This window comes from Balaenoptera musculus, chromosome 10, assembly GCF_009873245.2.
Source record: "Balaenoptera musculus isolate JJ_BM4_2016_0621 chromosome 10, mBalMus1.pri.v3, whole genome shotgun sequence".
NCBI classification, from domain to species: domain Eukaryota; kingdom Metazoa; phylum Chordata; class Mammalia; order Artiodactyla; family Balaenopteridae; genus Balaenoptera; species Balaenoptera musculus.
The window spans coordinates 51116440-51181822 of NC_045794.1; the positions used below are offsets into that span (position 1 = coordinate 51116440).

The 65383-nt window shown below is 37.6% G+C and overlaps 1 protein-coding gene across 1 annotated transcript; it reads left to right on the forward strand.

Annotated features, from left to right (window-relative positions):
• Positions 1-20681: 20681 nt before the first annotated feature.
• RXYLT1 (ribitol xylosyltransferase 1) lies at positions 20682-54605 on the forward strand. The gene is made up of 6 exons (XM_036867100.1): positions 20682-21016; positions 21940-22083; positions 26354-26456; positions 42573-42887; positions 44961-45131; positions 54178-54605. The coding sequence occupies exons 1-6, from the start codon at positions 20848-20850 to the stop codon at positions 54593-54595; spliced, it is 1320 nt and encodes a 439-aa protein (XP_036722995.1). The 5' UTR covers positions 20682-20847; the 3' UTR covers positions 54596-54605.
• Positions 54606-65383: the final 10778 nt, after the last annotated feature.

A 65383-nucleotide genomic window follows, 5' to 3' on the forward strand; every position in this document is an offset into this window, starting at 1 on the left:
ATGATCCAGCAGTTCCAATCCTGGGTATTGATACAAAGGAAACAAAATCACTGTCTCAAAAGATATCTGCACCCCCATGTGCATTTCAGGATTATTTACAGTACAATAGCCAAGATACAGAAACAACCTAAATGTCCATCAACAGATAAATGAATGAAGCAAATGTGATATATGTATATATACATCACATTGGAATATTATTTAGCCCTGAAAAAGAAGGAAAACCTGCCATTTGCAACAACATGGATGGACCTTGAGAGCATTATGCTAAGTAAAATAAGTCAGACAGAGAAAGGCAAATACAGTAGAATCAAAAACTCAGAGAACAGATTGATGGTTACCAAAAGTGGAGGGTGAAAGGTGGACAAAATGGGTGAAGGTGATCAAAAGGTACAAACTTCCAGTTATAAGATAAATAAATTCTGAATATGTAATTAATGTACAGCAAGGTGACTATAGTTAACAATACCAAATTGCATATTTGAAAGTTGCTAAGAGAGTATATCTTAAAAGTTCTCATCATAAGAAAAAGAAATGTGTAACTGTGTGGTGTTGGATGTTAACTAAACTTATTTTGGTGATCATTTCACAATATACACATATATCGAATCATTATATTGTACACCTGAAAGTAACACAATATTATATGTCAATTATATCTCAATGTTTTAAAATTTCTGCAAAGTATATTTCATTTCTTCCTAGAAAAATCACCAATTTTGTTACTTAAAAAAGAAGTTTACAAGTTTACAAATCGACTTCTCGAGAAACAAAATAGAATTTGTAAAAAAAAAAAAGTTCAACATCTTAAGATTCATATATATACTAATGCAAAAGATGGTTATCAAAATTTCTTCCTAAGAAGGCAACATAAGCAGCATAAATCCTGCAGTTTTACCCATCCTTTTTTTCCTGTGGTGAATTCTGACACTAGTCACTCTTCCTCTTACAGTCACAGCAGATTCCCTTTGCTCCAGTTCACAGCATCTATTTCCCAGTGCACAAGTGATTGCACAAGACATATATTTAGTGAAACATACTTAATATGTGTTTTGGGTATAAGAGGTAATGTCAGCTATTACATGGACCCAAAACCCAAATAATCTAAATAATGTTTGTTGAATATAGTTAAAAGCGTCCATATTAACAGAATCTCAGATTGTTTTTCCCTGAAAGAGATTCATAGTTTAAAACCTCTTTCAAACCAGTTAATCTTACAAGCTAACATTTTCCATGACTTGCTTTAATTTCAAACTACCTAAGGGCAATTATTTTTGTTTACTTGAACTAGTACAATCAATCTCTTAAAAAGTAGTTTATATATCCCAATAGTTGCTGCTGACATTCAGAGAGTTTATAACTTCATAGGTGAGGCAGAAAAGTACAGGAATTTATGTTTGTTCTATTTCCATATGACATATTCGTACTATTTCTTTTATGATTACTGGAGAATATTTCAAAAGGCAGAAACCATCTCTATCTCTTATATCACATAGCATAGTACTCTGAACATTGTGATTGCCCAATAAATATCATTGCATACTTTATTAATAAAATTCATGTATGTCAATAGAGCATATAACAAGGTAGAGAAGAGTCCAGTTCTACCTAATGCTAATTAGTTATTACCCAAAGCCTTAGGTTCAGTTCTTTTCTGTTGCTGTCTGGTTGCCACATTTTTTAAATCAAATTTATTCAGCTACAATTTACATAAAATTAAATGTACCCATTTTAAGTATCGATGAATTTTGATGAATGCATACACCCAAGCATAATCCACCAGCATAATCAAAAATATGTGTGTACATATATGTCTATAGGCATACATATATATTATGTGCACGTGTGTGTGTAGATTTGGGAGAGAGGTTTTTTTTTTTTTTTGAACCTTCATTTCTTTTTTTCTTCTTAACAATACATTGTGGAGTTCTTTCCACAGCAAAGCATGCAGCTCTCATTCTTTTAATGGCTATATATTATTCCATTAGAAGTAGCTATCAACACTCTGTAAACTCTGTGGAATTCATTTTTTTTTATTATTATTTTTTAACATTTTTATTGGAGTATAATTGCTTTACAATGGTGTGTTAGTTTCTGCTCTATAACGAAGTGAATCAGTTATACATATACATATATCCCCATATCTCTTCCCTCTTGCGTCTCCCTCCCTCCCACCCTCCCTATCCCACCCTTCTAGCTGGTCACAAAGCACGGAGCTGATCTCCCTGTGCTATGCGACTGCTTCCCACTAGCTATCTATTTTACATTTGGTAGTGTATATATGTCCATATATACACTACCACTCTCTCACTTTGTCCCAGCTTACCCTTCCCCCTCCCCATGTCCTCAAGTCCATTCTATAGTAGGTCTGCATCTTTATTCCTGTCTTGCCCCTAGATTCTTCATGACCATTTTTTTTTTAAAGATTCCATATATATGTGTTAGCATACAGTATTTGTTTTTCTCTTTCTGACTTACTTCACTCTTCATGACAGACTCTAGGTCCATCTACCTCACTACAAATATGTTTCGTTTCTTTTTATGGCTGAGTAATATTCCATTGTATATATGTGCCACATCTTCTTTATCCATTCATCTGTCGATGGACACTTAGGTTGCTTCCATGTCCTGGCTATTGTAAATAGAGCTGCAATGAACATTGTGGTGCATGACTCTTTTTGAATTATAGTTTTCTCAGGGTATATGCCCAGTAGTGGGATTGCTGGGTCGTATGGTAGTTCTATTTTTAGTTTTTTAAGGAACCTCCATACTGTGGGAGAGAGTATTTTTGATGTAAAGTTCTTTGAGTTTTGAGACCAGTGTAGACTCATGTAAGCATCTCTACAATCAAGATACTAAATAATTTCATTACCCTAAAAAATTCCCTCCTGCTACCCCTTTGCAGGCACATCCTTCCCAGACCCACAGATGCTCACAGCCACTGATCTCTTCTCTGTCTCCATAGTTTTGCCCTGTCCAGAATGTCATTTAAATTCAATCATATAGTATGTAACGTTCTGAGACTTCTTTCACTTAGTATAATTCCTTTGAGATTCATTCACGTTGTGTACATCAATAGTTCATTATTTTTATTCCTAAGTAGTATTCTATGACATGGAGGTACCACAATTTATGCATTCACCCATTGAAAGGCACTTGGATTGTGTTCAGTTCTTGGCGATTATGAATAAAACTGCTATAAACCTTTTTGTACAGTTTTTTGCATGAACATAAGTTTTCTATTTCTCTAGGGAAAAACACGGGGAAGGGGTTGCTGGGTCATAGTAAATGTATGTCTACATTTATAAGGAACTGCCAAATTATTTTCCAGAATGACTGGGACGTTTTGCATTTCCCAGTAGCACTGTATGAGAGTCTCAGTCAGCACATTCTTAGTAGCACTTGGTAGTGTTAAGGGGTCTTTCGTTCTTCTTTTTATTTTTTGTTTTAGTTTTTTGTTTGGTTTTTTGTTTCTTTTAGTCATTCTAATCAGTGTGTAGTGCTTTTAACATACACTTCCCTAGTGGCTAATGATGCTGAGCATCTTTTTACTTATCTGCTATCTGTATGTCTTATTTGGTGAAGTATTTATTCAAGTCTTTTGCTTATTTTTTCACTGGGTGTTTGTTTTCTTGCAGTCAAGTTTTGAGAGTTCTTTATATATTCTGGGTACATTGTTTTGTCAGATACATGATCTGCAGATGTTTTCTTCCAGTCTGCTCTTTATCATCCTCTTAATGGTGTCTTTTGCAGAGCAAATGTTTTTAACTTTGATGAAGTTCAATTTATCCATTTTTGAGAAATCATGCTTTGGTGTTGTATCCAAAAACTGTTTCCCAAACCCAAGGTCATGCAGGTTTTCTTCTATGTACACTTCTAAAATCTTGATAATTTCATGTTTATATCAATGATCTATTTTGAGTTAACTTTTGTGTAAGGTGTAAAATTAGGATTTTTTGAATATGGATGTCCAATTATTCCAACACCATTTGTTGAAAAAAGTTCCCTTTCTTCATTGAATTGCCTTTGCACCTTTGTCAAAAATCAATTGACTATATATTTGACTATTCTGTTCCATTGATTGATGAGTCCATTGTTTCACCAGTACCACACTATCTTGATTACTGTGGATTTATCATAAGTCAAAATCAAGTACTATGGTTATCCTACTTCATTCTTTTTTTTTTTCAGAATTGTTCTATTGCAATTCCTGTGTCTTTACATGTAACTTTAGAATCAGCTTATCTGTATCTACAAAATATCCTTATTGGATTTTTATTTGAATTCATTTAAATCTTATATCAGTTTGAGAAAAATTGGTATCTTAATTATATCAAGTCTTCTAATCCATGAACATGGTATCTCTCTTCACTCATTTGGGTCTTTCTTTTTTATTAGGTTATTGAGGTTTTTTTTAGCTTTAGTGTATAGATTCTGTACATGCTTTTAGTTAGAATTATCCTAAATTATTTTTTATGGAACTATTTTAAATTGTATAGGGTTTTTCTTTTCAGTTTACAATTGAACTATTGAAACTTGCCAGTATATAGAAATACTGGATGCATATTATAGTAGAATGCATATATAGTAGAACTTTTTCAAAGGAAAGTATAGGATGATGATTGGACTCAAAACCAATTGAAGAAATTTCATCAAAGGATGGAGAAATTTTAGTTCAAATAGAAGACTGAAGGAGACAAGATAGGCTATGATAGCTGACTTCAGACATTTGAAAACTGTGAGTAACTTTAGGAGTCATACATTTGTTTTACAGAGATAAAGTCTGAAATTAATGAGAAAATCAGGATTTCCACTGCCTAATATGTTTAAGAATTAATATGCTGCAAACTGGAACTCTCTAAGAAAAGAGATCTGTGAATATTTTATCATAGTTTTTTCTATCAGAAATCAGCCAAACTAAATAGCCTACATATTTCTAAGGTTTTAGAAACATGTTCTCTGAGCTTCCTGGATCTGTGTTTTAGTGTCTGGTTACTTTGCAGGAATTCTCAGTCATTATTGTTTCAAATATTTCTTCTCCTTTCTTTCTTCTCCTTCTTGTATTCCTATTACACATATGTTACACATTTTGTGGTTGTCCCACGGTCCTTGGATATTCTGTTCTGGTTTTTGTTTTTTTTTTTTTTTAGTTGGTCTTTGTTTTCTTTGCTTTTGGGGTTTTGAGGATTCTGTTGATATATCTCTAGTTCAGAGATTCTTTCCTCTGCCTTTCGTTTTTTTTTTTTTTTTTTTTTTTTTTTTTTTTTTTTTTTCTTTAAACATCTTTATTGAAGTATAATTGCCTTACAATAGTGTGTTAGCTTCTGCTTTATAACAAAGTGAATCAGTTATACATATACAATAGGTTCCCATTTCTCTTCCCTCTTGCATCTCCCTCCCTCCCACCCTCCCCATCCCACCCCTCTAGGTGGTCACAAAGCACCGAGCTGATCTCCCTGTGCTATGCGGCTGCTTCCCACTAGCTATCTATTTTACATTTGGTAGTGTATATATGTCCATGACACTCTCTTACCCTGTCCCATCTCACCCCACCCCCTCCCCATATCCTCAAGTCCATTCTCTAGTAGGTCTGTGTCTTTATTCCCGTCTTGCCACTAGGTTCTTCATGGCCTTTTTTTTTTTTTTTTTTTTTTTTTCCTTAGATTCCGTATATATGTGTTAGCATACTGTATTTGTTTTTCTCTTTCTGACTTACTTCACTCTGTATGACAGACTCTAACTCCATCCACCTCATTACAAATACCTCCATTTCATTTCTTTTTATGGCTGAGTAATATTCCATTGTATATATGTGCCACATCTTCTTTATCCATTCATCTGTCGATGGACATTTAGGTTGCTTCCATGTCCTGGCTATTGTAAATAGAGCTGCAATGAACATTGTGGTACATGACACTTTTTGACCTATGGTTTTCTCAGGGTATATACCCAGTAGTGGGATTGCTGGGTCGTATGGTAGTTCTATTTGTAGTTTTTTAAGGAACCTCCATACTGTTCTCCATAGTGGCTGTATCAATTTACATTCCCACCAACAGTGCAAGAGTGTTCCCTTTCCTCCACACCCTCTCCAGCATTTATTGTTTCTAGATTTTTTGATGATGGCCATTCTGACCGGTGTGAGATGATATCTCATTGTAGTTTTGATTTGCATTTCTCTAATGATTAATGATGTTGAGCATTCTTTCATGTGTCTGTAGGCCATCTGTATATCTTCTTTGGAGAAATGTCTATTTAGGTCTTCTGCCCATTTTTGGATTGGGTTGTTCGTTTTTTTGTTATTGAGCTGCATGAGCTGCTTGTAAATCTTGGAGATTAATCCTTTGTCAGTTGCTTCATTTGCAAATATTTTCTCCCATTCTGATGGTTGTCTTTTGGTCTTGTTTATGGTTTCCTTTGCTGTGCAAAAGCTTTTAAGTTTCATTAGGTCCCATTTGTTTATTTGTGTTCTTATTTCCATTTCTCTGGAAGCTGGGTCAAAAAGAATCTTGCTGTGATGTATGTCATAGAGTGTTCTGCCTATGTTTTCCTCTAAGAGTTTGATAGTGTCTGGCCTTACACTTAGGTCTTTAATCCATTTGGAGTTTATTTTTGTGCATGGTGTCAGGGAGTGTTCTAATTTCATACTTTTACATGTAGCTGTCCAATTTTCCCAGCACCACTTATTGAAGAGGCTGTCTTTTCTCCACTGTATATGCTTGCCTCCTTTATCAAAGATAAGGTGACCATATGTGTGTGTGTTTATCTCTGGGCTTTCTATCCTGTTCCATTGATCTATATTTCTGTTTTTGTGCCAGTACCAAACTGTCTTGATTACTGAAGCTTTGTAGTATAGTCTGAAGTCAGGGAGTCTGATTCCCCCAGCTCCATTTTTCGTTCTCAAGATTGCTTTGGCTATTCGGGGTCTTTTGTGTTTCCATACAAATTGTGAAATTTTTTGTTCTAGTTCTGTGAAAAATGCCAGTGGTAGTTTGATAGGGATTGCATTGAATCTGTAGATTGCTTTGGGTAGTAGAGTCATTTTCACAATGTTGATTCTTCCAATCCAGGAACATGGTATATCTCTCCATCTATTTGTATCGTCTTTAATTTCTTTCATCAGTGTCTTATAATTTTCTGCATACAGGTCTTTTGTCTCCTTAGGTAGGTTTATTCCTAGATATCTTATTCTTTTTGTTGCAATGGTAAACGGGAGTGTTTTCTTAATTTCACTTTCAGATTTTTCGTCATTAGTGTATAGAAATGCAAGCGATTTCTGTGCATTAATTTTGTATCCTGCTACTTTACCAAATTCATTGATTAGCTCTAGGAGTTTTCTGGTAGCATCTTTAGGATTCTCTATGTATAGTATCATGTCATCTGCAAATAGTGACAGCTTTACTTCTTTGCCTTTCGTTTTATTTTAAAGAAATCTTAATGTTGGGAAGCTTACATCTCTCTCTTTAAGAGTCAAGAAGTGTGATGAGTTTGAGATTTTACCTTACTTGGAAGCTAATAACTTAGCCTGGCACAGTTTCGTGAGTGCTGGCAGAAGGCATAAGACTCCTGAGTCAGAGACAAAGGCACAGCAAGTAGCCTGCGGATCACATTTGTGCCAGTTCCCCTTGTCCCCACTGTCTCACAGGGACACTGCACAGGGTCCAAGTGGATGTTGCACAGGCAGTGTGTCTTCATCAAGCACAGAAACCTTCAGCTTAGGGAACTTGAATCTTCTGTAATGGGCAGTAAGCCTGCCTGAATTCTTTGCCCCAAATTAAATCATTACCTTTATGATACTGCACAGTAAACAACCCTGCTTTCTTGCTCCAGGGAAAGACACTATCTCCATTTTCCAATACTGTTTGCTATACAAACATCCTTGAAAAGATAGTCCAGACCAGAGATGGTCAATGCCTTTGCTCACAAGACATGCAGAAACATAAGAGACTCATAGAGAATTGTCTTATAAAGGAGAAGGAAGGAAAGAAGGAAGGAAGGAAGGAAAGAAGGAAAGAAGGAAGGAAGGAAGGAAGGAAGGGAGCAAGAAAGAAAGGGAGGGAGGGAGGAAGGAAAAAAGAAATGGAAGAAAGAAAAGGCAGGAGAAATGGAGGGAGAGATAGAGTTCAGCATTTGAAAGATTTTTTATTAATATTTATCTATTTATTTATTTATTATTTTTGGTTACAGCTTGTGGACTTTTAGTTGCGGCATGCATGTGGGATCTCATTCCCTGACCAGGGATCAAACCCGGGCCCCCTGCATTGGGAGCGCGTAGTCTTACCCACTGGACCACAAGGAAAGTCCCTGAAAGATTTTTATATACATCCCAAAGGGAACAAATTACCTCTAGAGGTAAATGTTGCCTAAATTAAGCTTGTTCGTATGCACAGAATAGAATTGGTGTTAGACCAGAGAGCAATACTGTACAACTCTGTGTATTTGAATGACAAGAACATTTACAGATAATGGGTTATTTGAGGAGGCTGCTGGAAATATTTTCATCCTCACCTCCATGAGGCAGTTCAGACTAGATTATGTTAGCTCAGATATACTCAGTGATAGGGGTCCCCATCCATATCTGACCTTTGCAAATGATAACAATACAGTTGTTGTAAAAGTTTTTGAGATCCAAGCTTGATTCTAAACTGCCTTTATTCTAGAACATAAGCAAGACTGAGCATATTTTGAGGCATGATGGAAATAGACTAAAGAGATCTATTTGGGAAGAAAAATGAGTAGAGGATAAAGGAGCTATATATAAGTGGCATTGGTGACAATATTTTGTATAGTCAGTGGATACTATGCCAGCAGTATTGGCAGTGTCAAGAGAACCTTGGCACAGATATCAGTACCACCTGTGTCAATATGGCAGGGCAGTATCAGTGTACACATCTCGCAGAACCAGTAGTGATGGCACCTGCACTGGGTCTTACCTAAGTACTGCACATAGAAGACATCACCAGCAAACCAAAGTGAAAGAGGAGGCAAATAACAGACGACTTATCACATGTAAGACACTTCTGGCAGAAATATCAAAGAGATAAGTGTCCATGCAGAGTGAATAGTGGCAGAGCCAGAGAAATAGTTCTTCTTTTTAATTGTCATTATTATTCTATTTTGCCCCCAAGATTGGAGTAACCTGAGAAACATGGTTTACTTATAAAATAGTGACTTCATTTCTGAACACAGATGTCTTTAATGACAAATCTAGAATTAACCTTGTGACATTATTTCTCCCCTCAATCAAACATTCCCAGTTCATAGATACAGAAACATATAATTTTATGTGTAATACAGTTTTTAACTGAATAGGTCATCTTGACAGCATTGTTTTATTGCAGAATTTTTAGGGGATTTTCTTTGGACAACTCCATTTGTAATAACTAGAATTTTTCTTTTTACTTAAGCAGCTACAATGTCAGGACAAGGAACACAAAATCAATTACAAAGATTATTTAAATTCCTCTCATCAAAACCCCAACATTTATTTTAATCACAAGATAGCTTTCAAGCCTACAATATTTCTTGTCTAAACTGAAACATTGACCCGAATCATTCAGATCTTGTTTTTCTAAGTTGACTGTGTTACACATCTTGCACGTAGCTCCATACTTTCCTGTGGAATGAATTACGCCACCAACTGTTGATCCAAAATTTCTCATAGTAACTTTTAAGGCAACAAGCAAGAGAAGTCCTGTCAGAGACTTTTGAGTTGGCTATGCTGGTATCACCACAGGGTCAGGGACATGGCTTGTCATCTTGCCTCAAGGAAGGAACACTATTTTGCTCACAGCTGGTGCCATTACTAAAACTAATGATGAGCATATCATTGTTCAGTACTTGTTTGTGGAATGGAGAAATGAGTGTTTAAGACCATCTACCAGATTCTTGCTGCCTTCAGGACAAGGACAAAACCCTTCATTATTGAATATTTGGCTCTCAAGGCCTCTCTAACTGTATCTCTTGAGGAGAGCACTAATTTCTGTCCTGTGAAGCAGAACTGCTTTGCCCCAGGACAGTTCTTGGACATTCCAGAACACATTTACAATCTCTTGCTTGACTACCAAAGTAGACAATTACCACATTGTGGATAGATTTTACTAAACTAATTTTCTGAGGGCAAACTCATTCCAAAGCTCTTGTCAGACACTTCTCCAAACATCCTTGTATCAGTCAGGGGAAGCTAAGTAATGCTGAGGTAACAAATAATCCTATACTCTAAGTGGCCTATAAAACCTGAGGTTAGTTTTTCTCACTCACAGGATATGTCCACAGCAGATCAACAGTGGGACTTTGTGCATAATAATCACCCTCAGTCCAGCAGCACACAGGCTGAGGGAACAGAAACTATCCAGAACATGCCAGTCACAGTGACAGAAGGAAAAGAGGATGGCAGAGCACATGCTGACTCTTCAGTTTCTGCCTGAGAGTGCCACAGGATGCTTCTGCTCGAAATTGTATTAGCCAAAGCAAGTCATATGGTCACACCTGAAATCAGTTAACAGGCAAAGAGTGTATAATCCCCCTCTGAGGAGGGACTGCAAATATTGCTAAACAGTAATATATTCTACCACCACCATGTACTGAAAAATAGAATGTAGAATGTCTAATCAGTCACTTAATGACATTTTGCTCTAAACCCAGGTTATCCTCACAATGACTTGTGGGGGTGGGGGGAGGGATCAAATGTACCACTGTATTTTTTACTTTAATAACTGGAGAAATATAGACTAAAAGCTCTTTTTGCTAAAAATGAAACTTACCAAAACAATTATAAAATTAATTAAAACAGTTACAGAGTTCTTTTCAAATCACTGGAGAAGCTAAAAGCAAATTAAAGAAAATTCATACAGCAAAAGATCAAAAACAAAAGAAAGAGCAATTGCATCAAAAAGAATAAAATACTTAGGAATAAACCTACCTAAGGAGACAAAAGACCTGTACTCCAAAAACTATAAGACGCTGATGAAAGAAATTGAAGACCACACAAACAGATGAAAGATATACCTTGTTCTTGGATTAAAAGAATCAATATTGTCAAAATGACTACACTACCCAAGGCAATCTACAGATTCAATACAACCCCTATCAAATTACCAATGGCATTTCTCACAGAGCTAGAACAAAAAATCTTAAAATTTGTATGGAGACACAGAAGACCCCGAATAGCCAAAGCAATCTTGAGAAGGAAAAACAGAGTTGGAGGAATCATGCTCTCTGGCTTCAGACTATACTACAAAGCTACAGTCATCAAAACAGTACGGTACTGGTGCAAAAACAGAAATATAGATCAATGGTACAGGATAGAAAGCCCAGAAATAAACCCACACACCTATGGTCAATTAATCTATGACAAAGGAGGCAAGAATATACAGTGGAGGAATAAATGGTCTCTTCAGTAAATGGTGCTGGGAAATCTGGACAGCTACATGTAAAAAAATGAAATTAGAACATTCTTTAACACCATAAAAAAAAATAAACTCAAAATGGATTAAAGACTTAAATGTAAGACCAGATACTATAAAACGCTTAGAGGAAAACATAGGCAGAACACTCTTTGACATAAGTTGCAGCAATATCTTTTTTGAGCCATCTCTTAGAGTAATGGAAATAAAAACAAAAATAAACAATTAAGCTCAAAAGCTTTTGCACAGCAAAGGAAACCATAGACAAAACGAAAAGACAACCCTCAGAATGGGAGAAAATATTTGCAAACAAAGCAACTGACAGGGGATTAATCTCCAAAATATACAAACAGCTCATGCAGCTCAATATCAAAAAAACAAACAACCCAATCAAAAAATGGGCGGAAAACCTAAATAGACATTTCTCCAAAGAAGACATACAGATGGCCAAAAAGCACATGAAAAGATGCTCAAAATCACTAATTATTAGAGAAATGGAAGTCAAAACTACAATGAGATATCACTTCACACCAGTCAGAATGGCCATCATCAAAAAAAATCTACCAACAATAAATGCTAGAGAGGGTGTGGAGAAAAGGGAACCCTCTTGCACTGTTGGTGGGAATGTCAATTGATACAGCCACTATGGAGAACAGTATGAAGGTTCCTTACAAAACTAAAAATAGAAGTACCATATGACCCAGCAATTCCACTACTGGGCATATACCCAGAGAAGAACATGGTTTGAAAGGATACATGTACCCCAATGTTCATTGCAGCACTGTTTACAATAGCCAAGACATGGAAGCAACCTAAATGTCCATCGACAGATGAATAGATAAAGAAGATGTGGTACATATATACAATGGAATATTACTCAGCCATAAAAAAAGAATGAAATAATGCCATTTGCAGCAACATAGGTGGACCTGGGGATTATCATACTAAGTGAAGTAAGTCAGACAAAGAAAGGCAAATATCATATGATATCGCTTATATGAAGAATTTTTTTTAAAAAATGATATAAATGAACTTATTTACAAAACAGAAACAGACTCACAGACTTAGAGAACGAACTTATGGTTACCAGGGGGAAAGGGTTGGGGGGAGGGATAGATTGGGAGTTTGGGATTGACATGTACACACTTCTATATTCAAAATAGACAACCAACAAGGATCTACTGTATAGCACAGGGAACTCTGCTCAATATTCTGTAATAACCTAAATGGGAAAAGAATTTGAAAAAGAATAGATACATGTATATGTATAACTGAATCACTTTCCTGTACACCTGAAACTAACACAACATTGTTAATCAACTATGCTCCAATATAAAATAAAAATTAAAAAGAAAAGAAAGAGCAAACATGCACAAGAGATGCAAAGCTTAACAAAGTTTAGCAGAAGACTGCCTATAGCAATTATCACTGCATACACAAAGGTTTAGAGTCCCATAATGAGGCAAATACTAATTAAAAGGTAAAAACCAACTATATGCTGCTTGAGAGACAAACCTAAAGTAAAATAAAACAGAAAAGTAAAAAAAAAAAAAAAAAAGAACAGACAATTTAAATTGTAACCACAAGCAAAAAAAAAAAAAAGCTGATAGGGAAATATCAATTTAAGGTAGAGTTCAAATCAAAAAGGAATTAAACATAATAAAGAAGACATTTAAGAGTGATAAAAATAACAATTCACAATGGAGAGAGAGTAGTTATTAACTAACAGATATGTCCCCACAAAACAGGAGATCCAACTTCAGGCCTGTGTGAAGCAAGGGAGTAGAACTGAACCCCTTACATAAAGTCTAGAGTTTCAGTCTGTCCCATCCATAAAGAAATGGGAAATTCTGCCCATAGTAGTAGAAGCTATGAATTAACTTATTGGCTGCTCAGAAACTTGGAAGTAAAACAAAGTCACCCAGGAAAATAAAAATCCCAAGCCTGCTACATTCACATGTGTGGGATCTGAATGTTCAAAATCTGCTTAAACAAGAACAAAAGGCTAAGATAATATCAAAATTAGTCAAGGTAAATCAATCGCAGTGTCTTCCCACATTGTAGTGCTGTACAGCAATGAGAATGATCAACACCACCACACAGAAATACGCGTGAACCTTACAAACACAGTGTTGAATGAAAGAATCTGTTCAGAAAGCTACATAAAGTTTAAATACAAACAGACCCAAGTGACAGTGATAAAATGGGGATTATCTTGTGCAGGATGGAAGTGATATTGACTGACAGGCAGGCTTCTGAGCTGCCTGTAATGTTGGTTCTCAATCTCGGTGTGAGTTTCAGAAAGGTGTTCTATTTGTGAAAATGTATTAAGCTGTACACTTATGATATTGCCCTTTTCTATATGGATATTACGTTTATACTTCATTATCTCCATTATACATTAGACTTCAATAAAAAGAAAGGAAAATATGTCCTGAGCTGTTGAAACTCAATTAAAACCAGATCCCATTCTCTAGAGACATTTTCACAACCCAGCCCAGGGTTGTGCAACTTTCATTTGTCCATTAGGCAGGACAAATGAAGCTCCCTCAGGAAACAAACAACAACCTTTACCTGATAAACTCACAAGGAAAAAAATTACAAACAGTTCAAATATGACCAATACCAATAGTGGTATTGGTAACAGTATTTTGTAAACTAAGTTTTCATTTCCCAAAAAGAATGCCAGAAAAACCCATTGATCAATGAAAACTAAGTTTATTGGAATTAGTGTGGTAAGGAAGGACACAAACTGGACAGAGTCTGAGTGATGGCTCAAAAGAATAAAATCAAGACAGGATACGTGTCGGGTTTTAGGGCCTGAGCTAGATGATTTTAAGATGAGTCTTGGAGGGCAGGGAACTGGTTGGGATTGGGTAAAGTTTATGACATAATAGTTTTGGGTAGATAAACACAGTGAAACTAAGGTCTTGAAACAAGTTCTTGATAAGTAAGATATTTTCAGTGGTTTACAACCAGGAGCAAGTATTTCCTAGAGGAATTATCTAAGCTAGATTTGCCCGGTCCCAGTGCTGGTTAGTCAAAAACAGGAAAGAATGATTTAGTCCAGAATTGATCAGCACATGGACAGGAAAGTATGGTGTTTTTAGTGATATGCATTTATATCTTCAAATACAAAAATGATCTTTTCAAATTTGAAATGATATGTACAAAATTATATTTTTAAATACAAAAATATTTTCAAATACAAAAAATATATATATATTTTCAAATACAAAACTTTTATAAACATAGTAAATAAAAATATAAATTAACAATAAATGTTAAAACTGTTGTTATTCAAATTATTGACGTAATATTAATGAAAATAAAATTTTTTTAAATCTAAACATAAAATAAAACAAAAATTAAATTAAATTTTTAAAAGATTCAATGAGTGCACCTTTTTATAGGTAATGAGCTATAATTTGTTTTAAAGAAAGCCTTTCTGGCTTACCTTTGTCTTCCTTAGTTTTATTATAAAAAGATTAAGGTTCCAAGTCAGGGACTTCCCTGGTCATCCAGTGGCTAAGACTTCACGCTCCCAGTGCAGGGGGCCCAGGTTCGATCCCTGGTCAGGGAACTAGATCCCACATGCCGCAACTAAGAGTTTACATGCTGCAACTAGAAGATCCTGCGGGCCCCAACTAAAGACCTGGTGCAGCCAAATAAATAAATAAACTTTTTTTTTTAAAAAAAGATTCCAATTCAGTTACTAGGATCACTTTCAATTCTGTCATGTTACTATTCTTGTTCAGAAAGTTTTGATTAAAATACAGATTATTCTTGCAATAGAAACTTTTATCAGTTATTGTTTCTTTCTCCCCTTCTGGATTATGGAGATAAGTGAAGAGGTTGCCTCATTCAAAACTTCAGTTCAGCGTAAAATAAATTTCTCTCTTAAGTCACTGTTATTTTGAGTCTCTGCTACATGTAGCCAAACCTAACTATTACAGAAAATCCAATAAAAGATTTGCAAACATTATGGATAAAATTATAAAGCTTTATTGAAAGACTTTAAGTTAGACCTAAATGGTATCTTACTATCCATTTTCTTCTGTGCTTTGTTTTTGTCACTCAATGTTATGTTTTTTACATTTTTCCATTGACACGAGTGTATCAGGACCTGTGCCCTGGAGGATATCACACATGGCCACAGGAGATAAACATAAGCGTGTTCCTTGCTTGTATAGAATTATATTGGGCACAATTTGAATGCCCATAAATAGATTAAAAGATTCGATATTTTAGAAGTCAATTATCCCCAAATTATTCTATAAATACAATAAAATTCTGATTCCAATTCAAGAGGGGTTTTTAGTGAAATTAACAAATTAATTCTAATGTACAGGGAAAAGCAAAGGGCCAAGAATAGCCAAGGCAGTTTTTTTTTAAAAAAAAGAAAAGAACAAGTTAGGGAGACTTGCCTTTCTAAATATAAAGACTTATTATAAAGCTTTAGTAACTGAAACAGTTAGTGAATAGTAAGTAAGAGAGTTACAGTTATAGTAACTGACACAGGAAAGGCAGAGAAATAAGACTAGATCCACACATACAAGAAATCCTGATGTTGGCAGAGGGAGTATTGCAGATTAGTCATTAAACAATGATCTAAAAATAATTGTTAATGGCATGATTTGTAACACATACAGGTGGGAAGTCTCAATACTGTAACATGTCATTTCTATTTATTCTATAAATTCAATACACTTTTAATTGACTCCAAGTAAATTTTTCTTTTTTTAAAATTTTTATTGGAGTATAGTTGATTTACAATGTTGTGTTAGTTTCTACTGTACAGCAAAGTGAATCAGTTATATGTATACATATATCCCCTCTTTTTTAGATTTCCTTCCCATTTAGGTCACCACAGAGCACTGAGTAGAGTTCCCTGTGCTATACAGTAGGTTCTCATTAGTTATCTATTTTACACATAGTAGTGTATATATGTCAATCCCAATCTCCCAATTCATCCCACCACCCCCCTTTCCCCCTTGGTACCCATAAGTTTGTCCTCTACATCTGTGTCTCTATTTCTACTTTGCAAGTAAGTCCATCTGTACCATTTTTCTAGATTCCACATATAAGTGATATTATGCCATATTTGTTTTTCTCTTTCTGACTTACTTCAATCTGTATGACAGTCTCTAGGTCCATCCACATGTCTGCAAATGGCACTATTTCATTTCTTTTTGTGGCTGAGTAATATTCCGTTGTATATATGAACCACATCTTCTTTATCCATTCCTCTGTTGATGGACATTTAGGTTGCTTCCACGTCCTGGCTATTGTAAATAGTGCTGCAATGAACATTGGGATGCATGTATCTATTTGAATTATGGTTTTCTCAGTGTATATGCCCAGGAGTGCGATTGCTGGATCATATGGTAGATCTATTTTTAGTTTTTTAAGGAACCTCCATACTGTTCTCCATAGTGGCTGTATCAATTTTCATTCCCACCAACAGTGTAGGAGGGCTCCCTTTTCTCCACAGCCTCTCCAGCATTTATTGCTTGTAGATTTTTTGATGATGGCCATTCTGACTGGTGTGAGGTGATATCTCTTTGTAGTTTTGATTTGCATTTCTCTAATAATTAATGATGTTGAGCATCTTTTCATGTGCTTTTTGGCCATCTGTATGTCTTCTTTGGAGAAATAGCTATTTAGGTCTTCTGCCCATTTTTTGATTGGGTTGTTTGTTTTTTTGATATTGAGCTGCATGAGCTGTTTGTATATTTTGGAGATTAATCCCTTGTCAGTTGCTTTGTTTACAAATATTTTCTCCCATTCTGAGGGTTGACTTTATGGTTTTGTTTATGGTTTCCTTTGCTGTGTAAAAGTTTTAAGTTTAATTAGGTCCCATTTGTTTATTTTTGTTTTCATTTTCATTACTCCAGGAGGTGGGTCAAAAAAGATATTGCTGCAATTCATGTCAAAAAGTATTCTGCTTATGTTTTCCTCTAAGAGTTTTATAGTGTCTGGCCTTACATTTAGGTCTTTAATCCATTTTGAGTTTATTTTTGTGTATGATGTTAGGGAGAGTGTTCTAATTTCATTCTTTTACATGAGCCGTCCAGTTTTCCGAGCACCACTTATTGAAGAGACTGTCTTTTCTCCATTGTATATCCTTGCCTCCTTTGTCATAGATTAGTTGACCACAGGGCGTAGGTTTATCTCTGGGCTTTCCATCCTGTTCCGTTGATCTATATTTCTGTTTCTGTGCCAGTACCATACTGTCTTGATTACTGTAGCTTTGTAGTATAGTCTGAAGTCAGGGAGACTGATTCCTCCAGCTCCATTTTTCATTCTCAAGATTTCTTTGGCTATTCGAGGTCTTTTGTGTTTCCATACAAATTGTAAAATTTTTTGTTCAAATTCTGTGAAAAATGCCATTGGTAGCTTGATAGGGATTACATTGAATCTGTAGATTGCTTTGGGTAGTATAGTTATTTTCACAGTATTGATTCTTCCAATCCAAGAACGTGGTATATCTCTCCATCTGTTTGTGTGGTCTTTGATTTCTTACATCAGTGTCTTACAGTTTTCTGAGTATAGGTCTTGCCTCCTTAGGTAGTCTTATTCCTAGGTAATTTATTCTTTTTATTGTGATGGTAAATGGGATTATTTCCTTAATTTCTATTTCTGATCTTTTGTTTTTAGTGCCAAGTAAATTTTTCTTAAAGAATACACACATGCACACATACACCCACACACACACCGAACTATAAAATGATTGATAAATTCAGCTATATTAAAATTTAGAATGTCTTTACAATAGAAGATAATATAAATAAAATTAGTAGACCAGCCAAAAATTGGAAAAATAGATTTGCAATATATTTGTTGCAATAAACAACAAATGATTACTATAGAAAGTAAATTTAAAAGTCATATAATCAAAAGTAAAAGATAAACAATGAATAGAAAACTGTACAAAAAATATGGACAATTTACAGAAGAGGTAAACAAAAAAACAGTAAATATAATTAAAAAATACTTACCCTCACTATTAACCAGGGAAATGATAATTAAAACAACAGAATGCCATTTCAACCATCACATAGGTAAAATTTTAAAAGCCAAATCAAATCTTTACCACTTGGTAATTAAAATTCCACACACCCTCTCTCTTAAAATCACTACTAGATTAAATAAGAAGCCCAAATACTGTCTAATTCACAGTGTGGATAGACCATAATTTATTTACTAATTTCCCTATTAATAAGCATTTACCTAGTTTCTAGTTTTTTGGGCCCTACAGACAATGCTGCAAATAAATATCTTTATACATTAAAAAAAAAAAGAGAGAGAGAGAGAGAGAGAAGCCAGGACTTCCCTGGTGGTCCAGTGGTAAAGAATCCGCCTTCCAATGCAGGGGACGCAGATTCGATCCCTGGTCAGGGAACTAAGATCCCACGTGCCGCAGGACAACTAAGCCTGCAAGCTGCAATTACTGAGACTGCGCACCACAACTACTAAGCCCACGTGCCGCAACTACTGAAGGCCGCGTGCTGCAACTACTGAAGCCAAGCCTGTGCACCTAGAGCCTATGCTCCACAAGGGAAGGCACTGCAATGAGAAGCCCACGCACCGCAATGAAGAGTAGCCCCTGCTCTCTGCAACTAGAGAAAGCCCACACGCAACAAAGACCCAGTGCAGCCAAAAAAAAAAAAAAAAAAAAAAAGAACGTTTTCATTACATTTAAGTAGAGAATCGTATGCGGAAATATTGTCAAGAAGGTTTTTTCACTTATGTGGAACCCAAACATCATAGCAATTAACATGGCCAAGCTGGTGGAAATGATTTTCAACGCTTGATTTGGATATTTTGAGTATGTGAGCTATCTCCCGTGTGGTATAACGTTGATTGTTCTCAATTAATGTCTTGATTTGATCGCTATCAACTTCAGCTAGTCTACCCGACCGTGGAGCATCGTCCAGCGAGAAATCTCCAGCACGAAACATCTCAAACCAGTTTTGACGTGTTTGATCGGTCACATCACCTTCTCCATACACTGCACAGATCTTTTTTTGTGTTTCAGTTGCATTTTTACCTTTCTTGAAATAATAAATCATAATATGCCAAAGATGTTGCTTTTTTCTTCCATCTTCAATATTAAAATGGCTACACAAAAACTCACCAATTCTGATGTTTTTTTTTTTTAATGTACGCTGATATGACAGCTGTCACATACAATCTAGCAAAATTGTTTCAAATGAAGTTCAGTCCAGTGGTTAAGACTTCCCCTTCCAATGAAGGGCGTGCAGCTTTGATCCCTGATTGGGGAGCTGAGATCACGCATGCCTTGCGGGCAAAAAACCAAAACATAAAACAGAAGCAATATTGTAACAAATTCAATAAAGAATTTAAAAATGGTCCACAGGAAAAAAAATCTTTAAAAAAACCAATTCATTAAAGGTAAGCTTTTACCAACAGAGAGGTTGGAAACTTTATCCAGAAATGTTAAGACTGCATCGGGGTAGAGTTGAATCCGTCAGAACACAAAAACTTAAAGCTCTAACTAACAGTCTACTCCACACTCCTGTCCTACAAGCTTTCCAGCTAAGAAAACTGCCAGACAAGTTGAACAGCAAAACCAGATACAACTGACGAAAAAAAAAAAAGTAGCCCAACTTAGCAAGGCTTGACATAGAAAATTGATAGACAACATTCAATTTTACAGCCTCTATTTGACAAAAGACTGCATGCCTATGTGCATTCAAGTCACATCATAGTAATTAAACTCAATTTTTTTCATATTTTTATTGTAGCAAGGTATATGTAATATGATGTTTGCCATTCTAACCATTTCTAAGTGTACCGTTGAGTGGGAATTACATTCACAATGTTGTGCCACTACCACCACTTAAATTTTTTAATGGACATTTATATTCATTCGTCTGTCAATGCAGCAGGCTGGGATGGAGATCTCATGTTGAACAAAAACTGCCATGGTCCATGCCTTCATGTGGCCTTAATGGACTAAGGTGCTGTTTTTGTTTTTTTTCTTTGCGGTCACATGATGGTGAAGTCTTTCTGTACATCGGAAGATGGGCAGGGTTGAAAGTGGCCGTGGATACACTGCAGAGGTCAGGGATTGGCGCGGGCGAAGGTGCGGTCTTCCAACGCCCGATTCCAGAGTCCGAGGCAAGAAGGATTTTAGCGCTCCCCGAAAGGGCGGGGCCGATGGCAGGGCGGGACAGAGGAGCCGCAGAGAGGCTTAGGCGGGGCTGAGGGCGGGGCCGAGGGCGAGTCCTGGGCGGGGCGAGGGGCGGGGGCGGGGCGCGTCGGGGCGGAAGCGGCGGGCGGGTCCGTTTCGGGTGACTACTCCCTCCGGCAGGGCCTGGGTCTGCACCCGGCGACGGTAGGGCCGCGGCGCTGAGTGGCGGCTTCCCCTCAGGCCCATCTCCGCAGTGGTGGGGGCCTGAGGGGAAGGCTGAGTGGGATGCGGCTGACGCGGAAGCGTCTCTGCTCGATTCTTATCGCCCTGTACTGCCTCTTCTCCATCTACGCCGCCTACCACGTCTTCTTTGGGCGCCGCCGCCGGACGCAGGACGCGTCTTTGCGGGGCCTCAGGAAGGGGGCTGCCCCGGCGCGGGAGAGGCGCGGCCGAGGTAGGACACCGACCCGCGGCCTCCCTCCCCGGCTGCGCGCCGGGACTCGGGGCTGCGGGCTGGTGGGGGCTGGGCTAGCGGAGCCGCGCGGCCACCGGTCCCGCTCTCGGGTCCGGGATTGCCCCCGGGCCCCGGGGTGCGCTTTTCCTCCTTCAGCTCTCGGTAGCCAGCCCAGGCCTCGGGATTGGAGCATGTATGAATGCCCCCGTCCTCGCCCGTCCCACACGCCGTCCCCACTCCCTATCCCTGGGGCTGACAGGTGTGCACACCTTTAAAATACATCTTAAATATCCAAGATATTGTCACGAAATGCCAGAGATTCGCTGGAATGCCGCTGGCTTAAGGACATCTATTCCCGTATTGAAACAAGGAGCCTTCTCTAATACTGCCGCAACTTCGGAAGGCCAGAGGGCTTCATCTCCAAGTTTTGATCCCCTCTCTTGTATTTTGACCTATGTCAGGATCGGACTCAGGCTTATTTCTCCCTTCTTTCAGAATTTTGCGCAATAGTATCTGAAACTGTGGGACACTTTTCATGTTGAAGTCAAGTTTTTATGTATAGGTTGCGTTACATATATGCGATCTGTAAAGAACTGGCAAAAGTTAAACTTGTAACTTGATGCATATTACTGTACCCAGTCATTTTAGAAGGCTTTGTTTGGGAGAGAGGATTTCCTGCCTCGTGTTAACATTTTATTATTTTATATCAAGCTCTTTCAGGGTAACGGTTCAATCAAAGTTATGATTTCCTTTTTTTATTTTTACAGTGTTTAACCAGTTCAAATTCTGTTGCTTTATGTCTTTGAAAAATTGAAGTTAGGATGCAATTAAAACTCCCTAACATCTAATTTAAATGGCTTGAATTTATCTACAACTGCAGCTCTACCTTATTGATAACACTTGTTACTCTTTTTGTAACATAGAACAATCTACTTTGAGAAGTGAAGAATGGAATCCTTGGGAAGAAGATGAAAAAAATGAGCAAAAACACAGACTGCAGATATTAAATAAGTCCACAAAAGAGAAAAAAGACTTCCATGTACAAATCTGGGGCAAAGCTGCCATTGGTAAGTTAATGTTAAAAGCACTTTGTTAATATATTTACAGTTTATTTCGTCATTTGTTAAGACATCCTGATGTATTTTTTCACTTTTTCTCAATATTCCATTTCTCTTTTCTGTTAGACAACATCTGTGTAAATGCACACACACAAACACACACATGCACACATATATTCTATTGTTGGTCTTTAGCAGAGCACAGCTTTATTTGTCAATACAGAGAGTGGGTTGTGTATGCATAATTATACTGAAATGCCTATGTCAACTGAATTTTCATGGAATTATGTGTTTATTGGACACTTGATGCACGAGTATAAGATGTGGCCCCTGCCCTTAATGGCCAAACAAGTTTGGGAAACATTGAACTGTACAAAGTTGAACATGGTTCTTTATTGCAGGGCTTTGTCAGAGCCTTTAATATGCCAGTGTTCATTGTGAATGTCTAAGAAGGGGATATAGTATGTAGTTGATTAAACTTGTTTGCCCACAAAAGCATTTTTGCTCTGAGTATCATGAGAGTGTAGTGTTCCAAGTTATATGATATGCTCAATTAGAGAATGGGGGACTCTCAATGACAGAAGAGTCAAAGAATTTAGTGAGTTAGAAGGGGCTTTGTTTGGCCATAAAACATTAGTTAGATTTATGTACAGTAAGGGATGTGGATAGAAGGTACCAGGTGAAAGGAAAGTAAACAGAATAGTAGTGCCTGACCCATGATGTTTCATAAATTCATAGATACTTGCATACATACATATATACATCCTTGAAAATTACTACTGACCTCTGAAGTTCTAGTACCCAGACCCAGGCATCCAGTCATCAAGTTCTAGCAATTTTTTTCTCTATAAAATCTCTAATATTAATTTCTTCCTTTAAATTTCCACTTCCTCATTCTAGTTTTTAGTTATATCAACTTCTTAACAGGTTTCATGTTTCCAGACTTTTCTCATTTCAATCCAATAGGCACAAAGTGTCCAGATGAGCTTTATCAAGCACTGCATTCATTAGGCACAGTCATAGGATACCAGTTATAGAAATTCCCATTCCAAAAGGGAAAAAATGGAAGGAAAATGGAGTCACAGGTTTAAGCAATTTTGATATCCAGCCAGGCAAACTCCATTAGGTTTCAATGCCTGGGAGTACTGTGTGGCTCAGAGCTTTACTTCTGGGCTTTCAGCTCCATGCTTGGGAAGTCATCCTTCCATTTTCAGGAAGGTTAGCATGTGTTTGCAGCTCAGTAGTTTTATCATTGTGTTCCTGCTATTAGGATTTTGGGAGTCCAATAAGCTTGTTTCATTTCAAGCTGTCTCTGTCCCTTTTAGTCCAAGCAGGCAGTGTTTCTGCTAATATAACATTCTCAAGAACCTTGTGGGTCTCCCATTTATGTCACAAAGATTTGCTTTTATAGACAAGAGTTCCTCCACAGGTCTTACCTGGATAATCCCATCTCTATTTCTAGCTTCTGCTGAGATGGCTAAGGAGATCCATAAATTAACACCTAATATTTTCAAAAAACCCTCTTTGTGATTGAGTATTCTGACCAGGCATTAGCAAAAGGATGTCACCTACATCCTTAGCCTTCTCTCCAGAGCATGCTTTCTTGACAGTGAATCTCCTAAATTTTCACCTCTTTTGCAATCTGAATAGGCTAAGAATTTCCGAAATCATCAAGTCATTGTTCCTTTTTGCTTACCAGTTTTTTCCTCAGTCTCTCTTTTCAACTCATATTTTACTGTAATCAGCAAGATGAAACCAGGCCACTACTTCAACACTTTACTTAGAAATCTCTTCAGCTAACTATCTAAGTTTATCGTTTACAAGTTCTGCTTTGCATATAACTGCAGGACACAATTCAGCTAAACTTTCTGCTACTGTATAACAAAGATCCCCTTTTCTCCAGTCTCTAATGACATGTTCCTCATTTCCTTCTGAGCCCCTACCAAGAGCAATTTTAATGTGCATATTTTTTTTTCCCAGTAGTAAAACATTTGCTAGAGCAAGCAGAAAGGAATGCACATCTTACAGAAACCTTCACAAAGTCACAAAATTTGAAGTATGTATATTTCTTTTCCTTTTATAAACAAGATAGGACAAAAATCATCAAAATCATTTCAGCAAAATATTTTTCTACCATTATGGCAAGTTAAAAAAAATACAATGAAATAGGAGAAGACAATTTAAGAGCTGTTGTCAGGTTTTTGTTTTTTAATTTTAAATTTAGCAACACTTCAGACCCAGAGCAGTCCTGTTTCCAGGATCCTCTCTCCCTCCTCAGTTGTAGGGACTCTGGATCTGGCAGGCTGCTGCTTCATGTCTCAGGACTGGACACAAACCTGGCTGGGAAACCTGAGCATCAACTTTCACTTAGAATCAGACCCCTCCCCTAACCTGCAGATGTTTGGGAAGCACTTGGGTGCACATCCCTAACACCTCCATGGACTGGGCTGCAGAAGCCAGTCTCAAATGGGGCCTGCCTGGCCACAGAAAAAGAATTTTATTTGTAGGTGTTTTTAAGGTGATAATGTGCATATTTTTACCAACAGTCAGTTTATGGTGATTTCGGTATTCTCTAAGATGACACAGGTTTTCTTCTACTGTTCTCCTCACTTTCTTCTGAGTTTTCAGAACTGAGTCACTAACATCCATATTTCTACCTACAGCCTGTTCAAGGCAATCTAATCTAGGTGTTTTTTAATCATGCTTCTCAAAATTCTTCCAGCCTTTCCCCATTACCCAATTCCAAAGGCACTTCCAGATTTTTAAGTGTTTGTTACAGCAGCACCCCATTTCCAGGTACCATAATCTATTGCTACATAATCTATAGGTTCCTTTAGCTGCCATAACCAATTACCAAAAATTTAGTGGCTTAAAACAACACATTTTTTTAACTGATCTGTAAGTGACATATAACATTATATAAATATGTTTCAGGTGTACTACATAATGATTTGATACACTGTATATATTTTGAAAGGATCAACATAGTAAGTCTAGTGAACATCCATCACCTCACATAGTTACAATTTTTTTTCTTGTGATGAGAACTTTTAAGATCTACTTTCTTAGCAACTCTCAAATATGCAATACAGTATTATTAACTGCAGTCACCATAAGTTTATTAGCTTACGTTTCTGAAGGCAGAAATCTAAAATGTGTCCACAGGGCTATATTCCCTTTGGAGGCTCTAGAGGAGCATCTGTTTCCTTGCCTTTTACAGTTTCTAGTGACTGCCTGCATTCCTTGACTCACAGCCCCACCTCACTCTGACTTCTGCTTGCTCCCCACATCTCTTTCCCTCGTTTTCAGTCTCCTGCCTCCCTTTCCTGAGGACCCTTGTGATTACATAGGACCCACCCATAATCTCTCCACCTCAGCATCCTTATCTTAATCACATTTAGAAGTTCTCTTTTGCTTTGTAAAGTTAACATTCATAGGTGCTAGAGATTTCATCTTTGGACATCTTGGGTTGGAGGAAAGCATTACTCAGCCTACCATATCTGGAAAGCTTTATCTGATTAGCCAAGTCTTTAAACATGGGTTTTGTGTGTGTCTTTTAGTACCACGGTGTAATGAGAATGGAACAAACCACATCTCTCAGTGTAACTTTTTAGTTACATTTATGTAATTGGGCTCCCTGATTACCTCCTCATCTCCAGATTACCTCATTGTATGACAATACAGAGCTCTGAGACCTCTACTCTCAGAGCTTTCATTCAGGTGAGATCATGATAAAACGTAGGGGCCAGCCTAAGGAGAAAAGACACAGTGGCATTTGTTTGCAGAGGGCATCATGCAGTGAAGGTTGTGTGTTCAGGTGGGGAGGAGGTAGTATCTCCTTGACATATTGAATGTATATGTACATACATGAGCTTCTCTGGTTCTGTTTGGCACAAGATGGTGACTCCACCCCCAGTTTGTTATAATATAGAAACAGTCCTAATCATACAGTAACTTACACTGTAATCATATTGTAACTTACACTGTAATATAACACATTTCAGGATAAGATAGGTAGTAAAGGTCCAGTGATAATTAGGGGTTTCTCAAATTTAGAGTAAGAGAGTTTTTTGTCTTTAATATAACCCACATTTTACACTGACAACCTCTGAGTTTAGTCTCTCATACATTAGCTGCCATATTGATGATTTTGAGCCCAAAGAGGAATAGAATCTGGTTTCCTGATCAAATGATATGAAAGAGCAGAACATAAATTCATCTCACACACTAGAGTACACCAGAAGGTAAATGCTTTCATTTTTTGTTTTTTTAATTACAGGTTTGTATCTCTGGGAGCATATTTTTGAAGGTTTACTTGAGCCCACTGATGTGACTGCTCAGCGGAGAGAAGGAAATTTAGTTGTTGGAAGAACACATTACAGGTATTAACTGTGCAACATTAACCTTTATATGTTGCTGTACAATTTTTTATGTAAATACTAGAAGAAAAATCAGAGGAAAATATATCAATATTTATAGAAAATATTTTCACTTCAACTTGTGAAGGATGGAGAGGTAAATCTCATGTATATGTATTTGTAGTTAAAGCTTACCTTAAACATTTTCTTATAAAATTGGATGTTACAAAATACGGGTTTTTTTGGAATCATGTGTCTATTTCATTTTAATCAAAACATTTCTGATTATATGGAAAAGTTCATGCTCTAAATTTTGTAACATTTGGTTGTTGATAAACATGTAACATTCTATATGTTGGGGGAATAATATGCAAACTTAAAGTATTTTTATTTTTCTCCTTCATGTAATAGATTCACATATTTTTATATATTCACGTGGTAGCAAAGCTACTGGTATTAGTTTTGAAATTTTTATCAAAACATTTCATATATGAGTTCTATCATGATTTGATAGTATAGATTACCATTTTACTGCAATATTCAGAAATCTTTTTTTAATTCAATAAAACCAATGTATTATTGACATTTTTACACTCTTATTTTTATAAAACTTTTTATCTGTGATTGCATATTTTCTGAAGATTTTTAAATAGAATTAAGATCATTTTATTTAGAAATATTGTGACAATGAAAGAATGCTATTTTCTATTAGATTTTTGCCTTCTTATTGAAATAAAAACCAAAAATAATTATTTTAAAATGCTTATTTCATTTAACAATTATATTATTAAGGGAAAAAAATGTGAACCAAAGATTATGGTTTCCTTTAGGTTTCCATTTATTTCTCATAGAAATCAAGAGGAAGAGCTATAGTTAATATCAGTTTCATTTGAATTTTCACTGCTCTTTTAATTCTTTATTTACTGTATACACACTTGGAAAGCAATTTCATTGCATTATCTTTTCAAAGTAATCATTCTTGAAAAGTAAACAGGCTTTTAAATCATCATTGGTAATGATTATTTTTCCTTTTATCTCCAGGCTTCTACTGATCTAATCCCATTGAAGAGTTTATACATAATCCTAAACTTAAAATAGTTGGATTTGGGTGTTTGAAAGTAAATATATATTATGCATATAAATCTAACATTTTGCTGTTTTAAAAGTAAACATGTGTTATGAGTATTAGTCTATCAGGTCTACCTACAATATATATTAGAATTTTCAAAAGAATTATTTGAAATTCATAGAGAAGTTAATATACAGTGTTACTACAGCAAAGGTTTTGAGCAAACGACATTAACTCCCAAAAGAAAAACTAACTTCCTGTTTCCTTCTGAAATTTTTACCTGAGATTTTATATTATGATTAAATAACAATGCTGTTTCCTTTCAGAATTTAAGAGAACTGTGTATTCAAGGAAGTTCACTATTGTAGCAGATTTTTTTAAACAGCTTATTAAAGTTTTAGGTTCATGGAAAGTAGCATACGTAATTGATCCAAAATTAATAAACTTTTATGAAATTGCAAGTTTTGATTTGAATCAGGCTACATGGGTACTAACTTAAATGTTTCGACACATTCTTTTTTTTTTAAGTTATTTATTTTATTTATTTATTTTTGGCTGCATTGGATCTTTGTTGCTGCGCGCGGGCTTTTTATAGTTGCGGCGAGTGGGGACTCCTCTTCATTGTGGTGCGTGTGCTTCTCATTGTGGTGGTTTCTCTTGTTGCGGAGCACGGGCTCTAGGCGCACGGGCTTCAGTAGTTGTGGCTCACGGGCTCTAGAGTGCAGGCTCAGTAGTTGTGGCGCACGGGCTTAGTTGCTCCGCGGCACGTGGGATCTTCCCAGACCAGGGCTCGAACCCGTGTCCCCTGCATTGGCAAGTGGATTCTTAACCACTGCGCCACCAGGGAGGTCCCAACACATTCATTTTTATTTGACCAAAAGTGAATTGGCAGTAATGGCTCATCTTGAAGATATAGAAAGAGTCTCTAAATACTATCAAAATCCTTTAAATAAGCATAAATACAGTCTATTTAAATAAACCTTTAAGTTTACAAAGAGCTTATATCATTTAACATTAATTTCACAACACTTCTGAGACAGAAAATAGAAAGGGTATCCTCAGTGTTCCAGGGTCGATCAACCTCCTGAATGCTGATTCTTATCTATTCATAGGCCCAAATAATGTAATCCAGAATATCAAGTAAATAACTCAGAATGGAAATAGAACTATCAGTCAGTCCACATGTTTGTATTGGCTTGACCAGTACATTCTTTCCATATAGGCAGACTACAGGTGATACCTAAATATTTGAAAGTTGTTTGATTAATATGGAATCAAAATGTGGGATATAACTCTATATAGCACTTCCAAATCTGTGTTTTTCAGAAGGGAAGAAATGAATGACTCCATGTTCACCACTGAGTCAGTACCATACATAGTCTGTGCTCAGGATGTGAATAGATGAATACATGCAGGGAAAACTGAACTTGTGAGGCAGCCTGGTGAAGTCCAGTCACCTCTGGGCAGTGTAGCAATGTGACTGAGTTGTTAAGGGCACAGACTCTGAAGCCAGAATATCTCAGTTCCAATTCCAGCTTTACCTCTTACTAGTGTCTGACCCTGGCAAGTTTCTTAACCTCTCAGTGCCTGGATTTCCTTGAGTTTGAAATAATTATAATATAATGTAATATATATAATTATAATGTATATATAATATATATAATTATAATAATTTAAAATAATTATTAAGGTAAATATTAGTTTCTATTTCACAGGATTGTTTTGAAGATTAAATGCACTAATAGATATACAGTGCTTAGACCAGTATCTGGCACATGGTAATCACTATAGAAGTCTTGTTATTAGTTTTATTATTTTTACTGTTACTTAAATAGGTACTGCAACATCTCCCTACCTTTCAGTTCTCCTTTTTTCTGTGTTTCCATTATTGTCTATTATCTCTCCACCACATACCTCCTAATAAACACCTTTTTGATACATGTTTTATGTTAATGTGTTCAGTTAGGTTACAAGCTAGCATGGCACCCATTCTGTCTCTTGAAGGAACTTTGCCTGTCTCTGCTCATATCCGTCATATGTTCATTTATAGTTTAATTTCAAAGGGCAACTTTATGTTTAATTTCTTAGGAGGAGTCTTCTGCTTATCATGACCTTTGATTATCCCCATAAGACTGCCTTCAGAATTCTGTAATGTGCATGTGCAGGCATTATCATAAGATATATAAATGTCTACCCATTTGATAAAACAAAAGTTAGATGCTAAATTACTTAATTCGTTGTTATCTAAATTCAATTATACTTTCTTTTTTTAAAAAAATAAGTATATTTATTTTATTTATTTTTGGCTGTGTTGGGTCTTTTGTCGCTGCACACAGGCTTTCTCTAGTTGTGGCGAGTGGGGACTACTCTTCGTTGCGATGCGCGGGCTTCTCATTGCGGTGGCTTCTCTCATTGCGGAGCATGGGCACTAGGCACGCGGGCTTCAGTAGTTATGGCACACAGGCTCTAGAGCGCAGGCTCAGTAGTTGTGGCTCATGGGCTCTAGAGCGCAGGCTCAGTAGTTGTGGTGCATGGGCTTAGTTGCTCCACAGCATGTGGGATCTTCCCCGACCAGGGCATGAACCTGTGTCCCCTGAATTGGCGGGCAGATTCTTAACCACTGCGCCACCAGGGAAGTCCTAAATTCAATTATATTTTCAATGAGCATCTGCTCCTTATGAAAAAGTTGAACTTATCTCTGAAGATCACGATAAAATGTGTCTGATTCCTATTTTTAGAATTTCCAGATATTACTATTATAAGAATTTAGTGAGCTCACTACTCATTACAGTGAGTGAAAGCTTTTATAGATAATATTAATGGCTACACTATATTTCAGTCATATACTGGACCATAGATCAATACAGATCTCAAATAAAATTTTCATTGGTAAACAAAGACAATATAGTTAATTTTTCATAATGCCCATTCTCTCACTCCAGCCAAGCTAGTATGAGGGTGGGAGTGTTCCATCATAAACACTAAATTCGGGAGGCATGGAGTCATGGCAATGATGCTGGCCACAAAAGTAGGGTGAATTGCAACAGCTATTCAAAAGTAAGGGCCATTCATGGGTTCAGTATACCTATTTTCTAAAACTATTTATTAACCAAAAATGATGTAGAATTCAATGGCTGAGAGCTGTGTGGATGGTTTAGCTTGGGCACTTTTTTTTTTTTTTTTGCATGCTTTTTTTTTTTTTTTTTCTGGCATCTGTTTTATTTATTTATTTTTCACACACACACACTGTATTTTATTTTTACAAGAGATAAATAGACTGACACCAAGCATTGTACATGGATGACCACAACAAAAGCAACAATGATTGCAATTACCAAACATGAAACACACTCATACTATGTCATAATATTGACATTCAGTCCAGTAATCCTCCACTGTAACAGCTCCTTTACTTTGCAGTGAAAATTGATTTGTATATTCTTTGCCTCTGAGTCCTTGTGGGATTTTTTTTTTTTTTAATTCAGACAGAAAGTCACAAAAATTATACTCATCCTCATCAGTTCACTCAGTCCCATGTAATTAATTTTTTTCTTTCATCTTGATCTTTTGTTAGCACTTTTATGAGTTCATCAGTTTTTCATTAGAGTTCTGAAAATGCTTATTCATTCAGTTCAGCAGTACAGTCAGTTACCAGAAACCTGTACTTGTCAGAGTCTTTTCCATGAATTTCTTGAAGATAAAAGCCTTTTATAGGAACATATTTGCAAAAGCATCAGAGTACACCCAGAACTGTCTGTAAATGACAAAAGACTTAAAATGACCACTGTTAAAGATTTGATAAAAGTTCATAATAATGCAGTTGACAAGAAAATTAGTTATTTCTGAGATATACATTTTAAAGTAGTAACTAGGATTATTACTTATAACTTTATACCAGAACATATAAGATTTTTAGAAATTTCATGTAATGTCTGAAACATTTATATTAACATATTTCCATACATATTTCCATACAAATACAAATATAAGATTTTTAGAAATTTCATGTAATGTCTGAAACATTTATATTAACATATTTCCATACAAATAACCCAATGAAAGTTTAGTATTAGTTGTTTTGTTTCTTTGTTGTTTTATACTGCAGGTTCTTATTAGGCATCAGTTTTATACACATCAGTGTATACATGTCAATCCCAATCGCCCAATTCAGCACATCACCATCCCCACCCCACCACAGTTTTCCCCCCTTGGTGTCCATATGTCCATTCTCTACATCTGTGTCTCAACTTCTGCCCTGCAAACTGGCTCATCTGTACCATTTTTCTAGGTTCCACATACATGCATTAATATACGATATTTGTTTTTCTCTTTCTGACTTACTTCACTCTGTATGACAGTCTCTAGATCCATCCACGTCTCAACAAATGACTCAATTTCGTTCCTTTTTATGGCTGAGTAATATTCCATTGTATATATGTACCACCTCTTCTTTATCCATTCGTCTGTTGATGGGCATTTAGGTTGCTTCCATGACCTGGCTATTGTAAATAGTGCTGCAATGAACATTCGGGTGCATGTGTCTTTTTGAATTACGGTTTTCTCTGGGTATATGCCCAGTAGTTGGATTGCTGGGTCATATGGTAATTCTATTTTTAGTTTTTTAAGGAACCTCCATACTGTTCTCCATAGTGGCTGTATCAATTTACATTCCCACCAACAGTGCAAGAGGGTTCCCTTTTCTCCACACCCTCTCCAGCATTTGTTGTTTGTTGATTTTCTGATGATGCCCATTCTAACAGGAGTGAGGTGATACCTCATTGTAGTTTTGATTTGCATTTCTCTAATAATTAGTGATGTTGAGCATCTTTTCATGTGCTTCGTGGCCATCTGTATGTCTTCTTTGGAGAAATGCCTATTTAGGTCTTCTGCCCATTTTTGGATTGGGGTGTTTGTTTCTTTAATATTGAGCTGAATGAGCTGTTTATATATTTTGGAGATTAATCCTTTTTCCGTTGATTCGTTGGCAAATATTTTCTCCCATTCTGAGGGTTGTCTTTTCGTCTTGTTTATGGTTTCCTTTGCTGTGCAAAAGCTTTGAAGTTTCATTAGGTCCCATTTGTTTATTTTTGTTTTTATTTCCATTACTCTAGGAGGTGGATCAAAAAAGATCTTGCTGTGATTGATGTCAAAGAGTGTTCTTCCTATGTTTTCCTCTAAGAGTTTTATAGTGTCCAGTCTTATATTTAGGTCTCTAATCCATTTTGAGTTTATTTTTGTGTATGGTGTTAGGGAGTATTCTAATTTCATTCTTTTACATGTAGCTGTCCAGTTTTCCCAGCGCCACTTATTGAAGAGACTGTCTTTTCTCCATTGTATATCTTTGCCTCCTTTGTCATAGATTAGTTGACCATAGGTGCGTGGGTTAATCTCTGGGCTTTCTATCTTGTTCCATTGATCTATGTTTCTGTTTTTGTGCCAGTACCATATTGTCTTGATTACTGTAGCTTTGTAGTATAGTCTGAAGTCAGGGAGTCTGATTCCTCCAGCTCCATTTTTTTGCCTCAAGACTGCTTTGGCTATTCGGGGTCTTTTGTGTCTCCATACAAATTTTAAGATGATTTGTTCTAGCTCCGTAAAACATGCCATTGGTAATTTGATAGGGATTGCATTGAATCTGTAGATTGCTTTGGGTAGTATACTCATTTTCACAATGTTGATTCTTCCAATCCAAGAACATGGTATATCTCTCCATCTGTTGGTATCATCTTTAATTTCTTTCATCAGTGTCTTATAGTTTTCTGCATACAGGTCTTTTGTCTCCCTAGGTAGGTTTATTCCTAGGTATTTTATTCTTTTTGTTGCAATGGTAAATGGGAGTGCTTCCACAATTTCTCTTTCAGATTTTTCATCATTAGTGTATACGAATGCAAGAGATTTCTGTGCATTAATTTTGTATCCTGCAACTTTACCATATTCATTAATTAGCGCTAGCAGTTTTCTGGTGGCAGTTTTAGGATTCTCTATGTATAGTATCATGTCATCCGCAAACAGTGACAGTTTTACTTCTTTTCCAATTTGTATTCCTTTTATTTCTTTTTCTTCTCTGATTGCCGTGGCTAGGACTTCCAGAACTATGTTGAATAATAGTGGTGAGAGTGGACATCCTTGTCTCGTTCCTGATCTTAGAGGAAATGCTTTCAGTTTTTCACCATTGAGAATGATGTTTGCTGTGGGTTTGTCATATATGGCCTTTATTATGTTGAGGTAGGTTCCCTCTATGCCCACTTTCTGGAGAGTTTTTATCATAACTGGGTGTTAAATTTTGTCAAAAGCTTTTTCTGCATCTATTGAGATGATCATATGGTTTTTCTTCTTCAATTTGTTAATATGGTGTATCACATTGATTGATTTGCATATATTGAAGAATCCTTGCATCCCTGGGATAAATCCCACTTGATCGTGGTGTATGATCCTTTTAATGTGTTGTTGGATTCTGTTTGCTAGTATTTTGTTGAGGATTTTTGCATCTATATTCATCAGTGATATTGGTCTGTAATTTTCTTTTTTTGTAGTGTCTTTGTCTGGTTTTGGTATCAGGGTGATGGTGGCCTCATAGAATGAGTTTGGGAGTGTTCCTTCCTCTGCAATTTTTTGGAAGAGTTTGAGAAGGATAGGTGTTAGCTCTTCTCTAAATGTTTGATAGAATTCACCTGTGAAGCCATCTGGTCCTGGACTTTTGTTTGTTGGAAGATTTTTAATCACAGTTTCAATTTCATTACTTGTGATTGGTCTGTTCATATTTTCTGTTTCTTCCTGGTTCAGTCTTGGAAGGTTATACCTTTCTAAAAATGTGTCCATTTCTTCCAGGTTGTCCATTTTATTGGCATAAAGTTGCTTGTAGTAGTCTCTTAGGATGCTTTGTATTTCTGCAGTGTCTGTTGTAACTTCTCCTTTTTCATTTCTGATTTTATTGATTTGAGTCCTCTCCCTCTTTTTCTTGATGAGTCTGGCTAATGGCTTATCAATTTTGTTTATCTTCTCAAAGAACCAACTTTTAGTTTTATTGATCTTTGCTGTTGTTTTCTTTGTTTCTATTTCATTTATTTCTGCTCTGATCTTTATGATTTCTTTCCTTCTGCTAACTTTGGGTTTTGTTTGTTCTTCTTTCTCTAGTTTCTTTAGGTGTAAGGTTAGATTGTTTACTTGAGATTTTTCTTGTTTCTTTAGGTAGGCTTGTATAGCTATAAACTTCCCTCTTAGAACTGCTTTCTCTGCATCCCATAGGTTTTGGGTCGTCGTGTTTTCATTGTCATTTGTCTCTAGGTATTTTTTGATTTCCTCTTTGATTTCTTCAGTGATCTCTTGGTTATTTAGTAACGTATTGTTTAGCCTCCATGTGTTTGTCTTTTTTACGTTTTTTTCCCTGTAATTCATTTCTAATCTCATAGCGTTGTGGTCAGAAAAGATGCTTGATATGATTTCAATTTTCTTAAATTTACTGAGGCTTGATTTGTGACCCAAGATGTGATCTATCCTGGAGAATGTTCCGTGCGCACTTGAGAAGAACGTGTAATCTGCTGTTTTTGGATGGAATGTCCTATATATATCAATTAAATCTATCTGGTCTATTGTGTCATTTAAAGCTTGTGTTTCCTTATTTATTTTCATTTTGGATGATCTGTCCATTGGTGTAAGTGAGGTATTAAAGTCCCCCACTATGATTGTGTTACTGTCAATTTCCTCTTTTATAGCTGTTAGCAGTTGCCTTATGTATTGAGGTGCTCCTATGTTGGGTGCATATATATTTATAATTGTTATATCTTCTTCTTGGATTGATCCCTGGATCATTATGTAGTGTCCTTCCTTGTCTCTTGTAACATTCTTTATTTTAAAGTCTATTTTATCTGATATGAGTATAGCTACTCCAGCTTTCTTTTGATTTCCATTTGCATGGAATATCTTTTTCCATCCCCTCACTTTCAGTCTGTATGTGTCCCTAGGTCTAAAGTGGGTCTCTTGTAGACAGCATATATATGGGTCTTGTTTTTGTATCCATTCAGCCAGTCTATGTCTTTTGGTTGGGGCATTTAATCCATTCACGTTTAAGGTAATTATCGATATGTATGTTCCTATGACCATTTTCTTAATTGTTTTGGGTTTGTTTTTGTAGGTCCTTTTCTTCTCTTGTGTTTCCCACTTAGAGAAGTTCCTTTAGCGTTTGTTGTAGAGCTGGTTTGGTGGTGCTGAATTCTCTTAGCTTTTGCTTGTCTGTAAAGCTTTTGATTTCTCCATCAAATCTAAATGAGATCCTTGCCGGGTAGAGTAATCTTGGTTGTAGGTTCTTCCCTTTCATCACTTTAAGTATATCATGCCACTCCCTTCTGGCTTGCAGAGTTTCTGCTGAGAAATCAGCTGTTAACCTTATGGGAGTTCCCTTGTATTTTATTTGTCGTTTTTCCCTTGCTGCTTTCAATAATTTTTCTTTGTCTTTAATTTTTGCCACTTTGATTACTATGTGTCTCGGTGTGTTTCTCCTTGGGTTTATCCTGTATGGGACTCTCTGCGCTTCCTGGACTTGGGTGGCTATTTCCTTTCCCATGTTAGGGAAGTTTTCAACTATAATCTCTTCAAATATTTTCTCTGGTCCTTTCTCTCTCTCTTCACCTTCTGGGACCCCTATAATGCGAATGTTGTTGCGTTTAATGTTGTCCCAGAGGTCTCTTAAGCGGTCTTCATTTCTTTTCATTCTTTTTTCTTTACTCTGTTCTGCAGCAGTGAATTCCACCATTCTGTCTTCCAGGTCACTTATCCGTTCTTCTGCCTCAGTTATTCTGCTGTTGATTCCTTCTAGTGTAGTTTTCATTTCAGTTATTGTATTGGTCATCTCTGTTTGTTTGTTCTTTAATTCTTCTAGGTCTTTGTTAATCATTTCTTGCATCTTCTCAATCTTTGCCTCCATTCTTATTCCGAGGTCCTGGATCATCTTCACTATCATTATTCTGAATTCTTTTTCTGGAAGGTTGCCTATCTCCACTTCATTTAGTTGTTTTTCTGGGGTTTTTTCTTGTTCCTTCATCTGGTACATAGCCCTCTGCCTTTTCATCTTGTCTGTCTTTCTGTAACTGTGGTTTTTGGTCCACAGGCTGCAGGATTGTAGTTTTTCTTCTGCTGTCTGCCCTCTGGTGGTTGAGGCTATCTAAGAGGCTTGATGGGAGGCTCTGGTGGTGGGTAGAGCTGACTGTTGCTGTGGCGGTCAGAGCTCAGTAAAACTTTAATCCACTTGACTGTTGATGGGTGGGGCTGGGTTCCCTCCCTGTTGATTGTTTTGCCTGAGGCAACCCAACACTGGAGCCTACCTGGGCTCTTTGGTGGGGTTAATGGCAGACTCTGGGAGGGCTCACGCCAAGGAGCACTTCCCAGAACCTCCGCTGCCAGAGTCCTTGTCCCCACAGTGAAACAGAGCCACCCCCCGCCTCTGCAGGAGACCCCCCAACACTGGCAGGTAGGTCTGGTTCAGTCTCCCCCAAGGTCACTGCTCCTTCCCCTGGGTCCCGATGCGCACACTACTTTGTGTGTGCCCTCCAAGAGTGGGGTCTCTGTTTCCCCCAGTCCTATCGAAGTCCTGCAATCAATTCCCACTAGGCTTCAGAGTCTGATTCTCTAGGAATTCCTCCTCTCGTTGCCGGACCCCCAGGTTGGGAAGCCTGATGTGGGGCTCAGAACCTTCACTCCAGTGGGTGGACTTCTGTGGTATAAGTGTTCGCCAGTCTGTGAGTCACCCACCCAGCAGTTATGGGATTAGATTTTACTCTGATTGCGCCCCTCCTACCGTCTCCCTGTGGCTTCTCCTCTGTCCTTGGACGTGGGGTATCCTCCTTGGTGAAGTCCAGGGTCTTCCTGTCAATGATTGTCCAGCAGACAGTTGTGATTCTGGTGCTCTCGCAAGAGGGAGTGAGAGCACGTCCTTCTACTCCGCCATCTTGGTTAATCCACTCCAAGGGAGGGTTTTTTAAAAAAAACTTTAAACTATATGGTTCAAGTACGAAGAAAATACAAAACTCAGGTTACCTCTTGTCTCCCGGGAGGCAAGCGCCGCCGTGGTCCCGCAGTTGCTAAGGAGAAATCTGGGCGCTTATTCTTTATCAAGGCATTTGCCAGACTCTTAGCTAGCAATTATTAATCTTATCTGTAACTCACTTAATATAATAGCATATAGCGTTTGTTCAGTAGCACTCATTGAATTTAGAAAAAATGAAACAAAATTATATTGGATTCTAAAAAAATATATTTTGCTCACGTTCAGCTTAGAACTCAATATTCAAATGATTTCTCTGGACTTTGTAAGTTTTGAAAGTACTTATTGGGAAGGAAGTTTTTAACCGAACCTAGCAGAAAAAGAATAAATATTGAAAATTAGAAGTTCTGACTATTAAATATATGCTAAGAAATCTAGAAGAGTAAGTCACCATTTTAAAATTCTGTGTATGAGCTCCTTAAATATGTTCATTTCTCAGCTAACGGATATTTGTGACTGATGCATGATTAATAACTTTAGGAAACTAAAATACATCTTTTATCATTCATAAATATACTATAATATCTCATACATATGCCCTACTTTATGTAATAAATGTATAGCTGGAAATTTATTATTAAATTGAATTTTTGTAACTTGATTTATATTTTAAATGCAGTAGGAGAACTTAAATAAATTGGTAGAGCAGATAACTCCCTTAAAGAGAATTATGGCTTACTCATTCAACATTTACTTGAGTGCCTGCTAGTTAGTTCATACTAGGCTCTGAGGATTTCAAAGTGAATAAAATACTTTTCCCTAGCCTCAGGGAGCTCACACACTATTGGCTGAGATAAACACATAAATAATTTTTATACCTTATACAAAGCATAATGGTAAGGACGTGCATACTCCTTAGTTGTTAGGTAAGTATAGAGGGAAGGCCACTAACTCAATATGAGTAGGGTTGGGGATATGGGGCCTATCAAGAAAGGCTTCCTAGAGGAGGTGATACCTGAGCTAAGTCTTAAAAGATTAGTAGGATTTAGGAAGGCAGTGAGAGGAGTGATTATATTCCCAGCAGAGGCAATATCAGGGCCTAAGAACTGATAAACAGCTTGGGTTGTGCATAGAATCGCAAACCATTCGGAATCCCTAAAGCATGAAGATGGGGTAGGGTAGCTCATATTGGGAGTGGAGGGCAAGGGCCAGATCATCATGGGCCTTGTATTTGCCACATTAAAGCTCTTGGACTTTATTCTTGTTCAGTGAAAAGCAGTTGAAGATGATTAAGCTAGATAGTGGTAATTGTCATGTATGTTTTTTGTGTAGATGTCTCTAGTAGCCATGTGGAAAAATGATTTGAAGGAGACAGCTGAATGCAGGCAGACCAGGACATTGCGTTAGGAAACTATAAGTATCCAGCAGAGATATAAATAAGGGATGAAATTGGGAAGTGGTATTCTGGCAGAGCCAGGAATTTTAGAAATTTGCAGACAAAACTATCAGAATTTAAGGATTATTAGAGGAGAGCAAGAATTGAATGGGACAGCTCCCTGGTTTCTAGCTTGCATGACTGGATAGCTAGTATGCGTTCAAGACAGAAAATACAGAAAGAATAAAAGCAGATTTTTCTACTCTTCTCTAGGCCACTACCCAACACCTGCCTAACCCTCCCTTTCTCAGCAGACAACCCTGCGTCTATTTCCTCAAGAATATCCACAATTATCTCCCTTAACTAGCTGCTCCTCTAACATTTGCCTACATGATCTCTATGTGATTCCTCACCTAACCTTCTCTCTTTCCTCAGCTCTCAGACAATGAGGTGATCTCCCTCACCTGTGTTCAGTATTAACTCCCTCCACCTGGGTATCCCTTCTGCCTATCCCAAGACCTTGCTCCATCGGTTACTTCCTTGCTCTCCTTTGTCTCCCACCTTTCACTCATTATTGCGTTCTCACCTTCTCATCCACACTTTCAGAAGAGTTGTCTACACTTACTGTCCCCACTTACTTCTTTTTTTTAATTTATTTTATTCAAGTATAGTTGATTTACAATGTTGTGTTAATTCTGCTGTACGGCAAAGTGATTCAGTTATACATATATGTACATTCTTTTTCATATTCTTTTTCATTATCATTTATCACAGGATGTTGAATATAGTTCCCTGTGCTATACAGTAGAACCTTGTTTATCCATTCTATATATAATACTTTGCATCTGCTAATTCCAAACTCCCAATCCATCCCTTCCCCATCCCCCTCCCCCTTGGCAACCACAAGTCTGTTCTCTATGTCTGTGAGTCTGTTTTGTAGATAAGTTCATTTGTGTCATATTTTAGATTCCACATATAAGTGATATCATATGGTTTTTGCCTTTTTCTTTCTGACTTACTTCATTTAGTATGAAAACCTCTAGGTCCATCCATGTTGCTGCAGATGGCATTATTTCATTATTTTTTATGGCTGAATAATATTCCATTGTGTATGTGTACCACATCTTCTTTCTCCATTCATCTGTCAATGGACATTTAGGTTGTTTCCATGTCTTGGCTATTGTGAATAGTGCTGCTATGAACGTTGGGGTGCATGTATCTTTTTGAATTATAGTTTTATCTGGATATATGCCCAGGAGTGGGATTGCTGGATCATATGGCAACTCTATTTTTAGTTTTTTGAGGAACCTCCAAACTGTTTTCCATAGTGGCTGCACCAATTTACATTCCCGCCAACAGTGTAGGAAGGTTCCCTTTTCTGCACACCCTCCCCAGCATTTGTAACTTGTATACATTTTAATGATGGCCATTCTGACTGGCGTGAGGTGGTACCTCATTGTAGTTTTGATTTGCATTTCTCCCCACTTAGTTCTTACTGTCCCCTTACTTCTCATTCACTTCAACCCACTGCAGTCTGACTAACACACCTCCCAGCACACACACAGCTATCTGAATCTTATGGGATTTTTTTTTTTTACCCCTAAAGTTTCTTTACCTAAATCTGTGCTTTCCAAACTGTATAATAAAGCACCCTGGGGCACCACAAAATATTTTAAATATTTGTAGGAATCACAATTATACTTCACATCTGTCAAACACCATGCAAACTAGTTTGAGGTAGTTCACAGTTTCAACATTAGATCACCCTACATCCATTTCAGAGATGTCATACATTTGTGGAGCTGGATTTCCTATGGTTGCTGTGATCAAATCCAAGTACTGTGCAAAAATCAAAGTGGAACAGGCAGTGACCGTGGTAGTGTCCTCTCTGATTCCAAGGTTTGAGAAGTTGTGTAGTGCTCAACGGGTGCACACATCCCATTATTAAGTATGTGTGGTTAGTTAAGAATGAAATAGGAATATTATTTTTTCCTTCAGTGTATGTGTATTATTTCTTAAGTGGCTTCTAAGCTCTTAGGACATAAATACTAAGTTATTTGGATCTAACAACTTAAAAAACTGAACCATTACTCATTTCTTCTGGCTTGAAAAAATTACTAAAACACTGAAAGTCTTGGGAACCAAGAAAATTTGGGAACCTCCGATCTATACCTTAGCTCCGGAGCATTGACCCCAGGGGCTTTCACTATTACTTGAACATGGCCTTGAGGTCTAGAAAACCAATTAGTCAGAGCATAAGAGCTGACATGCCTGCTTGCCGGAATGTGAGAGCATTCTACAAAAAGAGAGCTGTGGAGATTCCAAGATGGGTCAAATGTGCCCTGAATGAATCATACTTTTGTTAATTTGTGTCGATCAATAAAATTAGAACTATTCCCACCTATAATTTTAAAGGAGAGAAAAAGTGTTCATGTACTACCAATAATAAGTATTTTAAACCTATCATAATTATCATCATCCTCTTTAAAGTGCTTTCTAACCCCACAGATTCTGCCCATTCTCTTAAATTCCTAAATGATCGCTGAATTATTTGGCATCTTCCTGTCCAAGGCAGACTCAAAATGCAGTTCTGATCCCTGTAGCTTATCACTGTAGAATAATGTCATAGAATTCATACGGTACGTATACAGACAAAATACATATTTATATTTTGTGTTTTAACTAATATCTACTAATTCGAGTACTTGTTAACCATAGTGTCATGGGAATGACTCAAGCTCTGAAGTTAGATCTTGATTCAAGACTTGATGCTGCCGTCACAGGTTGTGCAACTTAAGCCTGATTTCCCAAATGCAAAATGGGGGACTAATCTCCTCTGCAGAGTTGTTGTGGAGGTTAAAGATAACCTGTGCAGAGTGCCTACATATCATGTATGTAAAAGGCATTTAATAATGTTAGTTTTTATCCCCAACAATAAGCAAAAAAAGCAGGATTTCAGCATATTTGTACTAAATATTAAAAGATTCTAGCAAGTTATAAAGAAATGTTTGAGCAGGTTGCAAAGGATCTAGGACCATTGTAACTAAGTTTACGATAGGTTAAATGGTATTTTTTGTATTTAATACATATTCGTGTAAAATATTTCAATGGTATTGGTTGTTCGAAGCAGCACATAATATGAAATGTGAGTTATGAAATGTATCTATTCCTTTTATGATATTTTTTAAATACCTTAAATAATAGAGAGTAATACAATAGATTCCCATTTACCCACCACCTAGAACTAACAAGTTCTGGCTCTCTGTCATATTTGCTTCAGATATTTAACTTTCCTCATAAAAGAATTAGATATTTCCAGTAAAGGCAATAAATGCTCTCTTTGTATTGTTCCTCAGGCCCTTTCCTCTTCCTTCCTCCTAAGAGACAACCACTAACTATCGTGAATTTGTTATATATATCTTCCCATTCAAATTTTTATATTTATACTTTTACTAGATATATAAGGTAAATATTTTTTCCTGTGGGTACTTTCAAATTTGCATATAATTAATCTGTCTACAACCAAAGTTTCCCATTAATCTACATCTATGTCCCATCATCCAGAGTTGTTCAAAAAAACATGTGTTATAGAAATTATTTCTAGAAAGAATATGGATTAAGTTTCATTATATACTTTATATAAAATGATTTAAAACTTCTGATACCAAATACTTTTGTTCTCTTTTTGTTTGTCTCTTGTTTTTGTTTTGTTTTTAACAGCTTCATCACTGGTCCAGCTGTGGTCCCAGGGTACTTCTCTGTTGATGAGAATAATGTGGTACTCATTCTAAATGGAAGAGAAAAAGCAAAGGTCTTTTATGCCACCCAGTGGTTACTTTATGCACAAAATTTAGTGCAAACTCAAAAACTCCAGCATCTTGCTGTTGTTTTGCTTGGAAATGAACATTGTAATAATGAGTGGATAAACCAGTTTCTCAAAAGAAATGGAGGCTCTGTGGAACTACTTTTCATAATATATGACAGCCCCTGGATTAATAACATGGATGTTTTTCAGTGGCCTTTAGGAGTAGCAACGTAAGTACCAAATATTATTACATGTTTTTAGACTCTAAGATCTGAATTTCTGTATCAGCAAGATTGTGTTTTAAATTTGTAATAAATGTAGTTCTTCTGAGCTCATTGAGGCCATGTACAACCTTTTCTATGGGCAAAAATATGGTTTGGTCTCATGCTTTGGTAATAATAATGATGTTTTTAGAGTATTTTAGACTTTTATGAGGAGAGCAGATGAGTTACATTTTTGTATTTTAGAACCCCAAGTCATAGGATAAATTTTCAAGTTTATCAATAGTACCTTACAGAAATGTTTAGCAGTGGATGGCAGACAGACGGACCTTCTTAAAACAATTATAGAATCTATATAACTATACCTATATAACTATATAGATACAGAGTTTTCTTAAATCCTTACTTTATTTTTTTTGGGGGGGGGGGGCGCCATGCCACATGGCATGTGGAATCCTAGTTCCCTGACCAGGAATCGAACCCATGCCCCCTGCAGTGGAAGCGTGGTGTCTTAACCACTGGACCGCCAGCAAAGTCCCCTTAAATCCTTACTTTAGATCCAATATTAAATGAAGAGCACACTGACCCTGGGGTTTGGGAGGATTATAATATACTCAGGTCTGCGACTAAGACTGATAGAATTTGCACAAATCTGTTGTGTAAAAAGAAAGGGTAATTAAATAGTATGTAATATATGTAAAGTCTTTCTATAGAACTGGAAACTTATTTTGTATCACTCTGTTAATAGAGGGCCTTTGAATAACAGTAAGTTGACTTTAAGTTGCCACTAGTACATAAACTTCCTGATGGCAGGGATTTTTGTCTCTTTTGTTCACTACTTTATCTGTAGAGCCTAAAACAGTGCCTACAGAGTAGGCACTCAATAAATATTTGTTGAATGGATGAATTATGAAATAGCTCAGTAATATGATACTGTATTTGAATCAGATGTTCGTTATGAATTATTTTATCACTGGTTACAAAATGTGACCTTAGACTGCTGCCCAGTTGGCTACACAAATATCACCAGGAAAGCACATTAATAAGACATATTCCCTGGCCTTCCACAACAAAATTCTGACTCAGCAGGCTTAGGATAGGGCAGACAAAAAGGTTTGTTAGATATAGCCAAGTTTAAGGTGCTCTGAAAAATCTATCCCTTGTGTAGAGCCTATATTTGTAAAATGTTTTGAAACAAAAGAATTACTTCTTCACAGTAACTCTGGTAATGTTGGACAAAGCCAGTATCTTTTCTGTAGATCAGTGGTTCTCAACCAGGTGCAATTTCACCACCACCCCCGCCCCCAGGAGATATTTGGCAATGTCTGGAGATATATTTGGTTGTTACAAGTGGAGAGAGGAGGTTGTACTGGCATCTGGTGGATAGAGGCCAGGGCTGCTGCTAAATATCTTACAATGTAGAGGACAGCCTCCACAATGGAGAATTATCTGGCCCAAATGGCAGTAATGCTGAGATCGAGAAAACCTGTTATAGACTAACTGTTACGTTAAGCTTTGCTGTTACGTGAAGGTTGTAGCTCAGGCACATAACTTGATGCCTGGAATTACCAAATGCCCATTAGAATGGGCCAGTTGCAACAGGCCTTTCCTGTGTGGGATGTAAGGGTTTTTTTTTTTATCTACTTGATAAGCCTTTGGAGTTGGAGTTCTTTGTTATAGCAATATGTATTCTGTAATCTTTCCATCACCTGCCTAAAACATTAATTAAATCATGATTATTATGAATGTAGAAGATTCTTTATACCTTTAAGGTCTTAAATTCAACCTGTCTTATAACTTCATGTAAGTAATGGAAGTTGAAGAATATAAAAAACAAAGCACTTTAGGCACATAGTCTCTATAGCAATTTTGTAAAAGATGTCAAAGTGAGAATTTTTTTTTAAGTCAGTAGATTTAGGAACTTTTCCAAAGTAAGAATGGAAAATTATAATTTGGGGTTTAGAAAATCATATTTTAAATCTCTTTTCTCTACATCATCATACTACCTAAGATGTTGGATTTTGGAAATTTTGCTAGCCCTATTGTCATATATTATTAACTCACATGTACTTGTTTTTATAGATACAGGAATTTTCCTGTGGTGGAGGCGAATTGGTCAATGCTGCATAATGAAAGACCATACTTGTGTAATTTCGTAGGAACCATTTATGAAAATTCATCCAGACAAGCACTAATGAACATTTTGAAACAAGATGGGAATGATAAGCTTTGTTGGGTTTCAGCAAGAGAACAGTAAGTTCTATGTCTACTTGATTCATCCATTTTGTCTCCAATCTGAGAGTTGCTTTGTGTGACAGCACAGGTTTTCACAGACATTTTTAACTCCATTAATACCAGTCTTTCTCCAGAAGATACATTAGTAATTAAAGTTGTGAAGAAACTATGTTATATACATTAAAAATAGAGAGACTCTCCTATAGTCCATCTTGAAGGGGAATGCTGGTAACTGTCATATGCAAATGTCAATTGTTCAGGTTTCCTCAATAATATTTGTTAGTCAGATTTGAACACAGGAGATTGTAAATGACAGTAACGGTCTTAGGTTCATCTCTGAGATGTTCGGCAAACCAGTTCAGTGTTCCAAGACTGGCATGCCATACTCCTCACACCTTCAGGAACCTGACACCACCCTGAGGACAGAGGCCATGTACTATTCTTCTTTGAATCCCCAGATGTAACATAGGACCTTGAATAAAGTAGGCCAGGATAAGTGGGGAATAGATGGATGGATGGATGGATGAATGGATGGATTTAACTGGGTTAACTTTCTTCCATCTTTTACATGGTAATCATGAAACAGGTGTTCATGGACTGAAGGAAGAAATTTGGGGATCATTTATTTTATTTTTAGATAAATAAATGGAGTTTCATGTGTAAAGCAGAGTCATCAGAGAAGTAATGCCTAAAAAAAAATGTCCTTTTAGATCTAGAAATACATTAATTGGAGCAGATACTCTCTTTTAGAAAGCCTGACTCTACTACAACCAAGAATACTCTACCCAGCAAGACTCTCATTCAAATTTGATGGAGTGATCAAAAGCTTTACAGACAAACAGAAGCGAAAAGAGTACAGCACCAGCCTTACAACAAATGTTAAAGGAACTTCTCTAAGTGAAAAGAGAAAATGCCGCAACTAGAAAGAAGAAGATTACAAAATGAAAGAAGTAAAGGCAAACATACAGTGAAAGTAGGAAATCACCACACACGAAGCTGGTAGGGAGGTTAAAATACAAAAGTAGTAAAATCCTCCATATCCATGATAAGCAGTTAAGGCAGCAGTCCCCAACCTTTTTGGCACAAGGGACCAGTTTTGTGGAAGACAGTTTTTCCACAGACTTGGGGTGGTGGGGCTGTTGATGGTTTGGGGATGATTCAAGTGCATTCATTACATTTACTGTGTGTACTTTATTTCTATTATTATTACATTGTAATATATAATGAAATAATTATACAACTCACCATAATACAGAATCAGTGGGAGCCCTGAGCTTGTTTTCCTGCAGCTAGATGGTCCCATCTGGGGGTGATGGGAGACAGTGACACCCGAAGTGTGTTGCTTATGTCCAGTCTACTCCATAAGATGCAGCTTGTCACTTGCCACTCACTGACAGGGTTTTTTTTTTTTTTAATTAATTTACTTATTTGGTTGTGCCGGGTCTTAGTTGCAGCACGTGGGCTCCTTAGTTGAGGCAGTCAGACTCCTTAGTTGTGGTCCGGGGCTCCTTAGTTGCGGCTCGCAGGCTCCTTAGTTGTGGCATGTGAACTCTTAGTTGCAGCATGCATGTGGCATCTGGTTCCCTGACCAGGGTTCCCTGACCAGGGATTGAACCCAGGCCCCCTGCATTGGGAGCATGGAGTCTTATCCACTGTGCCACCAGGGAAGTCCCACTGATAGGGTTTTGATATGAGTCTGCAAGCAATTGATTTATTATGGTCTCTGTACAGTCAAACCTCTCTGCTAATGATAATCTGTATTTGCAGCCACTCCCCAGCGCTAGCATCGCTGCCTCAGCTCCACCTCAGATCATCAGGCATTAGATTCTCAAGGAGCACGCAACTTAGATCCCTCACATGCACAGTTCACAGTAGGGTTCGCCCTCCTATGAGAATCTAATGCTGCCACTGATCTGACAGGAGGTGGAGCTCAGGTGGTAATGAGAGCATTGGGGAGCGGCTGTAAATACAGATGAAGCTTTGCTCACTCGCCCGCCACTCACCTCCTGCTGTGCGGCCCAGTTCCTAACAGGCCACGGACCACTGCCGGTCTGTGGCCCAGGGGTTGGGACCCCTGAGTTAAGGGATACACAAAACAATTAGATGTAGAATATGATATCAAAAACAGTAATTGGGAGGATTTCCCTGGTGGTCCAATGGTTAAGAATGCACCTTTCAATGCAGGGGACACGGGTTTGATCCCTGGTTGGGGAACTAAGATCCTACATGCTGCGGGGCAACTAAGCCCACACACCACAGCTATTGAGCTCACGTGCCTCAATGACAGAGTCCGTGTACCACAAACTATAGAGTCCACGTGTTCTGGAGCCTACACGCCACAACTAGAGAGAGAAAATCTACACACCACAACTAGAGAGAAGCACGCGCGCCACAATGAAGAGACTGTGCGCTGTAACGAAAGATTCCCACATGCCTCAACAGAGATCCCATGTGCCAGAACTAAGACCCGACACAGCCAAAAAATAAAGAAAATAAATAAATAAAATAAATAAATATTTTAAAAGTGAAGAATAAAAACCATATAATCATCTCAATAGAAAAAACTTTGGATAAAGTTCAGCATCCATTTATGATAAAAACTTTCCAGAAAGTGGGCATAGAGGGAGCATACCTCAACATAAAAAAGCCATATATGACAGATCCACAGCTAACATCATACTCAATGGTGAAAAGCTGAAAGCATTTCCTCTGAGATCAGGAACAAGACAAGGATGCCAACTCTCACTGCTTTTATTCAACATAGTTTTGTAAGTCCTAGCCACAGCAATCAGAGAAGAAAAAGAAACAAAAGGAATCCAAATTGGAAAGAAAGAAGTAAAACTGTCACATTTGCAGATGACATGATACTATACATAGAAAATCCTAAAGACGCCACCAGAAAACTACTAGAGCTCATCAATGAATTCAGTAGAGTCGCAGGATTCAAAATTAATATACAGAAGTTGGTTGCATTTCTGTACACTAACAATGAACTATGAGAAAGAGAAATTAAGGAAACAATCTCATATACCATCTCATCAAAAAGACTAAAATACCTAGGAATAAACCTACCTAGGGAGGTAAAAGATCTACACTCAGAAAACTATAAGACACTGATGAAAGAAATTGAAGATAACACAAACAGATGGAAAGATATACCTTGTTCTTGGATTGAAAAAATTAATATTGTTAAAATGACCATACTATCCAATGCAATCTACAGATTCAATGCAATCCCTATCAAAATATCAATGGCATTCTTCACAGAATTAGAACAAATCATTTTAAAATTCGTATGGAAACACGAAAGACCCCAAATAGCCAAAACAATCTTGAGAAAGAGAAACAGAGCTGGAGGAATCACGCTCCCTGACTTCAGACTATACTACAAAGCTGCAGTCATCAAATCAGTATGGTACCAGCACAGAAACAGACACATAGATCAATGGAACAGACTAGAGAGCACAGAAATAAACCCACACACTTATGGTCAATTTAGCTATGACAAAGGAGGAAAGAATATACAATGGAGAAAAGACATTCTCTTCAATAAGTGGTGCTGGGAAAATTGGACAGCTACCTGTAAAAGAATGAAATTAGAACATTTGCTAACACCATAAAAAAAATAAGCTCAAAATGGATTAAAGACCTAAATATAAGACCAGATACTATAAAATTCCTAGAAGAAAGCATAGGCAGAATACTCTTTGACATAAATCACAGCAATATTTTTTTGAATCTGTCTCCTAAAGTAAAGGAAGCAAAAGCAAAAATAAACATATGGGACCTAATTAAACCTAAAAGCCTTTTGCACAGCAAAGGAAACCATCAACAGAATGAAAAAACAACCTACTGAATGGGAGAAGATATTTGCAAATGATACGACTGATAAGGGGTTGATATCCAACATATATAAACAGCTCATCCAACTCAACATCAAAAAAGCAAACAACCTGATTAAATAGTGGGCAGAAGGACTGAAAAGACATTTTTCCAAAGAGGAAATGCAGATGGCCAACACACACATGAAAAGATGCTCAACATTGGTAATCATCAGGGAAATGCAAAGCAAAACCACAATGAGATATCACCTCATACCTGTCAGAATGGCTTATACCTTATACCTGTCAGAATGGCTATCAAAAAGAGCACAAATAGGGCTTCCCTGGTGGCGCAGTGGTTGAGAGTCTGCCTGCGGATGCAGGGGACACGGGTTGGAGCCCTGGTCTGGGAGGATCCCACATGCCGCGGAGCAACCGGGCCTGTGAGCCACAACTACTGAGCCTGCACGTCTGGAGCCTGTGCTCCGCAACGGGAGAGGCCGCGATGCTGAGAGGCCCGTGCACCGCGATGAGGAGTAGCCCCCGCTTGCCGCAACTGGAGAAAGCCCTAGCACAGAAACGAAGACCCAACATAGCAACCAATCAATCAATTAAATAAATAAATCTTTAAAAAAAAAAAAAAAAAGAGCACAAGTAACAAATATTGGCGAGGATGTGGAGACAAGGGCACTGTTGGTAGGAATGTAAACTGGTGCAGCTGCTGTGGAAAACAGTATGGAGATTTCTTAAAAAACTAAAGATAGAACCACTGCGTGATGCAGCAGTTCCATTCCTGGGTATATACAAAAACAAAAAAACTGGAAAAAAAACAAAAACACTAATTTGAAAAGATACCAATACATGCACCCCAATGTTCATAGAAGCATTATTTACGACTGCCAAAATATGGAAGCAAACCAAGCATCCATCAACAGATGAATGGATAAAGAAGATGTGGTATATATATATAATGGAATACTAATCAGCCATAAAAAAGAACGAAATTTTGCCATTTGCAGCAACATGGATGGACTTGGAGGGTGTTATGCTAAGTGAAATAAGTCAGACAGAGAAAGACAAATACTGTTTAATATCACTTAATGTGGAGTCTTAAAAATGCAACAAACTAGTGAATAAGACAAAAAAGAAGCAGACTCACAGATACAGAGAACAAGCTAGTGGTTACCAGTGAGGAGAGGGAAGCAGGAGAGGCAATTTAGAGGTAGAGGAGGAAGAAGGGTTATTATGTGATTATATGAAATTATGTGTGTGAAACTTTTGAAAATTATAAAGCATTATACAATTTAAGAAATCTTTCATTCAAAGAAAAGGGGTTGGAAATTGTAAAAAATAACCAATCAATCAGGCATAGAAATACAAAAAAAAAAAAAGGGAAAAAAAGAAATCCTGACTCTATTGCTAGTGTAATCATATCCATTCAGTATTGCTAGCGCAATCATATATTTTTTTTAACATCTTTATTGGAATATAATTGCTTTACACTGTTGTGTTAGTTTCTGTTGTATAACAAAGTGAATCAGCTATATGTATATGTATATCCCCATATCCCCTCCCTCTTGCATCTCCCTCCCACCCTCCCTATCCCACCCCTCTAGGTGGTCACAAAGCACTGAGCTGATCTCCCTGTGCTATGCGGCTGCTTCCCACTAGCTATCTATTTTACATTTGGTAGTGTATATATGTCCATGCCACTCTCTCACTTCATCCCAGCTTACCCTTCCCCCTCCCCGTGTCCTCAAGTCCATTCTCTACGTCTGCATCTTTATTCCTGTCCTGCCCCTGGGTTCTTCAGAACTTTTTTTTTTTTAGAGTCCATATATATGTGTTAGCATATGGTATTTGATTTTCTCTTTCTGACATACTTCACTCTGTATGACAGACTCTAGGTCCATCCACCTCACTACAAATAACTCAATTTTGTTTCTTTTTATGGCTGAGTAATATTCCACTGTATATATGTGCCGCATCTTCTTTATCCATTCATCTGTCGATGGACACTTAGGTTGCTTCCATGTCCTGGCTATTGTAAATAGAGCTGCAATGAACATTGTGGTACATGACTCTTGTTGAATTATGGTTTTCTCAGGGTATATGCCCAGTAGTGGATTGCTGGGCCATATGGTAGTTCTATTTTTAGTTTCTTTAAGGACCCTCCATACTGTTCTCCATAGTGGCTGTATCAATTTACATTCCCACCAACAGTGCAGGAGGGTTCCCTTTTCTCCACACCCTCTCCAGCATTTATTGTTGGTAGATTTTTTGATGATGGCCATTTTGACTGGTGTGAGGTGATACCTCATTGTAATTTTGATTTGCATTTCTCTAATGGCTAGTGTAATCATATTATATCCATTCAGTCAACAAATATTTTTCAAGCAACTGCTATATGCCAAAAACTATTTTAGCCATAAAGGGATAGAGCAGTGAGCAAAACAGTCAAAAGAGTCCATGCCCTCTTAGAACTTAAATGCTTATTGGAGGAGGCAAACCAATAAAATATATTGTGTCATATATATATAGTGTCAGACGGTGATAAATACCATGTAAAAAAATTGAGCAGAGGAGGGGAATGTAGAGAGGACTTGGGATCAGGAGTGGAGCATTTGATATTTTAGAATAGCCAAGGAAAGTGCTAGTTAGAAGTTTACATTTAAGCACAGGACTGAAAAAGGCAGAGGGGTGAGCCTCATGTCTATTTGGGAGAAGAGTTGCCCAGGCAGAGGGAAGAGCAAATATAAAGGCCTAAGGTGGAAGCATGCTTACTATGTGTGAGGAACAAGGGACAGTGTGCCTAGAATGGAATGAGTGAGGGCAAAATAACAAAGCTTACTGTGGGAACAGAATTATTCTTGAAATCCCTCTCCTACCATTGAGCCAGGAGGTGGAGTAGGTGTCCTCCTTGCTTCTCATTGCTGCTTCCAGACCACTCTCCCTTTTCCCTCCCTAAAACCTCCAATTTTGAATCTCATACCAGCAGACAAAACTATCCATTATTCTTTCTCTTTGAAATCATAAGGGGGAAGGGATAAACTAGGAGACTGGGATTGACATATACACACTACTATATATGAAGTAGATAACTAATAAGAACCTATTTATAGCACAGGGAACTCTACTCAATATTCTCTAATGGCCTACATGGGAAAAGACTCTTAAAAAAAGAGTGGAGATATATATATGTATAACTGATTCACTTTGCTGTACACCTGAAACTAATACAACATTGTAAATCAACTATACTCCAATATAAAATTAATTTTTAAAAAACTCCTAAAAGAAAAGAGAAATCATATACTGACCCTTGGGTTTATCCCCTTAATTCTTTGAAGAGTCTAGTTCGTGGCATACTCTCACTCTCTCCGACATTTTTGCAGCCTCATTCTTAGTGATTCCCAAATCCACATAGATGGTCTTTCCATCACACTGGTCTTGCAGTTCCTTTACTTCCTCTCCCACAGTGATCTGGGTCTCCACTTGACCTCAGCCATTCACTGTCATGGTCATTTCCTAGACCTTATGATTACACATACTGCATGATCTCAAATTCCAGCATCTCTCTCTGTAAACATCATTTTCTATCATTCCAGCTCATTCCCTGTAATAATCTGACATCAGCAATTTACTTGGGACTTACAGTTCATTGTTCCTAATACCTTTTCATTGTCCTTCACCCACCTCATCTTTACTTTATTCTTTACCCACTTAAATTTCATAATCAATCATGACTGCATATACATTCAGCTTCCTAGTTCCTTAATCTAGCAAACCCTAACTCTGGTTAAATCCAGCTCTCTTACCTGCTCCATACCTTCACCCGTGCAGCCAAACACACTTGGAGAAAGGTACCAATTGATCTCACTTTAAATATATGACCTTGGGCTTCCCTGGTGGCGCAGTGGTTAAGAATCCGCCTGCGAACGCAGGGGACACGGGTTCGAGCCCTGGTCCGGGAAGATCCCACATGCCGCAGAGCAGCTAAGCCTGTGCACCACAACTACTGAGCCTGCACTCTAGAGCCCACGAGCCACAACCACTGAGCCCACGTGCCACAACTACTGAAGCCCGTGTGCCTAGAGCCCATGCTCCACAACAAGAGAAGCCACCCAGTGAGAAGCCTGCACACTGCAACAAAGAGTAGCCCTTGCTCGCCGCAACTAAAGAAAGCCCGCACACAGCAACAAAGACCCAACGCAGCCAAAAATAAAAATAAATAAATTTATTTAAAAAAAATATATATATATATATATATGACCTTGACCCTTGAGTGTCCAGCAGTCATCCATCTCCCTTGTCCATGTATTCTTCCTCTCTCCTGGAAGACTTTCATACCTTCTTGTCTCTTCCCAACTGCTCTTACCTTATGACCCTATTGCTTATTTCACTGAGAAAATAGGAACAGTCAGGAGGGAACATCTAGTTTTCTAACTAGCCTCTCAGCTTCTACCCTTGCCCCATACAATCTATTCTCAACACAACAGCCAGATAGATTCTGATAAAACATAGATGATGTCAGTTACCCCTCTGATCAAAACTCTGTGTGATGGGTGCTCTGACTTCATCTTCTACACCTCTCCCCTTCAGTTACCCTGCTTTAGCCACCCTGGCTTCCTTGCTGTCCCTTGAACATGCCTGGCACATGCCATCTCATGGCCTTTATGCTTGCTCTGTGCTCTCTTCTTCCCCCAGATATCTGTGTGGTTTGCTTCCTCACCTCTGGCTCCCCTCTCAGATGCCCATGCAGTGAGACACTCCCTGATCACCTATTTACAGTTGCAATACCATCCTACCAAAAACTCCCGCCTCACTTCTCTGCTTTATTTTTCCACACAGCACTTAACACCTTCTAAATAATTTACTGACTTGACCTGGTTACTGTCTGTCTCCACCACTAGAACTGTGATAATAAGCTCCATAAGGGCAGGAATTTGGATGGAGGGTGAGGTAGAGAAAGAAGACAAGCACTCACAAAATTTTGGCTGATATAATTTCATTCAGAAATTGTATGGCCACTAGATTTTTTTAAATGTGTAGCTGTAAACTTCTCAAATTCTTAAATATTTTCAAGAAATCTATTTGGGCAAGATTTTATTCATCTCTTCTGCCTGCCATCTCTATAATGTGTTTACCATTTCTTGTAACCAACATTAAAAGAAAAAATATTTTCTTCCACAAAAGTTATGCTTAGTACAGTGAAAACTTCAGGTTTTTTTCTGATTTTCTAGGTGGCAGCCTCAAGAAACAAATGAAAGCCTTAAGAATTATCAAGATGCCCTGCTTCAGAGTGATCTCACATTGTGCCCAGCAGGAGTGAACACGGAGTGTTACAGAATATATGAGGCTTGCTCCTATGGCTCCGTTCCCGTGGTAGAAGACATAATGACAGCTGGCAGCTGTGCAAATTCGTCTGTTTACCATAATGCTCCTCTGCAGTTACTCAAGTCCATGAATGCTCCCTTTATCTTTATTAAGAACTGGAAGGAACTTCCTGCTATTTTAGAAAAAGAGAAAACTATAATTTTACAAGAAAAGATTCAGAGAAGAAAAAGGTTACTTCAGTGGTATCAGTACTTCAAAGCAGAGCTAAAAATGAGATTTATTAATATTGTGGAAAGTTCATTTCTAAAGAACAATAAAGGTTAACTGTGGTTCATCTTTTTGAGCTAAGGTCTGATTTTTTAAATCATTTCTAATACTGGGTATGTATGCGTGTGTTTGTGTATTTATTAATGTTCTTTAAGTTACCCCTAGACCCTAGATTATGTCTGTAGGATTGACCAAGTACAGCCTTATTGGGCCACTCCTGAAAATAAAGTTAAAATGTTACTCAAACTCATCTGTACAAAGTTGAGTGATTCAGCATAATCAACTCTTCTCATTCATTTAAACCCGCTCTAGAGAAGCAGCATTGTGTAGTGGAAAGACTGGGCTTTGGAGTCGGACAACACCTGGGTTAAAACCTTACCGCTGCACCTGCTGTCTGGGGACCTTGAGCAAGCCACCTCATTGTTCTGAGTCTTGGTTCCTTTCCATGTAGAATGGAGATAATGGTACCTCATAGGGTTGGTTGTAAATCTGAAATGAAATAATATATAAAGTACTCAATAATTGTAATAATTTCTAATTCATTTTTCATTCCTTACTAGTTAATAATAGGGTTAAATTTGAATATTTTAACACATGATCATTTCCACAATTTGGGAGTAATCATGTCATGATAGGAATGTATGCAGACAAGTCTTACAGAGTTAGACTTTTAGATTACTCAAGTTTTGTTGGATCACGTATGTTGAGGTAGGTGCCTAGATACAGAATTTGGTCATAACCCATACAAAACATGGACTGGGGGCAGTCAAGAGTCAGAAAATTAGTATCTAAACTCAACAGAAGTTGTCATTGAAGCATGGAGTAAGACTAGTCAACTCAAAGGAGAGTGCTTTGTGCAAAGGCTGTCTGATGCCCTCGGAGAGCAGCGGCTTTGATTAAGGCTGAGAGAGTGGTCTTGTATCTTCAGGACCTTGGGCTCCTGAAAGGATGCAGGCGACTTTGGGCTCAGTCAGTTGCTTTGCCTGGCTTCTTATTTTCTCAGGAATCCTATGGCTTAACTCCTGTGAAATCAGGGAATTAACATCATCATTCCTTCCAGAAGCTTTTTGTCTCATTATATGAATGGCCATAGATACTGAACAAGTGTAAACTACCCACACTTTCTTATACCTGGAGCTCCCACAGGGGTGTCCACATCACCAGAAGGTCTGGCAGCCTCGATATAAAGAACCTCATCTTTGCACCATATTGGAGAATCATCCTGGTGCCTGCCACAACCCTATCCAGTTCTGAGGAAACTGCCCCTCCTATAGCCCCTGCTAAAGGTACTGCACACAGGGAGCCATTTTATACCAAGTGTCTCTCCTCTTTGTCCCACACTTCAGGTGACAGCTATGGGCACTTTATTCAAGGGCACCCTTTTAATAGGCTTCCTGATGACCCTGGACGTTGGTACCAAAAAGTAAGAATAATAACTGAGGCAAACAGCTAGTTCAAGACCTTTTTGAACTAGGAAATACTGAGAAACTGGGAGTCAGCTACAGGAGCAGAAATGGAAAGGATGCAATGGAATACAAGCTATATAAACTAGTGTCGGGGCTATGAGAGGAGCAAAGATGCTGAGAACAAGCTCAAGGAGAGAGAAATCTGACCCCAGAGCTGTTGCGATGTTTCCTGATGGGTTTTCAGCTCCCGCTCCCATGAACTTTGAGATTGCTTTTTTATTTCCCCATTGTATATACTCAGAATTATCTCCTTTCTTCAACTTTCATCCCTCCTTGCCCCTGGTTACTTGAACTGACTTCCAAACCAAAAGAGCCTACCCAAAACAATGACAAGATGCTTCATCTTTCAGAGCCCCCATTTTGCCTTTCCCTTGAACAGGAGTGCATGCCAGGTCCAAGGTTGTAACAGAATTCTCCTTTGACTAAGTTAAAGGAGTCTCTGTACTAAATTTTACAAACAAGACTAGACCATCTTTCTCTTAATGTGGTACTTGCTATTATTGCCCATAATCCTTTCGAAGAGTGCTTTCTGCATTGGTGTATTTGTTGCCAGCAAAGCCTTTGGAATGTCAAGACCATGGAGCAAGACACAAGTGAATCATATCAAAAGAAATTTTCCACTATCCACCAACATCCCTTCTTACCACATGGAGTTTGTTGGTAACTTACCTAGAGGCCAACTCTAAGCTATCTGTTGCCTCTAGAGTGAGATGGAAGTCTCCCTACATAGTTCTGGAGGTTTGCATGACAAAGTTGAGTCTGTACAGTCTCAAGCTCCAGAACCTATCAAGATCTGAATTCAAAGCTTCACTAACCCAGAAATACAGTCTAAGGCCAGTGTTGGAATGGGACTCCACTATTTCTGGTTGCTTGTCTGTTGGTACCAGAGAATTTTCCATCTCAGAAAGTAGCCAGGCAGTAGAATGCATTCATACATTAGATATTTTGTAACATATACTATGTATACTATGGGTATACATAGTGTACCTGGATATGCCTACAGTGAAGCCTTTTTTGTTTTGTATTTTAATTTTTTAATTGAAATATAGTTGATTTACAATGTATTAATTTCTGCTATACAGCAAAGTGATTCAGATATATATATTTTTTCTTTTTTTATATTTATTCTTTTCCATTATGGTTTATCATAGAATATTGAGTATAGTTCCCTGTCCTATATAGTCGGACCTTGTTCTTTATCCGTTCTGCACATAATAGTTTGCATCTGCTAACCCCAAATTCCCACTCCATCCCTCTCCCACCCCCACCCCTTGGCAACAACAAGTCTGTTCTCTATGTCTGTGAGTCTGTTTCTGTTTCGTAGACATGTTAATTTGTGTCGTGTTTTAGATTCCACATATAAGCGATATCATATGGTATTTCTCTTTCTCTTGGACTTCACTTAGTATGATAATCTCTAGTTCCATTCATGTTGCTGCAAATGGCATTATTTCGTTCTTTTTTATGGCTGAGGAGTATTCCATTGTATATATGTACCACATCTTTATCCATTCATCTGTCGATGGACATTTAGGTTGCTTCTCCATCTCGGCTATTGTGAATAGTGCTGCTACAAACATAGGGGTGCATGTATCTTTTTGAATTATATTTTTGTCCAGAAGCCTTGTTTTTGAAAACCATATAGCATAAAAGGAATTCCCCCTGCCAGGCTGGAGGGGGCGTCCCTATACCACCCTTCCCCTCCAAATTGGCTCCTAATCCTTTCCAGGAAGGTAGAGTTTGGGCCTAGATTCCTAATGTGTCCCTTGTTTGTTTTTTCTCTTTTTGTTTTGCTCTTCTTTTGCAATCTGTTGTTTAAAAGGTTTGATTTGTTTAAAGCTTTTAAAAACTCACTAAAAACAAAGCAGGAAATGTGATAATGGATCATTAACTCAGAAACATGTTTCTAACTGATGTTGACATTTTATTCATTATGTCTTACCAGTTTTCTGTCCATTACCATTTGCTGAAACTCCACCTGGGTTTTCATTGCATCAAAACTCTTTCCTTTAGTGAGCTTTGGCTAGGTTGCACTGTTGATCTTGTCTTTATTCAAACTTTTGATATTTTGTTCATCATGGATTCTTTTTGCATGAATTGTGACCTTTTTGAAAACATTGCATAAAAATATCACTCATCTTGCTTACTGAGTTGTTTGAAACCCTGTGAATTTTGCACTCAAAAAGAGTGTCTCACTCCCGTCACCCTAGATAACAACCAACCTCAAATCTTAGTGTCTTACAAGAACAAAAATATTTATTTCTTCTTCACATTTCTTTGGGGTTACAGGTCAGCTTCAACTTTGATGGACTCAGATGGGCTGTGCTCAGCTTGGTTCTACATGTCTTCCCTTTCCAGAACCCATGAAAGATAAAGGAGTGGCCTTTCTCTGGGGTATTCTCATGGTAGAGGGTGAGAAGAGGAAGGGTATTTTAATCAGCTTGGGCTGCCATAACAAAATACCATAAAATGGGTGGCTTAAACAATAGAAATTTATGTCTCACAGTTCTGGAGGCTAGATGTGCAAGATCAGGTTGCCAGCATGGTCAAGTTCTGGTGAGAGCTCTCTTCCTGGCTTACAGATGGCCACCATCTCACTGTGTCCCTACATGGCAGAGAGAAGAGTAAGCTCCAGTCTCCTCCTCTTCTTATAAGGACACTAATCCTATCATGAGAGCCCTGCCCTCATGACTTCATCTAAACTTAATTATTCCCAAAGGTCTCACCTCCAAATACCATCACATTGAGGGTTAGGGCTTCAGCATATAAGTTTGGGGCGGGAGGGGGGGCACAAACATTCAGTCCATAGCAAAGGGGCAATTATTTCCACACACTGGGATGAATTGTGCCCTAGATTTTATTTTTTGTTTTTTTAGTTTGAAGGTTGATTTTTTTTGTTTTTTTAATTTCTTTATTTTATTTGGCTGCATTGGGTCTTAGTTGCAGCCCACGAGATCTTCCTTGCAGCATGCGGGATCTTTTGTTGCAGCACGTGGGCTCTTCATTGTGGTGCACAGGCTCCAGAGCATGCGGGCTCAGTAGTTGTGGCACGTGGGCTCTCTAGTTGTGGTGCACGGGGTCTAGAGCATGCGGGCACAGTAGTTGCAGCACACAGGCTTACTTGCTCCGCAGCGTGTGGGATCTTAGTTCCCCCACCAGGAATCGAACCTCCTGTGTCCCCTGCATTGGAAAGCGGATTCTTTTTTTTTTTTTTTAATTTATTTATTTTTGGCTGTGTTGAGTCTTTGTTGCTGTGTGCGGGCTTTCTCTAGTTGTGGTGAGCGGGGGCTACTCCTCGTTGCAGTGCACGGGCTTCTCATTACAGTGGCTTCTCTTGTTGCGGAGCATGGGCTCTAGGTGCGTGGGCTTCAGTAGTTGTGGCATGTGGGCTTAGTAGTTGTGGCATGTGGGCTTAGTAGTTGTGGCTTGCGGGCTCTAGAGTGCAGGCTCAGTAGTTGTGGCGCCCGGGCTTAGTTGCTCTGCAGCATGTGGGATCTTCCCAGACCGGGGCTTGAACCCGTGTCCCCTGCATTAGCAGGAGGATTCTTAACCATTGTGCCACCAGGGAAGCCCCTGGAAGGTGGATTCTTAATCACTGGGGCACCAGGGAAGTCCCCTGCCCTAGATTTTGAAGCTTCTGCCCAGAGCTGAAATCCTGTCACCTGCTCATGTTCCATTGGTCAAAGCAGTCACAGGGCCAGGCCTGAAGTCAAGGAGGGTGGGGAGGAGGAAGGAGTATATCAACACATTCTCCCTTCCAAAAGAGAGAAAAAATGGGGAAGAACAGTTCAATTTACTGCAATCTATTTAGCTAAAACCTAAACTCTGGGATATAAAGTGTTGAGTCCTGGGGCCTGTTCAACCATTCCAGTTTTACTCTCCTGAGCACATTATAGGATTGTACTCACTGCTCCCACTTGAAGGTTTACTTTGGTCAGTGATGTGTAGTAGAGGTGATGTTTCACTTCCAGGTAGAAGCTTTAAGAGACAATGCACAATTGACCTTGTTCCCTTTTTCTACCTCAGCAGTTATGAAAGCCTTTGTCAAGATGAACCTCAGTCAGACTGTGTCCCCGAGTGAGCAGAAACCCCCTGACAACCAAAGGAACATGGAGAGCAAAATAGATCAACTTTTGTTATGTTAAGCTGCTGAGATTTGAGGGTTGTTTGTTGTAGAAGCATAACCTAGCCCATCCTGACTAGTACATTTTGCTTTCACTGATGGTTCCCCTTCTTACAGTCTGACATATGCATTGCTATGAAACAAAAGATAATCACTCTTCCCTCATAGGTTAGACCAGTCGTTCTAAATCTAGTGGGTGAAAGTCTGGTAAGAAACAGGAGACTTACATAGTCTCAAAGTAATTACAAGGGGAAAAAATAGTAGTTTATAGTTGAGAAACCTGATAAACAGCAACTTAACCAAGTGATCCTATTTACGTTATCAGTAACAGGAGAAATAAATATCATGTGCTTCCTGAAAGGCTGTATTGAGGACATATCATTTCTGCAGTAGTCCTGGTAAAAATGTATCCCCAGAATCTAATCCTGAAGAAACATTAAAAAGAACCAAATTAAGAGACATTCTTCAAAACAGTAGAAGATCAAGAGTAGCCAAGGCAAGAATGAATAAGAAGTGAAAGGTATGCAAACTTATGTGACATAGGGACATTGTAAATCATTGGAAACAATGTACTTTTCAATAAGTAGTTTTGAGATGACTATCCCCATGGGAAGAAATGAAATTAAGCTATGTCTCACAGCATATGCAAAAATAAATTCCAGGTGGATTAAAGATGAAAGTATGAAAAAGCAAAATTATTAACCAATACATACTCTTTAGAAATATAGGAAAAATAACTTTCTAAATTCAGGAAAGGGAAGGATTCATCTACAATGATACAATAAACAGAAGCCTTTTTTTTTAAAGTTGATAAATTTTACAGTTATCAAAAGGCACCATAAGGAGAGGGCAAAAGAAAATCTACAAATAGAAGTTATATGTAGTGAATAATATAACTGACAAAGGATTGGGATTTAGAATATATGAATAACTGTGATTCAAAAGAAAAAGAAAAAAAAATCTAATAGAAAAATGGGCAAAGGAAAGAAATGGTATTAGCCCCAAAGAAAAAGATAAATGGCCCATAAATCTCATTAGTAATCAGGTCTTGCAACGCTTGACAGACCTACATGTCCTGCCCAAGAGTTCACCATGATTACCTGGAAGAGGTGGACTCAGACACGGAAAGCTGGGCTCCAGAGCTTACGCTCAACCATGATACCCTAACTGGGTCCTACAAATCCACAATCTTGAAATCTATTTTTTACTTAAGTGAACTAAGTGATGCAAATTCAAAAAAGGAACAACTTTTGGATTAGACTAGAAAGAAAACTCTAAGCTGAATGTTTGCTATATTTATGGAGTAAAAGGGTAAGTTTTTCATGTTTAGAAGAGTTTTCCTCCATCCCAAAGTCATGTCTTTGATGCGAATAAAAATGGGACCAATTGTTCTCTTTTATAGATAAAAAAAAATGGAAGTAATTGGCAGGAAGACCCAGTATGGACACAGCCAATTAAAATTGACAGCACCTACAGGTAATTATGAGAAGTCTCTTAGAAACACCATAGTGTTAGAGATTCAAATCCATTCAAAAAAGTGTGAAATGCCAGATGTTGTAATTATACATCAAATCCATTAACCCCATCTTTTCTGAATACTTGGTAGCTTTGGTTTTCCATTGTTTAGTTGCTCAGTGATTGACTTACTGCATGATCAGCGTGTCTGTGATAAATGGTTGAACTCTTACCCACTTGAAGCAGCAGAGGGCCTGTATTCATTCACTCATTCACCCTTCATTTAGATGTCATCTCCTAACTGACATTTATAAGTCACTTAAATGCTTACAGCCTCTTAGAAAACATGTACACAATCAACTAGAGGTGGCAGCATGACAAACAGAAAATGCGCTGACAAGGGATTCCAAGGACATTGATTTTGAGACCTAGCTCTACCAATATCTAGTTACTTTTCTGGAATAAGTAACTCAATCTCTTTGACTCTCAGCTTTCTTATCTGTAAAATGGGAGTGAAGACTGGGCACCCAAGGCAGATGATAACAGGATGAAAAGGTAAAGAATCAGAAAAGCTTGAGGTGAGGTGAAACTCAGGATGTTTTCAGTTAAGCAAGCCCAAGTTCTTAATACTAGCTGTACATTAGGATTACCTGAGGAAAATTTAAACTACCCACCTTTGTGATTCTGTTCACTAGTCTGGGGTGGGGCTCAGGCATTGATATTCTAATGCCATTGTTCTCAAACTTTAGCAAACATCAGAATCACCTGAAGAGTTTGGGAAAACACCCCCAGAGTTTCTGATTCAGGAGGTCTGGGAGAGGGCTGAGAATTTGCATTTCTAACAGTTTCCCAGGCAATGAGGTTGCTGGGTTCCTACCCACTTGAAGAACCACTCAAAGTGTATGTAGGAAGGATTAGTAGAAAATGCCAGAAGGGCATTTGAGGGCATATGCTTTTTTCTCTTATTAAATGAGGAACGTAATATGTCATCACCCTGAAATTCCTCTTTATTTTGTTAAGCATGTGCAGAGGGTTTCTCTTATAAAATACATGTGTTGAGGAATTGACAATAGAGATTGCTCCCCCAGCAGGGAAGCTGACAAGTGAAAGACTTTTCTCACTGTATACATTTTGGTATTGCATAAATTTTGCATCATATGCAATTATTTCCAAATGTATAAACAAACAAATTAATTAATTAAAAGTAAATCCAACAAAACCTTGGCTCAACTTAATGAGTAACAAAAATAATAGAGGAATCATGCTCCCTGACCTCAGACTATACTACAAAGCTACAGTAATCAAAACAGTGTGGTACTAGCACAAAATCAGACATAGATCAATGGAATAGGATAAAAAGCCCAGAAATAAACTCATGCACTTATGGTCAATTAATCTATGACAAAGGAGCCAAAAATATACAATGGGGAAAAGACAGCCTCTTCAATAAATGATGCTGGGAAAACTGGACAGCTACAGGTAAAAGAATGAAATTAGAATACACTCTAACACCACATACAAAAATAAACTCAAAATGGATTAAAGACCTAAATATAAGACCAGATACTATAAAATTCCGAGAGGAAAACATGGGCAGAACACTCTTTGACATAAATCGCAGCAATATTTTTTTGTATCCACCTCCTAAAGCAAAGGAAACAAAAGCAAAAATAAACAAATGGGACCTTATTAAACTTAAATGCTTTTGCACAGCAAGGGAAACCATAAACATAATGAAATTACAACCTACGGACTGGGAGAAAATATTTGCAAACGATGCTACCAACAAGGGCTTAATTTCCAAAATATACAAACAGCTCATACAGCTTAATATCAAAAAAAAAATGAAAAAATGAAAAAATGGGCAGGAGATCTAAATAGACATTTCTCTGAAGAAGGCATACAGATGGCCAACAGGCACATGAAAAGATGCTCAATATCACTGATTATGAGAGAAATGCAAATCAAAACTACAATGAGGTATCACCTCACACCAGTCAGAATGGCCATCATTAAAGTCTACAAATAATAAATGCTGGAGAGGGTGTGGAGAAAAGGGAACCCTGCTACACTGTCAGAATGTAAATTGGTGCAGCCACTATGGAGAACAGTATGAAGGTTCCTTAAAAAACTAAAAATAGAGTTACATATGATTCTGCAATTCCACTCCTGGGCATATATCCAGAGAAAATTCTAATTTGAAAAGATGCATGCACCCAAATGTTCATAGCAGCACTATTTACAATAACCAGGACATGGAAGCAACTTAAATATCCATTGACAAATGAATAGATAAAGATGTAGTATACACACACACACACACACACACACACACACACACACACACACACAATGGAATATTACTCAGCCATAAAAAGGAAATGAAATAATGTATATTTGCAGCAACATGGATGGACCTAGAGATTAGCATATTAAGTGAAGTAACACAGAGAAAGACAAATATATGTGATATCATATGATACCACAAAAAATGATACAAATGAATTTATTTACAAAAGAAGTAGACTCACAGACATAGAAAACAGATTTATGGTTACCAAAGGGGAAAGAGGGGAGGGAGGGATAAATTAGGTTGGGATTAATATATACACACTACTATATATAAAATAGGTAAACAACAAGGACATACTATATAGCACAGAGAATTATATTCAGTATCTTCTAATAACCTATAATGAAAAAGAATCTGAAAAAGAATACACACACACATATCTGAATCACTTCTCTATATACCTGAAACTAACCCAACATTGTAAATTAACTATATTTCAATTGTAAAAAATAGAGAAACCCTCTGAATATATTATGGATGACTATCATCTTCCCCATATTGGGGTTCCCCAATATTCCTTGCATTGCACTAAAATTCATTTAAGCAATTATAAAAGATTTTTTTTTTAAGGAGGGAATAAAGGAGGAATGGTAGGAAGGAGTGGAGGGATAAATGGAAAGGAAAGGAAAGAAACATGGGCTGATATAATGAATTTTGTGATTTGGGCTTAGTCAACTTCACTTTCAGGAGGAAAAAATCACTTCAGAGAACTAGATAAATATCAGGATTAAAAGGTACACAATAAATGGAATATAAGGAAAGACATCAAGTCAAGGGTAAATTATCAATTGATAACACTTTAAAATACCTTATTGAGGGGATTTCCATGTCATAAAGACTTAGCTTGGTTTGTTTTCCTTTTCTCTTTTCTATCACCTACTATCTGTATCTATCTGCCTGTGACAGTTGGATTAGACGGTAGACAGGAAAATAGATAATAGATAGATACAATATATTCATTATGAATCTTTACATGTTATATATATTTGGGGAAGTTTAGGTTACAAAAGTAGAGATAGAGAAACATTTTATCAATAATTATAGTATGCAGTGGAAAGTGAATTACTTTCACGGTGCAAGTTTAGGCTTTGGCCAGAAGAAGGCGATCTAAAACCACAAATAGCATCATGGTTTTCCTGACTTTGCTTCGGATATTTCCGAACTAAGGAGACTCTGGGATTGGGGAAAGGAGGGCTGTTGGTATTTGGACAGATAGGTCTTTGGAGTTAGCGACTGTATCCCACACTGAAGCTTCGGAACCACTGAGCAGAACACCCAGCCACCAGTGCCCAGGCATGATTATCTGTCAAGTCCCTTTCCTTTACAACCTAAAAATTAAGATTGTATCCTTATTGTTAGAAGCATTCCATTCTTTTTACGTGAAATGATTAGAATCTAGAATGTGTTCATTTAATGAAAAATGGGTTTGTGTTATTGAAGTCTGACTG

Excerpts from the sequence above, each read along its gene's own strand:
- RXYLT1 (XM_036867100.1), top strand. The coding sequence starts at position 20,848 with ATGCGGCTGACGCGGAAGCGTCTCTGCTCGATTCTTATCGCCCTGTAC. Across the intron at positions 26,457-42,572 it reads GTTGGAAGAACACATTACAG|CTTCATCACTGGTCCAGCTG; the intron begins GTATTAACTGTG and ends TGTTTTTAACAG. Across the intron at positions 42,888-44,960 it reads TGGCCTTTAGGAGTAGCAAC|ATACAGGAATTTTCCTGTGG; the intron begins GTAAGTACCAAA and ends TTGTTTTTATAG.